The sequence below is a fragment of the Hemiscyllium ocellatum genome, chromosome 35, assembly GCF_020745735.1.
Source record: "Hemiscyllium ocellatum isolate sHemOce1 chromosome 35, sHemOce1.pat.X.cur, whole genome shotgun sequence".
In the NCBI taxonomy this organism is placed as follows: domain Eukaryota; kingdom Metazoa; phylum Chordata; class Chondrichthyes; order Orectolobiformes; family Hemiscylliidae; genus Hemiscyllium; species Hemiscyllium ocellatum.
Window position 1 is genome coordinate 4500297 of NC_083435.1, and position 71843 is coordinate 4572139.

The window sequence follows — 71843 nt, forward strand, 5'->3', positions numbered from 1 at the left end:
AAGACAACTGGCTGTTCACCCTTCCCTTTTAGAATGCTCTGCTGCCGATTCGTGACAATCCTGACCCGAGCACCAGGGAGGCAACATACCATCCAGGGGTCCCGTTTTCACAACTCCAGAACCGCCTATCTACTCCCCTCACAATAGAATCCCCTATAACTATGGCCCTGAGGGTCTATTTCCTGCCCTTCTGAACAGCAGTGCCCGCCACGGGGCCATGATCTAAGCAATTGCTGCCCTCCCTGGGTGAACCATCTCCCCCAACAGTATCCAAAATGTTTTGGACAGACATGACCACAAGGAAGTCCAGCACTGCCTTCCTACTCTTTCTCTGCCTTTTGGTCACCCATTCAGTCTCCCTGAGCAATTCTAACCTGCGGTGTGACCAATTCACTAAACATGCTATCCACAACTTCCTCAGCGTCGCGGATGCTCCACAGTGAGTCCATCTGCAGCTCCAGAGCCGTCATGCAGTCAAACAAGACGCTGGACACACCTCTTGCAAGTGTAAGAGTCAGAAACATCAGCCATGTCCCTGAGCTCCCACATCAAGCAAGTGGTACATGCCACGGGTCTGAAGTCCCTTGCCATTTTAAGCCTGAGCTTTATATCACCTAACTAAAACCAAACAATGCACGTAAACATATAAAAGAAAAGAAAGAGACATAACATTCCTGATGAAGGGCTTTTGCCAGAAACGTCGAATTTCCTGTTCCTTGGATGCTGCCTGACCTGCTGTGCTTTAACCAGCAACACATTTTCAGCTCTGATCTCCAGCATCTGCAGACCTCACTTTTTACTATGACAAAATCCTTACCTTACAGAGTCTTTTTCTTCTGGTTGGGGTGGGGGTGGGGGGGGTTGGCGGGACAGAGATACAATGGTATCTTGGGTTTAGCCACTGCCTAAATATATTTTAAGTCCTTACCTTCCTGGCACCCTCCTGGTCTCCATGTCACCTCCGCTCTGTCTCCCACTGCTCCTGGACAGGAAAAAACAAGGGAACAACATTTGCCATCCTCCAGTCTTTTAGTACTATTCCTGTAGAAAATGACGACATAAAGATCGAAGACAAAGGCTCAGCAATCTCTTCCCTGGCTTCCCAGAGAATCCTAGGATAAATCCCATCTGGCTCAGGGGATTTATCAATTTTCACATGTCAATCTCTTTCATTTAACTTCCAGTCTAAAATCTTATAAATTCTTCCTGGATTTATTACACATCAAAGCAAAAACAGCCTTAGCCTCAAATTACTGGTTTAGAGTTTCATCAAAAAAAAACTTAACTCCATACTCTAGATAATTTCATGTTAACAAATCTAACTACCTTGTCACTTCCTCAGGAGCAGTTTTTCACATGAATAGAATGGCCCAAAACTGTAAGTGAAACTGAAAAAGTCTCTCTGTCTCTCTAAGCAATGGGATTTTCCCGCCCAGACTTAAAATGTTCAGAAATTTCTAACAGAAACCTTGAGACACAAGTGTGGGTACCTTGCTCAGTTGTTAAATAAAAACCCATTAGTTCTGAAAACAGGCACAAATTAATTATTAATGCCTTATGACTGACTGAAAAAAAAGTCACAAGTTCAAAATCCAAATTTACCACTAATTTTATGAAAATAAAGCATCACATTCTACATTATATTGGGAGTGGCTGGAAGCTGCTCTTTTCTACTTTTAAGGACTGCAGGTTGTAGCTCTTGTAACCTGGTTCTGTACAGTTGTGAAGGTTAGCCCCCTCCGTCTCCTGGGTGAGAAGCAGAGGCAGTTTCAAGATAATTCACAGTTTTCAGATAATTCTTTTCATTAATGTCTGTTTCCAGACAGCGTTAGTGATAAAGCTTCAGAAGTTACTTTTGATGATTCGTTGTTGCACAAGCTCTCCTGTTTACTGTTCAACTGCACAGAAGTGTTTCAATCTTCACACCTTTCACACATTCAATGCACTTCCCTGGAATCCTTGAATTGTTTGATGACCCTTCGTGACTGCCTCTCCAGCTAACAAAGGCTGATAACCTGCTTTGAGCTGTACAGTAATTGAATCTGCAAGGATTGTCCTGTGGCTTTTGTGAGCCATCTTTAAGATCCATTATTTCCATTTTAAAAACAGATTACCTTTCTTTGCAAAATGTATAATAATATTAGAACTACATACTTGGTAACAAATGTATTCTGGGTAGGATCATAATCTCTGATAAGCATTTCCTCTAATGTTACGTGCTTCAGTCAATGCAACATGTAAAAAGTTAAGAGATCTCAGATGTTGGGGTATCCCTCCTTCTACTTTTATAACTATGATTTATCCAAATCTTCTGACTAGTTTTTATTTGAACAAAACAATTTTAAAAACCTGTCATTGAACTGTCTGTCTGCCTTAGCCGCATCCAAATTTCAAATGACTAGGTTTCCTATGTTCTGCTCCTGGTACATGTAGAGGAGTTTCCATTCTGTGCATTGAAAATATGACCTCTTGTCTCATATTCCCTTGAGCTATCGATTGTTATTGTTCAATAACTATAATTCAACTAGATTAAGGTCAACTCTTGTTGAACTACAACTTTATCCTGTCTCTAAGGGGAGGATATGTTCCTACCTCCTTAAAGCAAGTCAAACTGCTGATGTTTGGTTCTATTTACACCGTTTGGTTGATGAAGGCCCAAAACTCAATTTCCCATTCTGTCACACATTTGCCGTCCTCACTCCAAGTATGATCACAACTGGAGTGAAGTGTAACCTTAAAATAGAACATAAATTCACAGACAGTCATAGCATTCAAAGTAATGTTTCTTAATTGTCAGGAAAACTTCCAGGAGTTAACTAGGATGCACAGGTAAATGTTAATTGCTCCTGGAAGATATTGAGACATAAAGGCATTCTGATCTGGCTGAAACTTAGTGGTCTTCCAGTCCAAAGAACTCCCCATGGCCAAGTGTTACTTCCTGCATGTTCCAAGATCTAAGGCAACAATGCTAAGGGACACACTCAAGCTGGAGACAAAGACTTAGTGGAAAACCACTGGTTGAGGTCCTTTCACATAACTGGGCTGTATAAATGACATGAAATATGTCAAGTAAATATATACTGTAATTATAAATGTAATAAGGTACCTTAGAATGCTACATACAATATAGAAAGAGATTTAATTATCATGTACAGAATGCAATATCAAAACTATTATCAATGTACTGTTATTTAATTTTATTCATTGATGGGATGTGGCCATCACTGGTTGGACTAGCATTTATTGCTCATAACTAATTGCTCTGGAGATGTTGGTGATGCTGAGCCACCTTCTTGAATAGTGCTAGCCCTTGCTGACTATCCCACCATTTAATAAAGTGCATGTTTGTGAAACTGCAGCTATTACAGCAGGAAAGATCTTTCCACATCACAGAATGATGTATATTGGGTCTGTCAATTTTTTTTTAAATCATCCATTCACATGAATGGGCATTTCTGGCTGGGCCTGCAGGTTTTGTCCATCCCTAAATGCCCAGCGCACAGTTAAGAATCAACTGCATTGCTGGAGACCTCACGTGTAGAATTAGACCAGGTAAGGGTGGCAGTTTCCTTCCCTAAAGGACATAGAGTCATTGAGCTGTACAGCAGGGAAACAGATCCAACCCATCCATACCGATTAGATATCCCAACCTTATCTAGTCCCATTTGCCATCACCCGGCCCATATCCCTCTAAACCCTCCCTATTCATATACCCATCCCATGCCTTTTAAATGTTGCAATTGCTCCAGTCTTCACCACATCCTCTGGCAGCTCATTCCATACACGCACCACCTCTGGGTGAAGATGTTATCCTTTAGGACTCATTTATATATTACCCCTCTCAACTGAAACCTATGCCCTTGAGTTCTGGACTCCCCCATTCTAGGGAAAAGACTTTGCCTGGTTACGCTACTATGCCTCATCAGGATTTTATAAACAGCTATAAGATCACCCCTCAGCCTCCGACGCTCCAGGGAAAACAGCCCCAGTCTGTTCAGCCTCTCCCTATAGCTCAAACCCTCCAACCCTGGCAACATCCTTGTAAATCTTTTCTGAACCCTTTCAAGTTTCATAACATCCTTCCAATTGGAAGGAGACAAGAATTATTCCAAGTATTATAAAAGTGGCCTAACCATTGTCCTGTACAGCCACAACATGACCTCCCAAGTCCTGTACTCAATACTCACCAATAAAGGAAAGCATACCAAATGCCTTCTTCACTATCCTATCTACCTGCGACTCAAAGAGCTATGAACCTGCACTCCAAGGTCTCTTTGTTCAGCAACACTCCTTAGGACCTTACCATTAAGTGTTCAAGTCCTGCTAAGATTTGTTTTCCCAAAATGGAGCACTTCACATTTATTTAAATTAAACTCCATCTGCCACTTCTCAGTCAGGAGTCATCAGCATGACTGCCTGACATCAGCATGAGAAACAGTATGTGATCATAAGCAAGCAATTCTTAATTCCAGCTAACCAGTCTCCCATTGTCGAATGCCTTACTGAAGTCCATATAGATCCCATCCACCGCTCTTCCCTCGTCAATCCTGTTTGTTACTTCTTCAAAAACCTCAATCAAGTTTGTGAGACATGATTTCCCACGCACAAAGTCATGTTGACTATCCATAATCAGTCCTTGCCTTTCCAACCACATATGTATGTACATCATGTCCCTCAGGATTCCCTCCAATGACTTGCCCACCACCGAGGTCAGGCTCACTGGTCTATAGTTCCTTGGCTTGTCCTTACCACCCTTCATAAACAGTGGCACCACGTTAGCCGACCTCCAGTCTTCCAGCACCTCACCTGTGACTATCGATTATATAGGTATCTCAGCAAGGGGCCCAGCAATCACTTCCCTAGCTTCCCACAGAGTTCTCGGGTACACCTGATCAGGTGCTGGGGATATATCCACCTTTATGCGTTTGAAGACATCCAGCACTTCCTCCTCTGTAATATGGACATTTTGCAAGATGTCACCAGCTATTTCCCTTCAGTCTATATCTTCTGTGTCCTTTTCCACAGAAAATACTGATGCAAAAATACTTGTTTAGCACCCCCCCCCCCCCATTTTCTGCAACTCCACACATCAGGCCGCCTTACTGATCTTTGAGGGGCCCTATTCTCTCCCTAGTTATCCCTTTGTCCTTAATGTGTTTGTAAAAACCCTTTGGATTCTCCTTAACTCTATTTGCCAAAGTTATCTTACATCCCTGATTTCCTTCTTAAGTATACGCCTACTGGCTTTATACTCTAAGGATTCACTCGATCTATCCTGTCTGTACCTGACATATGCTTCCTTCTTTTTCTTAATCAAACCCTCAATTTCTTTAGTCATCCAGCGTTCCCTATACTTACCAGCCTTTCCTTTCACCCTAACAGGAATATACTGTCTCTGGATTCTCGTTATCCCATTTCTGAAGGCTTCCCATTTTCCAGCCGTCCCTTTACCTGCAAACATCTGCCCCCAATCAGCTTTTGAAAGTTCTTGCCTAATAGCATCAAAATTAGCCTTTCTCCAATTTATAACTTCAACTTTTAGATCTGGTCTATCCTTTTCCATTATTATTTTAAATCTAATAGAATTATGGTCACTGGCTCCAAAGTGCTCCCCCACTAACACCTCAGTCACCTGCACTGCCTTATTTCCCAAGAGTAGGTCAGGTTTTGCACCTTCTCTAGCAGGTACATCCACAAACTGAACCAGAAAATTTTCTTGTAGACACTTAAATTCCTCTCCGTCCATACCCTTAACCTATGGCAGTCCCAGTCTATGTTTAGAAAGTTAAACTCCCCTACTACAACCACCCTGTTATTCTTACAGATAGCTGAGATCTCCTGACAAATATGTTTCTCAATTTCCCTCTGACTATTAGGGGGTCTTTAATACATTCCCAATAAGGTAACCAACCCTTTCTTATTTCTCAGTTTCACCCAAATAACTTCCCTGGATGTATTTCCGGGAGTATCCTCCCTCAGCACAGCTGTAATGCTATCCCTTATCAAAAACACCACTCCCCCTCCTCTCTTGCCTCCCTTTCTATCCTTCCTGTATCCTGGAACATTAAGCTGCCAATCCTGTCCATCCCTGAGCCATGTTTCTGTAATTGCTATGATATCCCAGTCCCATGTTCCTAACCATGCCCTGAGTTCATCTGCCTTCCCTGTTAGGCCCTTTGCATTGAAATAAAGGCAGTTTAATTTATCAGTCAGACCTTGTTCTCTGCTTTGTCCCTGCCTGCCCTGACTGTTTGGCCCGATTATTTTCTCATCTCTTTCCTCACTATCTAAGGGTCCCAACCCCCACACACCACCCCCCCCCCCCCCGCCCTAACTAGTTTAAATCCTCCCAAGCAGCTCCAGCAAATCTCCCTGCCAGTATATTAGTCCCCTTCCAATTTAGGTGCAATTGTCCTTCTTGTACAGGTCACTCCTACCCCAGAACAGCTTCCAATGATCCAAAAATGTGCATCCTTCTCCCATACACCAGCACCTCAGCCATGCATTCATCTGTTCTATCCTCCTATTCCTACCCTCACTAGGACACAGGACCGGGAGTAATCCAGATATTACTACTCTCAAAGCCCTCCTTTTTAAACTTCTGCCTAACTCTCTGTATTCTCCATTCAGAATCTCAACCTTTTTCCTTCCTATGTCATTGGTTCCAATGTGTACTATGACCTCTTGCTAGCCCCTCTCCCCCTTGAGAACATTCTGCACCCTCTCTGAGACATCCTTGATCCTGGCACCAGCAACACACCATTCTGATTTTTCGCTGCTGGCCACAGAAAAATCTGTCTGTACCTCGGACTAGACAGTTCCCCAACACAATCCATCTCTTGGAACCCGACGTACCCTTAATTGCATTAGAGCCAATTTCAATACCAGAAACCTTGGCTGTTTATGCTATATTCCCTTGAGAATTCATACCCCCTACATTTGCCAAAACAGCATACTTGTTTGAAATGGGGATAGCCACAGAAGACTCCTGCACCACCTGCCGACCTCTCCTACCTTTCCAGGCGGTAAATCATCTATGTGCAACTTTTCTCCCTTCCTGTAATTGCCAACCATCACACCCCCTTGTTCTTGTAAATTCCTCATCCAACCATTCCACCCGTTGTGATAGGATTCTCAAAATTCGCAACCAATGGCATTTATTACAGATTTTTTTTTTATAAGATTAGTTACAGTGTGGAAACAGGCCCTTCAGTCCAACAAGTCTACACCGACGTGCAGAAGCACAACACACCCAGACCTGTTCCACTACATTTACCTCTTCACCTAACACTGCGGGCAATTTACCATGGCCAATTCACCTAACCTGCAGATTTTTGGATTGTGGGAGGAAACCCACGCAGACACAGGGAGAATGTGCAAACTGCACACAGAGAGTCGCCTGAGGCAGGAATTGAATCCAGGTCTCGGGCACTGTGAGGCAGCAGTGCTAACCACTGTGCCACAGTGCCGCCCATATAATCCTCAGTAACCTGTAAACTCTACCTAAACTCCCACAACCAACAAGAAGAGCATATCACTCTGCTAAGGGCCAGTTTTGCTTCTTCCAATCTACAGACCCAGAAAGTAGCACTGTCTTTTTCCTCTACAAAACACTGCTCCAAGCTAACTTAATACTTAAATCTCATAATTTTAAGTTTAATCAAGACACATTCCTCAATAAAACATATAATCAAGAAAGGGTTTTTCCAACAATTGACAATGGATTCATGGTCAGCATTTGACTCTTAAATCCAGATGTTTTTGTTGAGTTCAAATTTCACCATCTGCAAATTCAAATCTGGGTGCCCCCAGAACATTAGCTGAGTCTCAAATTAATAGTCCAGCCATAATACCATGCCATTGCCTACGTTAGCACTGAAAACTCTGCGCTACAAACAGAATGTGAACTGATTACCAGGAAATCCCATGTATTAGATCCAAATTTCAAAAGTCAGTATTTCAGTCTACACCATGGGTTTCAGCCCAAAGGCTACTGTTCAATTATCCCTGCACACACCCATCTTCAAATGTAATCTGAAATTATGGAAATATTCCTCCTCCTGGAAACAAGCAACTGAAAGCTGTTGACTAATGAAGTATTTGTCAATATTCAAACTCCAATCCCAAAATCATCTGTTTAAAATTATTACAGCAAGTAAATTAATCTATGCATAATTCTCTGTCACCACCATGAATGATCGCAATCGCAAAAAATGCTTATTTTGTCCAACCAGTTATCAAAAACCTTCAGACAAAAGACATAACTGGTTTTGTAGATTCGGTGCAGATATTAATGCTTTCAATACCCTTTTATTTGGCTGGAGTAAAATGCAAACATATAATATAAGCATCAGCTTTGGAAACTGGATAAAGCGCTATTAACATTTGTTCAAACCCACTGACTGTATGCAGAGTTGACTGCAAACAACTGTGATGTCCCAACGTAGAAACAGACGTTCTCACCTCGTCCTTTCACTCCTACCCTCTACCACTGCTATAATCATACACACTATCACACCTAGCTACTGCTGAAAAATGTGTTGCTGGAAAAGCGCAGCAGGTCAGGCAGCATCCAAGGATCAGGAGAATCGACGTTTCGTGCATAAGCCCTTCTTCAGGATTCCTGCTCCTTGGATGCTGCCTGACCTGCTGCGCTTTTCCAGCAACACATTTTTCAGCTCTGATCTCCAGCATCTGCAGACCTCACATTCTCCACACCGAGCTACTATCTGTCCTGGAGAAGGGTCACGGATTCGAAGTGTTAACTCTGCGTTTTCTCCAAGCTGTTGCCAGACCCTGCTGAGTTTCTCCAGCAATGTCTTTCTTGTTTCAGTCTTCAGCATCCTCAGTCCTTGGTTTCAACCTGCTGTTTAAAAAAAAGCCACATTGACTGATCTTAACTGGATGACGTACGTTGAAAAGTGAATTTCAAGCTATTCAAATCCCGAGTCGTTAGATATTTCAAGTAGTTCAACCCTACAAAAAACTCAAGTGCAAAGTTTAATCTTCGGATCTATTTAACTTGAAATCAAGTAGAAAATCTTAGGACACAAAAATCCTGTTTAAAAATCAGCAAAGAATGTTGAAGGGTGGCTGAAAGCAAATCATGCGGTCGAAACCTCTGATTGTCACGATGGTATCAATACGGCGAGAGGTGACTTTGGAAGCTACACCGGGAACGGGAAGAGGTGCAGAATTGGAGTGAGCTCCCGGGGAGAATGGGTGTTAACACTCGAAGGACAAGGGGCGTTTTTGTCTGAGGGGGCGGGACGATGAGTGGGCGGGCCAAAAGGACAGCGGCAACTGCGGCTGCGCGAGGAATGGCTCGACGGCGTCCGCTTTTCACCTACATAAAATGGCCGCTAGCGCCGCTCCCGCTCATTGTTGCGACGCTGGTGCCGCAGCAGCTGCTGTTGGTGTCGCTTATGGCGGAAGCTGTTGCCCCTGTGCAGGTGGATCACTCGTCACCGACAATGACCGCTACCCCGGTTGGCGCGCCCCTTTCCGCGACCACCGACATGGCGCCGCCTCCTCACCCCGCCGTGGCCACCAAGCGGAAAAGCGCTTACCGTCCGCAGAAAGCGGCCACCGTCGCCACGGTGGCTGAGCGCATCCTGGAGGCGGTGGCTGTCACCAAAGACCGCCAGGGTCCCGCGACTTTGGCTACAATGATGAGGAAGACCATCTCGGCCGCCAACTACGACGTGGAGGGGTGCGGCCCCCGGCCCAGCCAGTCCACCGTGAGGAAGCCGCCCAGTAAAAACCCGTCGGCGCATGCCGGGGCCCCCGGTTCCCTCCACATGGTTAAGGAGCGGGAGGTGGAGAAGAGTTCAGCCCGGAAAAAGTCCGGAGTCAGGAGGCGATCTCCGAAAAGGGCTACGGCGTCGGCCAAAATGTTGCGTCGTAGCCCCAAGGCGTCGAAAACTCTTAAAAGGCTGACGTCCAAGCCGAAGAAAAACACCGCTCGCCGGCCGGCCACAAGCAGGTCCACCGGACGGAAGCAGAGAAGGTTGAGCCAGTAGCCCAAGGACGGACGGAGAAAGGCTCTTCTCAGAACCTCTTAAAACATTTCCACAAAAGAAGCTAACGGACCTTAATTGCATCTAGTTATTTTAAAAAAAAGTTGTTGTTAGTGCGTTGCGACGGAATTTACTAAGCATTTACCTAGAAAACTTTTTTTGTCGTGTTGAAACTAAACGGCCATAAAATAAAACTGCTGTTCCTTAACTTTGTTGTGGGACTTGTGTACTTTCTTCTAATCCAGTGAATGAGTTCCTCCTCCCATCGGTGCGTCAGCTACGAGGTAACAGAAATGAGGATTAGTGATTAGACAAAGCTGGCAGTATACTTCCTTCCACAGCATCTTGATTATAATAAGACTAATGCCGAGATGAAAGTAATAAAGGTCTAGCTGTGGTTTTGATGAACACTTAGGTGTTTCCTTTGTTCCTGGTGGTGGAAATTGAATAAAGATTCGCGCACCTTGTGTCTTTCACTGTGTCGCACACATGGGGGCTGGGGAAAAATAAGCACTACCGCAGTTAATTAAAAAAATTAACAGAGCGTCAGATACAGCGTCACTTCACTGTGAGAGCTAGCTCTAAGGGAGCTGGATCAGAGTCAAGGACTCTCCATTGTGAGATATACGAGGTTACTGCTGCACAGGAGGTGCACAAAAGCACCTAATTTGAAATTAGAAAAAAAGGTAAAAACAAAGTGTGAAACTCAGGAAAACGTCTGGACAAAATGTTGAATGTTACCAGACCTACTTGAGTTTCCCTAATATTTACACAACGCCAGTTTATAGTCACGACAGGTTTATTTATTATTCTGGAGCACTGCTCCTTCGTCAGGTGAGGAGAAGCGCTCCGAAAGCTTGTACTTGCAAATAATCCTGTTGGACTATAACCTGGTATTGTGTGTGTGTGTGTGTGTGTGTGTGTGTGTGTGTGTGTGTGTGTGTGTGTGTGTGTGTGTGTGTGTGTGTGTGTTTTTAAAACTTAGTCCGCCCCAGTCCATCACCGGTATCTCCAAATCATGTCCAATATTTACCACATCGCTGAGCGTAGACTTCAGCGAAAGATGCGTCAAGCATTATGTTCCCTCAAAGTTAGCCGAAATTCACCGCAAGGACAACGGCGAGATTCGGCTGCCGAGACCTGCTCTCCCACTGAGTCCCGTCAAGAGCGCCATCAGAAGACGGATGAGAGGGAAGCCTCGGTGGCGCGATTTTGAATCGTTCAAGTCAAAGGTTCCGTCATGCGCCATTTCTGATTGGCCCAGACCAACGAGCGAGCGAAAATCGTCAGAACGGTGATTATTTGAAAGGGAGCAATTGACCAATAGAAAAACGTCTCTCGCAGATTCCTCATTAGCATAGGCCCCCTATATAAATGTGGCAGGCGGACAGTGTCAGTTATTCTGAGTTTGTTGTGATTGGAAGTCATGCCTGAGTCGGCGGCTGCAGCAAAGAGCGCTGCGTCCCGAAAGGCATCGAAACAGTCGCTTAACAAAGTCAGCAAGAAGCCGCCCAAGAAGCGAAAGAAGACTCGCAAACAGAGCTATTCGACCTATGTGTACCGGGTGCTGACCCAGGTCCATCCTTCTACAAGAATTTCATCTAAGGCCATGAATGTCATGAACTCGTTCGTCATCGACATCTTTGAGCGCATCGCCTCCGAGGCTTCGCACCTGATTCACTACAACAAGCGCCAGACCATATCGGCCAGAGAAATTCAGAGCGCCGTCCGCCTAATGTTACCGGGCGAGCTAGCCAAGCACGCCGTGTCTGAAGGCACAAAAGCGGTCACCAAATACACCAGTTCCGCTTAGGTCGGCTAAACGAATGGTATCTCACTTGCAACAATACGGACATAAAAGGCTCTTTTAAGAGCCGCACACTGCTACCAACGGAGGGCTAAGATCAAAATGTTCGATAAACTTGTATCGCTTAGTTGGCTGAGACACTTTGGAAAGCTACATGAATTTATAAGTCAAACCTTTAATCACATTGTAAAAAGTTCAGCGCAACACCGAGATAGCTCAGCTCTGTGCCGTTGCCGCCTCCTCCGAGCATTTTCTATATACACCCTAATTCATCTCCACTAAATCTAAGTTGTAATTTGCCTTAACAGTTTCTATTGTATTACAGATGTCAAGATTGAAACGAGTAGATGCTTAAAATGTCTGCTTTTAAAAATAAATTTTACCTTTGAATTTTTCTTTGCAGCAACTGTTGTTCTTTTGTAGAATGATAAAAATATGGAAAGACGCCACTAGCTTCCAAAGGAAGTATCCAATTAGACCTATAGACAGCCCTTTTCTTCAGTCAGTTTTTTTTTGTCTACTTTTCAAGTCAATAACCAATCATCATTTTGAAAGTTACGATCAAACTTAGTTTAGTTGTCCTTTCACCTAGTTTTGTTCTCGAACATTAAAAAAAATTCAGACCTCTTTGCCAATTTTCTTAAAAGTCATTTTTAAATTCACTGTTTCCAAAAGGTTACACCAGACATGTCATCTTAAAATTATCCCACGGATGATCACTTGTTCAGTTCAAATGTACACATTTTGAAATTGTCGTTTTGATAATTATAGAGTCATAGAGAGATACAGCACGGAAACAGACCTTTCCGTCCAACTCGTCCATGCCAACTAGATATCCCAACCCAATCTAGTCCCAGCTGCCAGCACCCAGCCCATATCCCTCCAAACCCGTCCTAAACATGTACCCATCCAAATGCCTCTTAAATATTGCAATTGTACCAGCCTCCACCACATCCACTGGCAGCTCATTCCATACATGTACCACCCTCTGGGTGAAAACATTGACTCATAGGTCTCTTTTATATCTTTCCACTCTCACCCTAAAACTATGCTCTCTAGTTCTGGACTCCTCACCCCAGGGAAAAGACTTTGTCTATTTATCCTATGCCTCTCATGATATTATAAACCTCAATAAGGTCACCCCTCAGCCTCCTATGCTCCAGGGAAAACAGCCCTAACATATTCAACCTCTCCCTACAGCTTAAAAACTCCAACCCTGGCAACATCCTCGTAAATCTTTTCTGAACCCTTTCAAGTTTCACAACATCTTTCCGATATGAAGGAGTCCAGAATTGCACGCAATATTCCAACAGTGGCCTAACCAATGTCCTGTACAGCCGCAACATGACCTCCCAACTCCTGTACTCAATACTCTGATCAATAATCTACTTGCAACTCAAGGAGCTATGAACCTGCACTCCAAGGTTTCTTTGTTCAGCAACACTCCCTAGGACCTTACCATTAAGTGTATAAGTCCTGCTAAGATTTGCTTTCCCAAAATGCAGCACCTCACATTTATCTAAATTAAACTCCATCTGCCGCTTCTCAGCCCATTGGCCTATCTGGTCAAGATCCTGTTGTAATCTGAGGTAACCTTCTTCGCTGCCCACTACACCTCCAATTTTGGTGTCATCAGCAAACCTACTAATTATACCTCTTATGTTCACATCCAAATCATTCATGTAAATGACAAAAAGTAGAGGGCCCAGCACCGAACCTTGTGGCACTCCACTGGTCACAGGCCTCCGGTCTGAAAAACAACCCTCCACCACCACCACCCTCTGCCTTCTACCTTTGAGCCAGTTCTGTACCCAAATGGCTGTTTCTTCAATGAGATCTAATCTTGCTAATCAGTCTCCCATGGGGAACCTGGTCAAATGCCTTATTGAAGTCTGGACAGTTATTTTACAATGAGCACCGTAATGTTTTTATATGTACAAAATTATGTCACATATGGAATACAGCCTCCAGCTATCATGTATGGAACCATATCTCATGGATTCTAACTCAGTTCAAAAATGCAGAACCTGCCCCAGCCCCAACCCTATACACTTTCCAAGTGGTTCATTTGATAGTCAAATGTTTGCTGGAAGCTTTACTACCAATCAGGAATGGACCCGGACCATAGAACAAGCTGTCACCATAGTACAGAACAGGACCACACACCGCAAAAAAACGGCACTGAAAGCAAAAATGGCCAAACTAACACACAACGAAAAGGACACCACAACACACACCTGGGTTAAAAACCTCTCCCACAGACAGCTCACAGACACGGAAAGAACAATACTTGCCAAGGGACTTAACTACAACCACAGGGAGGCCAAGACAGCAGACTTTCTAGCAGCACTAGAATGCACACTCAGGAACAATGGATTGACAGAAGAGACACAACGAACAGTGAGACAAAGTATCGTATCTATGATAACAAGGAAAAGACAAACACACAACCTCAATGCCAAGGAGAAAGAAGCACTAAAATCACTAAGAAACGATAAGACCATAATCATACTACCAGCAGACAAAGGCAGAATGACGGTGATACTGAACAAATCAGATTACATTCAAAAAGCTGAACAACTACTTGCAGACTCCAACACCTACCAAAAGAGGGAGTTTGACCCCACTCCACAGCTCACCAATAGGATAAACAACACTCTGAGGAATCTACAAAAAAAACGGACAGATAACCAGGACTGACCTACAAAGAATGAAACCGGAAAGCAACAACACCCCCAGATTCTATGGACTACCTAAAGTACACAAACCAGACATCCCACTCAGACCCATAGTATCACTACCAGGAACACCATCACACAAACTGGCTAAAGAGCTACAACAGAAACTGAAACACTTGATCAGCGGATCCAGACACTCTATACAGTCAACACAAGAATTCTTGGACATCATCAGAAATATACACGTAGACAAGGAAGAAGCCATGGTCTCATTTGATGTAACGGCACTATTCACCTCTATTGACAAAACCCGAGCCAGAGAAATAATATCCAACCTGCTGGACATACCCAACAGACAACAGGACGCTGAGCCTATTAACAAAGACGGCATACTTAAACTACTGGACCTGTGCCTCAACACACTTCACATTCAACAACCAGATATATGAACAAATCAACGGCACACCCATGGGCTCACCGATCTCCGGACTGATAGCAGAAGCAGTAATGCAAAGGTTAGAAAAAACAGTTTTAACGCAATTACAACCCAAACTCTGGGTCAGATACGTGGACGACACCTTTGTAATCATTAAAAACACAGAAATAGAGAACACACACCGGATCATCAACGCCACACTCACAGGAATCCGATTCACGAGAGAGGAAGAAAAGGACAACCAGCTCCCATTCCTAGAAGTGATGGTACAGAGAACACCGAACGGAGAATTCACCACAAAGGTATACAGAAGAGCCACACACACAGACCAAGTCCTGAACTATGAAAGCAACCACCACAACACACACAAACGAAGTTGCATCAGGACATTATTCAAAAGGGCCACAACACATTGCAGCACACCAGAACTACAAAAAGAGGAAGAAGAACACCTATACAAGATACTCAACAAAAACGGATACCCACACAATTTCATTAACAGATGCCTCAGGGAAAGACAACGAAATGAGGACATGCCGCAACCCAAAGGACTGGCCACACTCCCATACATCAGGAGCATTTCTGAACTGACAGCCAGACTGCTGCGACCACTAGGACTCATAACAGCACACAAACCAACAGCCACTCTCAGACAACAACTCACCAGGACAAGGGACCCGATACCCAGCATGAGCAAAACCAACGTAGTGTACAAAATCCCATGGAAGGACTGCACAAAACACTACATAGGACAAACAGGAAGACAGCTAACGATCCACATCCATGAACACCAACTAGCCACGAAACGACACGACCAGCTATCCCTAGTAGCCATACACTCAGATGACAAACAACACAAATTCGATTGGGACAACACCACTATTATAGGGCAGGCCATACAGAGAACAGCCAGGGAATTCCTAGAGGCATGGCACTCATCCACGAATTCTATCAACAGACACATCGACCTAGACCCAATATACCGGCCACTGCAGCAGACAGCAACTGACAACTGGAAGAGGCAGATTCAAACCAGTATAAATGCCGGAGGAATCAGCACAGAAGCGCTTCACAGGAGGCTCCCAAGTACTGAAGATGTCACCTAGAAAGGGGACGAAACGTTTGCAATAAAAACTCCCAGCTCAGCGAGCAGAACCACAACAAGGAGAACCCGAGCTACAGATCTTCTCACAAACTTTGAGCTTTACTATCAATTAAACCTGCATGAAATTTGTTAATCTCTGGAAACTCTGGTGCATGGTTTCACCGAGATATCGCAGGATATTAAATTTGATTGAGATATGTTTACTTACCTCAAACATCGAGCAAATAGAATGATGAGCGAATGCTGGATTCTGTAATTGTTATTTGAAAATGGACAAAACTCCTCTGCCCTTGCCAATGATCTTATTAAGGCATTGTCACTGAAATAATAAAGAAATCTGAAAACAAACTGAATTTTTTTGTAAAAAATAAACTTTTCAATTGGTCATTCTGCTTTCAAGAAGGCAACGATAAAGCTCTGGTGGTAATGTTTGTGTGGCAATAAGAAACAGACTAACCTTATTTGGTGCTCTTGACTCTTGGAAATAATGCCATTTAAGATAAGAAATATCAAAGAGATACAATCAAATATAATGAGGGTAAAAATAAGTATTTGTAGAACTATTTGGTTGCATTTGTTAGTAACTGGTTTGGTGTTGTAATAAACATTTTTTAAATAAAAAGTTAACCAGCATCTTAAGTTTTACTTAACCCAGTCCTATCTACTTATGTTTCAATCACACCTCCTTCCATCTTCTCGGCTTCTTGAGGCCCACAACTCCACCTTCTTCCCATTCTCTAGATAAATAAGTTTCTTCTGAATTCCCTAATGTATATCTTGATGGCTATCTCATACTAGTTGACCTCTATCACATGAGAGAAGACACGCTCTTTTTATCTGTCTTTCAGAATTAAGTCCACTCCTCAGCTGCCTTTTTTGAGAAGAAAGAAAATCAAATTTGTCACCAATTTGCTTATATGTATACATACAAAAGCATTTTGTTCCCATCTTTGCAAGTTCTGCAACCTCTCCAATGACTATTTTGCTTTATCGGTAATACGGCAACCAGAATTTTTCATCATCAAGTGCTTCAGGATAGTTCAATTTGATATAGTTGAAAAATAACTTGTCTACTTTTCAAGTCTGTACTTAACCTTTTTTTCAAAGAAAGCTGGGTGTTTAGTTTGCATTATTTAATGGTCTTGATAACGAATGGCCTTTACTTATTTGTGCATTAGTACTCACAGATGACTTTGTTTTCTCTGTCTTGCACTGAATTGATTTTGAATAGCTCTATGAAATCTCTTCTCAGAATTCTGTTCACTAAGAATCGTCTCATCTCCAAACTATACTAGTGACCAAAATCCTCTGGCCCAGAATCATCATTTAGGATAGAGCTTTAAGCTAAATAGTGAGGCTGTGGGTGGGTTCAGTGGAAAATTATGGGAAACGTTTAAGAGGGAGGGTTGAGGTTATTAAAGTATCCTGAACAAGAACTTGGACAAAGAATATGGAAAGGGTTAGGAATCTAACTTCAGACACAACAAATAAAGGCACAACTGTTAGAAGGGGTATAATGGGATACACATCCTATAAGAAGGACTGGTGAATGGGCAGAAAGGGTCTGGTTGCCTTGTTAGTAAGAAATGGAATTAAACCCATTACAAGAAGTGATACAAAGTTTGAAGTTGCAGAATCTGTGGAGTAGAGGTGAAGAACCAAAAAAGGAGAAATGATTCCGATGGGTGTTGCGTACAGGCCTCCTAGCAGCAGTCAGGATGTGAGAAAGAAATAAATCAGGAGATAAAAAAAGGATAGAAACATACTATTACAAAAAAAGTGGGGGACTTCAATATGCAGGTGGGCTGGAAACTCCACCGTTAATCTCAAGAAAAGGAATTTGTAGAATGTGAGATTTGCTTTTAGAGCAGCTTGTAAAAAAACCCACTGCAGAACAGGCAATTCTGGATTTAGTATTGTGTAATTACTTCATTAGGGAGCTGAAAGTAAAGAAACTCCAGGGGACAATGACTATAATATGATGGAATTCACCCTGCAATTTAAGAAAGAGAAGCTGGAATCTGATGTAATGGCATTTGGGAGGTCATGTTGCGGCTGTACAGGATATTGGTTAGGTCATTGTTGGACTATTGTGAGGAATTCTGGTCTCCTTCCTATCGGAAAGATGTTGTGAAACTTGAAAGGGTTCAGAAAAGATTTTCAAGGATGTTGCCAGGGTTGGAGTATTTGAGTTATAGGGAAAGGCTGAACAGGCTGGGGTTATTTTCTCTGGAGTGTCGGAGGCTGAGGAGTGACCTTATAGAGATTTACAAAATTATGAGGGGCATGGATAGGGTAGATAAGCAAAGTCTTTCCCCTGGGGTCAGGGAGTCCAGAACTAGGTGACATAGGTTTAGGGTGAGAGGGGAAATATATAAAAGAGACCTAAAGGGCAACTTTTTCACACAGGGGATGGTATGTGTATGGAATGACCTGCCAGAGGAAGTGGTGGAGGCTAGTACAACTGCAATATGTAAGAGGCATTTGGATGGGTATATGATTAGGAAGGGTTTGGAGGGATATGGGTCGGGTGCTGGCAGGTAGGACAAGATTGGGTTGGGAATCTGGTCAGCATGGACGTGTTGGACCGAAGGGTCTGTTCCCATGCTGTACATCTCTATGACATGAGAGAGGAGTTGGACATAGTTGATCAGATGGGAGCCTACCAAGGAAGACAGTGGAGCAGCAATGGCAGGAGTTTATGGGGCTAAATTGGGGAGTGACAGCAGTAGATCATCCCAAGGAAGAAGAAACATACAAAGGGGAGGACAAGGCAACCATGCCTGACAAGGGGCTTCAAGTGCAGTATGAAAGCAAAAGAAAAAGCATACAATGTGGCGACTTTTAGTGGGAAGCCAGCAGTTTGGGAAACATTTAAAAACCAACAGACAACTAAAAAAAAGTGGGATAAAATAAAATATGAGAATAAGCTAGGATGACTGCAACCTTTTTTTGAAGATGCGGAGGTGTCAGTGCTGAACTGAGGTGGGCAAAGTCAGAAGTCACATAACACTAGATGATAGTCCACCAGGTTTATTTGAAATCACAAACTTTTAGAGAGCCACCCGTTTGTCATTTGTACTAACGGAGAAGTACACAGTCACCGAGTTTATAGGCAGAGAGATCAAAAGATTATACAAGTGGTGTGAGTGGAGTGTCACAAAATAAGTCTTTACAGGTGACCAAGAGTATTAGATGCTGAGTAAAGTGTCAACAGTTGAATAGCCAAAGAAAGGAATTACTTATAATTCGCTGATTATTCAGCAGTTTGGCACTTTATTCACCGTCAAACACTCGTGGAAAATACTGAGAGGCCTGATTAGAGTGAACACGGAGATGTTCCAGACCTAAGAAACTAAGACCCATGAGCACAATTTCAGTGTGAGAGGACGACTCTTAAGAACTGAGACCAGGAGGAATTTCGTCAGCCAGAGGATGATTAATCTGTGTAATTTATCACCATAAAGGGTTGTGGAGGAAAAGTCATTGAGTGTATGTAACATAAGTAGGCACTCGGTTGATAAGGGAATCGAAGGATTATGGGGTTTGAATTTGCAACGTATTATTTTTATTTCTGATCGGGGGAGAAAGCCTTCTAATAAATCAAATAATTACAAATGCTGGAAATCTGAAAGAGAAACAGAAAATGTTGGATACTCTCAGCAGGTCTGGCAGTATCTGGAGAGGAGAACTGAGTTAATGTTTCGGGTCCGGTGACCCATCTTCAGAATTAGCCAAGTCCTAGATCTAGGTAAAAACAATGACTGCTCCTGATGAAGGGCTTTTGCCCGAAACGTCGATTTTCCTGCTCCTCGGATGCTGCCTGAACTGCTGTGCTCCTCCAGCACCACTAATCCCAAATCCTATTCCTGTCCCGCTGCAATAATCCCACAACCGTTGGCGCTGAATATGCAAATTGAGGATGAAAAGGAGACTGTTTCCCATTCGCTAAACATTTGGAAAGTTTTCAGCTTTCCTCGACCAATCCGAAACAATGGTGGCTAGATTAGCCAATGAGAAAGGTCCGCTTTTGCATTCCACCGAATGGTATAAAAAGGGAGTGGGCCACGCTGCTGTTCCATCGAAGGTTCTGATACAACGTTAGCGAGTTTTTAGTAAAGTGAAGAATGTCCGGTCGTGGTAAAACCGGAGGAAAAGGTCGGGCTAAGGCTAAGACCCGTTCGTCCCGAGCTGGCCTACAGTTCCCGGTGGGTCGAATCCACCGCCTGCTGCGTAAGGGGCATTATGCCGAGCGAGTTGGGGCTGGTGCCCCCGTTTATCTAGCTGCAGTTCTCGAGTACCTGACTGCAGAGATCCTCGAGTTGGCGGGCAACGCGGCCCGGGACAATAAGAAGAGCCGCATCATTCCCCGCCACCTGCAGCTCGCCATCCGCAACGACGAGGAGCTCAACAAGCTGCTGGGAGGGGTCACCATCGCCCAGGGCGGCGTTCTGCCCAACATCCAGGCCGTGCTGCTGCCCAAGAAAACCGGGCACCCCAGCAAGGTCTACGCCTGAAGGGTGAGATCTGAGGAACGAACGCAACAACGAAATAAAACCAAAGGCTCTTTTCAGAGCCGCTCAACTCCTCCTAAAGAGTTTAACCAGACTGTCGATTCGAAATGTAATATTGAATAAATTGATGCGGTGATTACTCTTCCATTTTCTCTCTGGGAAATAATTTTATCAATTTAGTGTTGATATGATTTCTAGGAATGGGTTGAAAATAACGGCAATAAATTAAACGTCTGACTGAATATTTAGCAAGCAATGTGAAGAACAGGAGCACAGTTTTTGAGACCAAAGATACCAACGGTGTATGTCACTTCGATGCAGTCTCCGCTCTGAATATTCCATATTTTTTTACTTTTGCTGTGTTATACAAATTAAGCTTAAATGAATGCTTCGAGGAAATGGGGTATGTTGTGTGATGGGGCTTAGAAGTTAAGATTGGAAGCGTTACTGAGCATCTTCTGTGAGTGGACTTTGGGGCATGTGTTCACTGTCCTACTTTTGCCCGACTGACACTTGGTTCAGGCTGATGTTAAGAGTCAGGGAACATTTGGAGGCGGCAGTGACCAAAGAGGCCGCGGAAAACAAAGCGGTAATGTGATTTTAGTTTTAATTCACCTATTCAATATCTTGCCCCTTGTGAAGCAATCATTTTCCCCTCCTCCCAGTACCCTTTTCTATTTAACCCTATATAAACGCATGAACTGTTAAATTCTGGGATAATTTTGATCTTAAAAAATGCATTGGTCTGCACTCTTGACTATTAAAATGTAAGCGAATTGTTCTGACAGTTGAAGTCTCATTTGCAATGTCCCAAATTCATTTACACGCAAGTTTATAATTCTATTCGGGCACTCGCTTTCGTAAGTTTTTGTCTTCGGTTACTTTCAAATCTCTAAATTGATAGGGAGAGGGGCAGAAACTAGGTGGTGCAGGAGCGAGGATTTGGACGCTTCCTGATGTCTAATGGTATAAACTATAAAACTATTGTAAATAATCTGGAGTTGAACTTTACAAGCTTTAGTCACATGAGTGGGTTCCACGTGCCATTCAGGTTCTGAGGAACTTTTTGACTGCATTGGTTTAAATTTGAACTGGTGAAGGCCCTTGGAGCAATGGAAACACCTTTTGTGGCGATTTGCCAATACCACTGAAAAGTTATTTGATAGTCAAGTGTTTGCTGGAAGCTTTACTATCAATTAAACCTGCATAAAATTTGTTAATCTTCGGAAACTCTGGTGTATGGTTTCACCGAGATATCGCAGGATGTTTAATTTGATTGAGATGTTTACTTACCTCAAACATCGAACAAATAGAATGACGAGCAAATGCTGGATTCTGTAATTGTTATCTGAAAATGGCCAAGTCTCCCCTGCCCTTGCCCTTAATGCATTGTCACTGAAATAATAAAAAAAACTTGTTTGTTTTCAGATTTGTTAAAAAATAAACTTTTCAATTGGTCATTCTACTTTCAAGAAGTCAACGATAAAGCTCTGGTGGTATGTTTGTGTGGCAATAAGAAACAGACTAACCTTATTTAGTGCCCTTGACTCTTGGAAAAAATGTCATTTAAGGCAAGAAATTTCTTAGTTGTTGTCCTAATTAATCTCTATTTTGTCTAACGTTGTTCTCCTTCATTTTACGAAGTGCACAATTAAATCAAAACTTCTCACTAGCCTTGCCAGACCTTAAGCCTTTCACAGTAATACATATCAATATTGTTTCGGCACTACAATCTTTCACCAAAAGAACTCGTGGCTCTTAAAAGAGCCGTTGGTTTCGTTTGTCTGATGCACGTAACTAACAGGAAATTCATGCACGCTCCCCACGAATACGGCGAGCCAGGTGGATATCTTTGGGCATTATGGTGACCCGCTTGGCGTGGATCGCACACAAGTTCGTGTCTTCGAACAGGCCCACCAGATAAGCCTCGCTCGCCTCCTGCAGCGCCATGACGGCCGAGCTCTGGAAACGCAGATCCGTCTTGAAATCTTGGGCGATTTCTCGCACCAAGCGTTGAAAGGGCAACTTGCGGATGAGCAACTCGGTGGATTTCTGATAGCGGCGGATCTCCCGCAGAGCAACAGTGCCGGGTCGGTAGCGGTGCGGCTTCTTCACACCACCGGTCGCCGGAGCGCTCTTACGAGCAGCTTTCGTCGCCAGCTGCTTTCGAGGAGCTTTTCCCCCGGTGGATTTTCGCGCCGTTTGCTTAGTCCTAGCCATTTCCTTCCAGCTCCGAACACTTGGCCCTAACTCCAATTGCGGGAACCACAGCCTGACGGCTCCTTTTATAGGAACGGGGGTGCCGTCGCTACCTTCTCATTGGCTGAGAACTCGATGAAGCTCTATACCCCATTGGTGAGTTTTTCAATCCTTCCCCTCCTCCCCTCCCCCCCCGGCCCCGGCACAAAACCGAAAAAGAGCGGGAAAAAAAGCGCTCACAAATTAAAATGACACGGTTTCTAACACAGGGGCCGGCTCAACAATCAGAGACTGTTTACTTTAAATCCAAACCATGACACGCTGGCAACCGAAACACGGCCTGACCGACCGCACCACTCAAACGGGCGGATATATCGCTGGAAATGTGGAGGACAAAGATATGCTTAACAATATACAACAAACTCGTGCAATCTACAAAGTTAAAAATCACACAACACCAGGTTCTAGTCCAACAGGTTTAATTGGAAGCACTAGCTTTCGGAGCGACGCTCCTTCATCAGGTGGTTGAAGAAGGGTCTGATGAACAATCACCTGATGAAGGAGCGACGCTCCGAAAGCTAGTGCTTCCAATTAAACCTGTTGGACTATAACCTGGTGTTGTGTGATTTTTAAACTTTATAACACCCCAGTCCAACACCGGCATCTCCAAATCATGTGAAATGTATTTCACTTGCGGCAACTTTAGCAATGACAGTGAGTCTTCGGTATCCACAACTTAGTTTACGTGAAATGGAAATCGATTACAAAAACCAAAATTTAAACATAAGCAAAAAATAAAACGCGGTAAAATTGAGACTAAATGAAGGACTAACACTCCACTCAAAATTGCAAATATACTCCTGGAAACGTGGAGCATAAAAATGCAGCTACTAGTATACAATAAAAGTGTAGGAGAAACTGAGGACTGCATATGTTGTAGATCAGAGCTGAAAAATATGTTTCCTGAAGAAGGGCTTATGCCCGAAACATCGATCATCCTGCTCCTCGAATAAACGTATGTTTATTTCACTTGTGACAACCAGGACGATGACAGCGAAACATCAGGAGCCACAATCTTCTTTAAATTAATGAAAGGTACATCGATTACAAATCCAATCAATTTAAACATATAATACAAAACGCAGGTAAAACTGCGACTAAACGAAACTGGACTGCACGCCGTGAATTGTCTGCTGAAAAAGTGAAATACAAAGTACAATAACAATATTTTTTAAAAATTGTTTATTTCTCTTGCGGTAGCCAGGACGGTGACAACCAGCCATTAGAAACAATCTATTTTAAATTAATAGTACAATTACAAAACTATTAAACGTAAAAACAATGTAAAAACTAAACGCTGATAAAATTGACTGTAAGCAGCGAGGCAGTGGACGATCAAAATTCAAACCGTCCGGGTAAAGTTTTTTTTTAAATTTCTTCCCTAAATGAGCAATAGTTCCTTTTGGATACTGTTGGGTGGCTCTGAAAAGAGCCTTTGGGCTAACAGTTTTACTCTTAAACATTGTCTAGCAAGACACTTCATTTGCAACTGGTGTACTTGGTGACCGCTTTGGTACCCTCGGAGACAGCGTGTTTGGCCAGCTCACCGGGGAGCAGCAGGCGGACTGTGGTCTGTATCTCTCGGGAGGAGATAGTCTGCCGCTTACTGTAGCGGATGAGGCGGGAAGCCTCGCAGGCGATTCGCTCGAAAATGTCGTTGACAAACGAATTGACGACACTCATAGCGGAAGACGAAATGCCGGTGTCAGGGTGGACCTGCTTCAGTACCTTGTAGATATAAATGCTGTAGCTCTCTTTCCGGCTCTTCCTGCGCTTTTTCTCGCCTTTGACGCGTTTCTTGGTTGCCGCTTTCTTGGGACCCTTCTTGGGCGCCATGCCCTTAGCCGCTGCTTCAGGCATCTTGTTAAATGAAGGTAGTTTATGGTGAACAAAGCCACGTTGAGTGCCCGCTTTAATAGCTCCGTGTATGTAAATGAGGGATCAGAAAGCGCGGGATTCCTATTGGTCAAGAACATCATATTTGAATGTATCAATTGTGTGCTCAGAACAATGGATGCCAATAGACCAATCAGAAACATCTCAGATTTCCCGCCATACTCCCAGTCTTTTAGACATGGTCTGAGGGAAATGGGTGGACCAGGGTGAGGGTGGGGGGAACGACAGCACATTGAATCCAACATAATTCATGGGTACCAAAAAAGGGAAGGAGAAAAGAAAGGCTCCACAAATCCAGAAACTATGGAGAGGGAATCAGAATTAAATGACTCTGTCCAATTAGGTTTTATAGTGCCATTGAGTTTTTTACGACACTAAAAGAGGCCCTTCTGCCCATCGTCTCTCCAAGTCATCCAGCACCCAATTATTCTGATCCCATTCTCCAGCATTTGGTCTGTTGCCCTCCGTTAAGACGTTTCAATTGCTCATTATCATAAAAGCTCTGAGTTTTCTCGCCTCTAGCGCCCTTTTAGGCAGTGAGTTCCATTACCAACCCTCTGGTCAAAATTGCTATCTCAAAATCACCTATCCTTGCTTATGTCCCTGCTTATTGATTCCATTACTGAAGGGAAAGGTTCACGCTATCTGTGCACCACTAAACTTTATACATCACAATCAGATTCCCCCCTCAGCCTTTGTTGTACTTCCGAAAATAACCCTACTTAAATAATCTGTTTCCTCAGGGCTAAAGTGTCAGCTTCTCTGCAGATGCTAATTGTTGACAGCATTTGCTGTTTCTAGTCCAGATACATAGCTTTGATGTGATGAGTAATAGCCCCGTTAAATCTAGTCACATGCTGCAATAAATTCAGTCTTGAGTGTGGTGATCTTTGCAGAATTCAAAGAGATATTAAAGCTGAACCAATCAGGAATCAGACATAACCAATACCTTTTCAAAATTTCTAGTGCATGTGTTTTCATCACGCTTTCAAGCAGCACCTCAATTCACTGCATAATAACATGCCTCCTCAGCATCTCTCTGATTTGGTTGTCAATCGTATAACCAAGAAAATGAATGCTTTATTTAAAGAAGATATTATTTTCTGGTTTATAAAGGGGGTCAGTTATGAATGGCACTTAAGAACCACAGTTATTTTTTTACATATTTTTCAAATCAACCTTTTCTGAAATGTTGTGACTCACCTTGGAGCAAGTAGGACTTCTAGCTTAGGTGTAACGAAGTTACCACTGCTCCACAAGCATCCTATTTTTACCTTCTTAATGAAATTGGACATGAGCGAGACACAAAACGCTATATTATATTTGTTCTCACTTACACAAGAGGTACAATATGCAGTGACATTGATTTTAATAGAATTAAATTTATAATTGGGTTAATTAATGATTTGCAAATGCAACTCAACTACTTTAGTCTTCCTGGTCAGGTCAGATTCATCCTCGAGGGCTTGTTTAACTGAAAGAAATTGTAACTCATCCAAGCCTAATGCCGGGCAAACAATCAGGCAGCATGGGCAATTGAGAGAACATCGAGAGGCACTGTCATGTGTCAACTGACCCAATGGTGCCACCACTGTGCAGTATGTAGATAGGGAATTGGATCCATGAGAAATTTCTGAGGTCATAATTCAAGAATAGAAAGAAACAATTTGGCCTGAAAGGTTCTTTATTCATTCATGGGATATGAATATTACTATCCAGGTCAGCACTTGTACCTTTATTGCCAAACCCAGATGGCCCTGACAACAGTCACAAGTCAACCACATGGCTATGAATTTGGAGTCACATGTTGTCCTGACTAGGTAATGATAGCAGATTGCTTTCACTCACTGTCTCAGTGAACCAGATGGGTTTTCACAACAAATCTGAATGTTTAAAAAGTTGAATCAAACATCACCATGTGTCATGGTGAATTATGAGCCCATATCCCCAGAGCATTATCTGGGTCACATGGTTAATAGTCAAATACCAATACCATACTGTCTTGCTTTAAATTGCACTCTGTACTTACTTGGGAACAATGGAGAGCAGTCCTCCACTGAGCTGGACATCATATACAAGCTGCAGGAAGATGCAACATTAACGTTTGCAGGGAGTTTGAGGAACTTTAGGAGGAATGAGAAGAGCAAATGGTCACAGCTACTAAGAATGGTGTTCTTAATGTCTGTTGGAGTTGGTTGGGTATTGAGAACATGATCTGAATTAATCAGCTTTGCAATTTTTAAATACAATAAAGCTGGTCAGGACTCTGGTTTCAAAATACACTGCATTGAATATTGCATACCCAAGTACCTCTCCCCATATTGTTACTAGCTGAGGTAAGCCAGGGTATTCCCAACACTAGCTGAATGTGAAACCAAGACATTTTCTGTCACCCAAAATCATTTACTTCCATCTCCTTCACATTGTTCACTCTTAGTCTATTCCAACGTTAGCTGAAGTCGTAAATTGAATGCCAATGTTATACATAATACTAAATGTATTGCAGCATGTAACAGTACAGATGTCTGCCTAATCTCAAAATACCAGTGTCCTCAAAAATATTTTTGTGTAATTCTTCTGAGAAAAATGTTAGATTCAAATAAATGATTCGACCTTATGAAAGAGGTACCTTTTTATTATTGCAAAAAAACCAAAAACTTTGAAGGAAATTTGTCAAATTAAAAGATGATTTCCAGGGATAATGAACAAATCCCACCATCATTCGTACCCCCTCAGCTGTGAAAGATATCAAACATATCCCTGCTGCAGGGACACTTGGGCGAAATAAAGAATGCAGGGGAGACAGGCAGTCTGGTCAAACAATCCCCTTGACTATCCAAAGCAATTTATAGCCACTTTAGGCCAAGCAATGAGGAGGTCCTCTAGTCTGCCCATCCACCCTTACATTACAGAGAAATCAGGAACACGGGCTGAAATGAAATCTCTTTTTATATGTCCTCAAGGTGACTATCTATCCTAAAACACAACATGCACAGCAAAATGTCAGGAAGGCAGCTTTTCGGCAGCAAAATTGGGAGACAATGGCCTGGTGGCATTTTTGCTGGACTATTAATCCAGAGACCCAGACTTGGATTCAAATCCCGCCACAGTAGATGGTGGAACTTGAACTAAATTTAGAAGTGTGGAATTAAGAGTCTCATGATGACCATGAATCCATTGCCAATTGTCTGAAAATCTCAATTTAAAAATCTGGAATTAAGGCCGCATGGTGTTTTCACTGGACTGTTAATCCAAAGATTTAGAGTAATGTCCTGGGGAACTGAGTTCAAATCCCTTCCCAGCAAATAGTGGAATTTGAGTTCTATAAAAATTTGGAATTCAGAGCCTTATCATAATCATGAATCTATTGTCAGGAAAAGCCCATTGGTTTAGTAATATCCTCTAGGGAAGGAAACCTCCATCCTTATTTGGTCTGGCCTACATGTGACTCCAGATTCACAGCATGAAGTTGACTTTTAACTGCGCTCTGAGCAATTAGTGATGGCCTATCCATATCCTGCAAGTGAATTAAGGAAAAAAGCAAAGGGCTACACTTTCTACTTGCTAGGTTTGAGGGACATCAACAATGCTGCAAAATTACAAACAAAATGCATGAGCAATGGCTGAGTATTACTCACTGTCAGTATATGCTCAGAAAATTCCTCCAAATTGGCAATGTAATTCTTACTCTAAATGCTCAGTAACTCTCTCCAGTGAAAATCAGAATCATTTTGACAAATAAAAACAAAGTTTGATCTCAGCTGTATGTTTACTAAACTCAACTGGCTTGTAGCTGTGTTTTGGGATTAGTAATAGGTGCTGGGAGCTGGAAAACTTCTGTTATCACGATTCAACTATTTTACTGGACAATGCCAGTGTGACGATAATGAATGAAAGCATGGAGCTCTGTCATCAGATGCTCATTTTTTTCTATTTTCATTGAACAGCCTGCCAATGTTTCTTATCCTAGCTTGTAAATTAAACACAGAAGAAGCAGGTAGACCATATATTTCCTGCAGGTACTTTCAACACTGAATCTACCTTCTTTTCAGATGATTGATTGTTATAATATGATTTATGTATAGGTCTTTGCATTTATATATTTTATCTAAAAATATATGTGAGTCAGTGGTTTAGCAAATATATAACCTGACTGAGGAGTGTGATAATTTCTCCCCCTAAGTTGACAGATGATGGGCATTCACAGTTTCTCCAGTGCCTAAATTATTGATGTCTTGGTTAATATAAGACCCTCGCTGGAATTATCTGGATATGTCTGCAGAATTTCCTCAAGTCAGTGTCCTAGTCCCAAGTATTTTCAGATGCTTCATCAATGTCCTTCCCTTCCTCATAAGGTCAGGAGTGGGGATGTTTGCTGATGACTGGACAATGTTCAGCACCATTCATGATTCCTCAGATACTGAGTAGATAGGCAGGAGGCTGGAACAATGCAGCAAGCCAGGCATCATCAGGAGGTGGATAAGTCACCGTTTTGGGTGTACCTGAAACATCAACTTCTCCAGCTCCTGATGCTGCCTGGCTTGCTGTGTTTTTCCAGCTTCATGCCTGTCAACTTTGGATTCCAACATCTGCACTTTTTCTTTTGTCTCCTCAGATACTTAAGCAGTCCATTTTCAAATGTAACAAGATCTGGGCAATATCCAGGCTTGGGCTGAGAAGTGGCAAGTCATATTCAATGCCTCACAAACGTCAAGTAAAAAACATCTCCAACAAAAGACCTTCTAAATATTTATCACTGTTAGGAGTCAATGGCATTGCCATCACTGAATCACCCACTAACAATGTCTTGGGGTTGACATTGACCAGAAACTGAACTGGACCAGTCATACAAATACTGTGGCTACAGCAACAGGTCAGAGGCTATGACTCTATTCTGCACAAATGAACTCAGGTTCTGACCATCCCCACTTGCCTAGATGAGTGCAGCTCCAACAAGACTGAAGAAGCTTGACAGTTTCCAGGTTAAATATTCTATGTCCTTCACCTTTAACAGCCACTCCCTACATCAATAATGGACAGTGGCAGCAGAATGTACTACCTATAAGATGCACTGCTGTAAGTTACTTAAACTCTTTGACAGAACCTTCAAAACCTGTGGCCGCTATCTCCCAGAAATATAAGGGCAGCAAATACTTGGGAATACCACTATCTGCAAATACCTCTCCAAATCACAAACATCCTGACTTTGAAATATATTTCGATTTTTTTCACTGTTACTGGATCAAACCATGGAATTTCCTTCCTAACAACACTCTGGGTATCCTTCACCTCATAGACTGCAATTGTCAAGAAGCTAACTCAAGAAGCCTTTGCAAACCCAATTAGAGATGTGCAATAAATACTGGCCTAACCAGCAACACTTGTGAATTAATAAATTGTACCAAAAGAAATTGCAAGGTAAAATATTGATGCAGGTTTTAGTTCTTAGAAGTTAGTGTGCTATGGAAACTGTCTACCTGCTTTCTACATAAGTAGAGATCCCTATCAACAATTACAAATGTTTAGATCTACATTAACAGTTTCCACACTTGGGTGAAAGTGCCCTGTTTCATTAGCAGTCCCCACATTATTCCTGACTACACTTTTAATCTGATGGCTTAGTATTTGGTCAAATGGTGAAATTATATGCAATGGGTTCTGTGGAGAGTCTCAATAATGAAACTGCTAATTCTGTTAACTTAAAAATACAACCCCTCTGAGTAGATCATTCTTTCCTATCAAATGTGCATTTATTGTATTTCCTATTCATTCAATATTTTTGGGATGGGAGAGCTGCTCTGGAGCCAAAAGTGAACTGTATATAGTCTTATCAGTTTTGCGGTTGCAAGACCAGAGGAAATACTGTATACATTGTGGCAAGTAGCTTATTCCTCCAAGACTTTTCATTATGAATCTTCAAAGTTCATGTTGGGATTGTTTGCCATTAGGCAGGATGGATTTAGCACAAGGAATTGCAAATAATGTGGTAGTTGTCAGTAAAAATTGATCAGAACCCATCCCAGACATTGATTCAATATCTACGTTGTGACTGAAATCTATACCTTACACAGAACTACTGAAATCTATACCTTATACAGAAATGAAGCTCAAACCATCAAGCTTCTTTTGACAGCATCTCCTTTCCATTTCTGTGACCTCCCAAAGGATAAAGCAGTAATAACATGGGAACATCAGTGATTCTCTATTCGCATCAGAGTTACACAGCATTCTGCTTTGATTTATAGAGATCACAGAATTCTTACAGTAAAGAAAGAGGCCATTTGGCCCTTCCTGTCCGCTCTGACTCTCCAAATGAGTCATTCAGTTTGAGCCATTCCACGACCTTCTCGACATCATGGGCCAAAGGGCCTGTTCTGTGCTGTACTTTTCTATGCTCTATATTCTCCTTGTAACTCTGAATGTTTTTCCTGTCAAATAACCATCTAACTCCCTTTTGAATGTGTTAATCAAACCTGCCTTCACCACACTGCATTCCAGACCATAAAAGCTCACTGTGTGAAAAGGCCTTTCTTTTTTTTCTCACTTTTACTTCATTAACTAATTGACTGTGTCTTCTCACTCGTGATCCTTTCACAAGTGGGAACAATTTCTCCCTCATCTATTCTGTACAGATCCCTTATGATTTTGAAAACCTCCAGCAAATCTCCTGACAGTATTAATTTCCCCAAGATAGACAGTCTTAATACATCAGATTCACTACAGTATGGAAACAATAAGTCCACACCGATCCTCCAAAGAGTAACCTACCCAGACCCATTCCCCTCTCCTATATTTACCCCGACTAATGTACCTAACACAATGGACAATTTAGCATGGCTAATACACCTGATCTGCACACGGGAGGGAAACTGGAGCACCTACAGGAAACCTGCACTGGTAAAGGGAGAATGTGCACACTCCATACAGACAGTCACCCAAGGCTGGAGTCAAACCCAGGTCCCTGGTGTCATGAGGCAGCAGTGCTAACCACTCAGCCACTGTGCAATCCCATTAAGTTATCTAATCTGTCCCTCATACCAAGGATACTTCATCTAAGCTGTTTCAAAACCCTTGAACCCTACTGAGGGAATGCCAGTATCACAAGGGCTGTTGGTTTTGAAGAAAAAAAATTTTCAAAGGAGAGGTAAATGATGAAATAGGACAGCGATGGGGAGGTGTCTACACTCTATGAACAATCAAAAAATAAGAAATCTATGAAATACTTGCATTTGTACAGCTGCTCTCATGTCATTATAGTGCTCCAATGAAATAAGTTGAAACCACTATAATTTTCATTGAGGAATAGGTAAGTCAATTGGTGCACTAGTGGGCGGCACGGTGGCACAGTGGTTAGCACTGCTGCCTCACAGCGCCTGTAGACGCCTGTGTGGAGTTTGCACGTTCTCCCCGTGTCTGCGTGGGTTTCCTCCGGGTGCTCCGGTTTCCTCCCACAGTCCAAAGATGTGCGGGTCAGGTGAATTGGCCATGCTAAATTGCCCGTAGTGTTAGGTAAGGGGTAAATGTAGGGGTATCGGCGGGTCGGTGTGGACTTGTTGGGCCGAAGGGCCTGTTTCCACACTGTAAGTCTAATCTAATCCCATGAGCTTCAATAAAATAATCTACTTTACTGATATCAGGGAACTAGGACAATGTCCCCACTTTTATTTTTAAATAAGACTATCTCCATTCACGTGACAAGCAAACTACAACTTAGTTTAGTAACTCACTGACAATAACACCACCAAAAAATGAAACCTTTCATTCTGTATACTTGACAATATAAAACTTCTGTGTAGATAATCTCATTCTCTTCTTCCAAAGGTCCATTTATTGCCCTTCCCATTCAATCAATATTTTCAGAGATTGGAGGGCTACTGTGGAGCAGAAACTGAACTTCACACAGTCTTATCAAAATTATGGTTGCAAGAGGAGAGAAATTGCATATTTTGTGACAAGTAGCTTACCACATTACTCCTTCAAGACTCTTTGTCAGGAATATTCAAAGTTCATGTCAGGAGTTGGAGATGCCGGTGTTGGACTGGGATGTACAAAGTTAAAAATCACACACTAGGTTATAGTCCAACAGATTTAATTGGAAGTACTAGCTTTTGGAACGCTGCTTTTGACAACCACGTGATGAAGGAGCTCCAAACGCCAGTGCTTCCAATTAAACATGTTGGACTATAACCTGGCGTTGTGTGATTTTTAATCATGTCGGGAGTGTTGCTATAGACTCAGCACAAGGAACTCTGTGGCACTCCCTCAATACTGTAGAGAGGTCCCAGTTTAGAATATTTATATGCTTAAATTTGAGGAACAGATCTTTAACACTGTGATTCAGAGATGCTGCCATTCAGCCCTTCCACCCTGCTCTGTAATTTAGTCTGATTATGATCCAATTGTGGCCTCAACTCCACCTTTCCTCCTGTACCCAGTAACCATTGGATTCCCTTGTGAATTATTCCCTTGTTAGTCACACACTGCGACTAATAATTTAAATGTGTGCAACGTGAGGAAAAATTCCTTTCAACAGCCAGCAGTAAAAAGGAGGGAAGTGAAACCCTCATGGTAAAATATATGATGGAGCCCAGAACAGGAATAAACATAAGATTCAGGGTGAATAAACGGCCAGGCTGGGAAAGGGATTAGAGAAAAGCAGGGGTTTATCTGAGATCCAAACAGAACTGATTTAAGTGTGAGGCTGTAATTGAGATTAGGGGTTAAAAAAAAAGAGGTGCAGCTTTTGTCACCAACATCCACATGGAAGATGGCTGACGTTTCAAGGAATGATGCCAATGACAAGAAACTTGTGGTCACGTAGCTGAAATTAGCTGGGCTGCCCTGAACACAGCTGAACACAGCCCTTCCTGATGAAGGGCTTGTGCTCGAAACGTCGAATTCCCTATTCCTGAGATGCTGCCTGGCCTGCTGTGCTTTAACCAGCAACACATTTTCAGCTGTGATCTCCAGCATCTGCAGACCTCATTTTTTACCTGAACACAGCTGGGGCAGACCAGATGGGAGCAGATCCCAACCAGGTCATGGTGGACGGTTGAAGATAGCAGACAAGGACAGAGAAAATAACCATGCAATGCTTTGAAATGTGTCAAGGACAGATTGTACGCCACAGTTTGAGTTATAGAAAATAGTGTTGATTAGTTTAGCCAAGGACAACTCAAATCTGGGCTTGGGGAGGAAGGGGATGGGTTGGCTGAATGTTCTAATAACAAATGGGCCTGGGCTTTTCGTACTGAAAAAATACGTGGAAGACTTGGAAAAATGTAAAGAAAAGTCTCAGTAGTCTCCTGGGGATTTTAAGGTGGGAGAGGATAGCTCCCTGCTTTTTCTAAAAATGTCCATTGGTGCAGACAACCAAAGGGTTTAGGCAAAAGCTAAATGAGGTCATAGTTTTCAGTTTCCCCCTAAAGTCTAACAATGTCAAGGTGTATGTTGCTGGCAATTTCTTCCTGGCGGTTTGCCCTAAATTAGGAGATTTGGGGAAACATTTTCAATTCCATTATGAGCTCAGGCTGTTTTGATGCTGTTTTTCCTCTATTTGGTTATTTAACTTGCGCGGGTGCACGGGTTTGAAAATTTTAATAACGCCAACGGGCGACGGTTTGTGACGGTCACGTATTCTCATTTGCATAATCGGATTGAAAATGTAGTACACAGCTACAGCCAATCAGAGGCCTGCGTTATTTTAACCAATGGCGTTAAAGTACGTCACCACGGTGTGTCCTTTTTCTCTAGTTCAGGATGATCCAAAGACCAAACTAAACTGCTCGTTTTAATTGATCAGTCCACACACAGGACACCACATCAAAAACATAAACTTTGTTTCTTACAAATTATTCTAATTGCATTTTAATCAATTGATAAGCGGAATTCCTAACTGTTAAAAAGGATTTTCTTAAATGTTTAAAAGTAATACCGAGAATAATTCAATGTCCATACCCCAGTCTAAGTCTTCTCACCGGCAAACGGTGCATTGTGGCTCTTGTACAGAGTTCATGTAAAAATGAAGTTAGCAGGAGTGACAGTGCTCGCAGTCCCAACTGAGTTGTGACATCTTCACGGCTTGAAAAAATACCCGTCTGTTTTATTTTCTGATCACGAATATATTCACATCGAAATGTAGATCTCAGGGTAAAGGTTGTGCGACGTTACAAAACCTAACGGATTCACTGAGTCGGTCTCGAAAAGATTTTCACTGCAAGGCTTAAAATTGATGTGTTAAACTTTTCTAAACACCGGCATGTTACCAAATGCGAATAATTCTTGTCTGACTACATGGAAGTGTGTGGGTTCACGGACACGTTCATCCAATTTAGCCGGAACATGAATAAGTTGTTCTTAACTCCCCGGGAATTCAGTGAACCTTGTAAAAGATCGTGACGATTTGCACCACGGTTGGTATTTTATGCAGCAGTGCATCTTTATTTCGTGAAAAAAATTAATTAAATTTAACGAAGCGAAAGTGAGGAGCGGTATTAAGATCAAATATTTAGCACTCAAAACAAAACAGATATTGGAAATCTGAAGCTAACATAGAAATTGTTGGAGAAATGGAGCAGGTCTGTCTGCATCTGTGGACGCAGAAGCAGAGCTAATGTTTCGAGTGCAGTCTGACCCTTGTTCATAAAAAAAAGCCTTCATTCTCAGCGACCTGGTCGCATCATAGTTGGTCTCTGTTTCCGCGTTCTGATTTACGCCGTTTCTAATCATACTCAGTAATCGAACTTGAATCTTACTCAATAGTCTTAACTAGATGTACTTCATCTATACAAGTTTCCAACAGCTATCCTTAACACTGATATTAAATAATTAAAACTTAGATTGTCAAATCAGGAATTTCCATCCTTTTAAGGCAAGGGTTGCACATATTCAGAGCTTTCCTCCCAATCCTTTGATGCTTCTATCCGGCCTGTTGCCCATGTGTACAAAAGCCAAATGCTGTGAATGATGGAAACATGAAGTAAAAACCTGGGAAAAAAGGGGAAAACTCAGCAACAAAGGAGAGATAACAAGGTGGTTCCTATTGAATGATCTTTTATCAGAATTGAAGACAAATGGAAAATTAAAACATTTTAAGAGTGCGAGGGAGACAGGAAGAACCAAAGAGAAGACCAGAGTTAACATGGAGGCCAGAGGAAATTAAATATCAAAACATTCCATGATGCAACAGTCAAACGCATTGAACATAACACATAGTAGCAGAAGCAGGCCTTTCAGCCCATCGAGTCTGTTCCGCCATTCAATGAGATCATGGCTGATCTGATAATCTTCAGTTCCATTTTCTGTCTTTTCCCATAACACTTGATTCCCTTAATGATTAAAAATCTGAGTATTTCAGCCTTAATGACCCACTCTTTGTAAGAAGAAATTCCTCTTCACCTCTGTCACAAATGTGCCACCCCTTACTCTGAAATTATGCCCTCTGCTCCTAGACTCTCCCACAAGGGGAAACAGTTTCTCCATGTCTAATCCGTCAAGCCCTCTTAAATTCTTGTATGCTTCATAAAATCACCTTTCATTCTTCTATATTCCCCAATGAACCTGCTCTGATCTGCATCAAATCCCAGTTTCCTTAGAAAAGCTGTCCAAAACTGTTCATAGTATTTCAGTTGTACAGTTAATACTTTGTTCGAGTCAAACACTCTTATTGGTGCAACAGTCTCAGATAGCAACATCTACAAGATTCACATGAGGAGACCAATCTTCTGGAGGGCAGCTTTCATTTTCGAAATTGTGAGATCGTGACATGAAGAAGGAAGATGATAGGGCCGATAAAGAACGTCGAGTCGTTAAAATATTCAGAGCTCTTCGCCGAAACATGCACACCGATCACAGCAAATGATATGTAATGGTACTAAATTTTAAAAGTAACATTTGCCCAAATCCTTTCACTTTAGCCGGCAATTTGAGTTAATTATTTTATTTTCGAAAATACAATACAAAAATGGCAATAAGGTGTTTGCGGGGGTGGGGATGGGCGGTGAAATTGTGAGGCTTGAAGAAAACGTGTACAAGACGAACAGAAAATAGAAACACATTTTTGGTGTCCCTCGATCTCAACTACCACTCCTTCCAGGATGTGGACCTGGGATTAATCGTAAAATGTACAGTCTCTTTGTTAATACATCGGAATAAAATCATTTCACAAGAGTAATCCGTTTTAATCTGGCTGTATTGCATCTCACTGCATTTTAGCAGTTTATGGGGTTGGTTAACAATGAATGATTATTTTGGTCATTCAGCACTTTGATACATGACATTGAACAAGGACGGGCAGCGAGAGCATCGCGGTGTTCTTTGACTCCGCCCCTTTTCCCACCTCACCCAGGTCCGCGCTCACGGTATAAAAGGATGTTGGATTGTGTGTTCACTTGTTCTTGCGAGCGTGTCTTATTGTTTAGTTGGTGATGTCTGGTAGAGGCAAAGGTGGCAAAGGCCTTGGTAAAGGTGGTGCCAAGCGGCACCGCAAGGTCCTACGAGATAATATTCAGGGTATTACAAAGCCAGCTATTCGTCGCCTAGCTCGCCGTGGGGGTGTTAAGCGCATCTCCGGCCTTATTTATGAGGAGACTCGCGGTGTCCTGAAGGTCTTTTTGGAAAATATTATAAGGGATTCCGTGACTTACACCGAACATGCTAAGCGTAAGACTGTTACCGCCATGGATGTGGTTTACGCTCTCAAACGCCAAGGACGGACTCTCTATGGATTTGGCGGTTGAAAGCTGTTAGTAAAACATCGGTGGAAAGGCTCTTTTAAGAGCCACAAGTTGTTCTCAAGAAAGCTGCGGCCCCTTCCGAAATGGCTATTATCAACATGGTAGCCACAATTTTAATTTGCTCTTGCCACCTGAAAAATTTGGTTATTCAACTCTGGTCGATTGATGTTCAGAACGTTAATATGTGGCAGTATTAAACATCAAGGAAGCTTTACAAATGAAAACGCAGCTCCGAGCATTCGCAACAATTGTCAGGAGCGGAGCAGATGGTCCATCTCTGTCTCCACAGGTACTCGTTAATATCAAGCAGCTGAAGGCACTGGATACTGCAAGAGGTAAAGGTTATTCAAATATTGCAACATGAGTGCTTAACCATATTTCTCCCGAAACCATTGAGGTGCAGCAAAAAGTTTGAGATTTATCCTTGCTAGAAGTCTCAGGTTACCAAAACTACATAAATCCTTACGACATGCATTTGTGAGGAGGTGAGGAACCAAGATTCATCCTCAGGTTAGTGTACGTCCTACTGCCAAAAATAATTGAGAGAAACGTGTACTTGTAAAGCACAATATGAGACTACAAGTGAAATGGTCAGACACAAGCAGCTTCTGTCGTATCCAAGAGAACAAGAGACAGTGCTGAACATTGTGTTATATATTTGGAGTCTGCTCCGATATTCAATAACAGAAATAGTGCTGGAGAAACTCCAGGTCTAAAAGCATCAGTTTCGAGTCCAGGACACTTCATAACCATTCATTTAGACTGAATTGGCTGCCTCTCCATAGCCATTGATTCCCTTGAATATTGATCTGTCTAACACAGACTTTAAGTAAGTTAAAGATACGGTCTCTCCTACTTTCTAGGGAACGGCTCCACAGGGTCAACTCTAGATGAGTGATTAAGCCCGAAACATCGACTGTCTTACTCATCAGAAGCTGCCTGACCTGCTATGCTTTTTTCCAGCTGTACACGGTCAGCCAAATGTGGCCACACCAACACTCCATACAACTGCAGGAAAGTGGTCCTAAGTTTGTATTCCATTTCCTTTGCAAAAAAAAGACACAACTTGGACAAATCAATCCATGCCAGCTCTGCAGTCAGCCCCACGTTTTCACTATACCCTTAGCCCAACAAGGCCGTGAGTGGTCATCACCGCTAATCGTGTAAAAAAAAAAGTTCTTCTTATATCGCTGTCCATATCATTAGCCAAAAAAAACTTCAATCCGTGGCCTTATAGTCCTTGCAACGTTCGCTAAAAGAAAAAGCTTTGTTTACCCGATCCAGATCTGCCATTGTCTTGTACAACTCTTTCAAATTACCTCTTCATTTCCCGTTCTCCCTGGAATGGAGCCCCGGCTTCTCCAGTCTAAACCTGCCGCTAAAATCATTCACCCGGGAATCATTTTGGGAAATATCCTCTGGACTCTTCTCACATCCTTTCTGAAGAGTGGTGACAAGAAATGGACAACACAACTCTGGCCAGGGCTTCACCAGATTTCTATAAAGGTTCAGCTTTCTCCTCGTTTTTGTGCTCAATGCGTCAATGTATGAAGCCTAGAGTCCCATTAAACCTATTTAGAATTATTTAAGTGATTAATGGGTGCCATTATGTATAAATTGCAATTCCTATTTCTTCTGCCGAAAAAGAATGTGCATTTTCTTGATTTGGAGATGTCGGTGTTGGACTGGGGTGTACAAAGTTAAAAATCTCACAACACCAGGTTATAGTCCAACAGGTTTAATTGGAAGCACAAGCTTTCGGAGCGACGCTCCTTCATCAGGTGGTTGTGGTCCACCTAATGAAAGAGCAGCGCTCAGAAAGCTAGTGCTTCCAATTAAACGTGTTGGACTATAACTTGCTGTTGTGTGATTTTATAAAACGTATCCTTGTTTGATTATCAGCCTCCCGGTTATCTGCTCGTTGTATCGGACCATGGATTGGCACCATCCTCATTGTCTTTCAGTTGTTAAATTGTGTTCTACAATGATTTAAGTCATTGATGTGTTTCTTGAGGAAGCTTGTGCGTTCAACCGAAAAATTGACACCCACGTGCCAAATGCCTACGATAAAATCATTCCGGCTGTAAAGAGCCTTTCAGGTTCCACGATCCACTGCGACCAGGTCACCCCGCGGATCAGCGAGACCGAGCCCTCCCCTGCGATCTCCGGCCTTCGGTCTGGGCACAGTTGCAAACGGGAGTGGCACCGAGCGGTCGCTCAGACGGGTTGATATCCCCTCCTGGAAGGAGCCTGCCCGAGCAGCGTTCGGCGCCGCTGGTGACGTGGATGATCATATCCCACCAGAGCGGCGGACGGCGAGCACAAACTGGGCAAGCGCGGGACTGTTGGGGGGGTGGGGGTGGGGCAGGTGGCGCAGCCCTACTGTCCGTAAGCAGGGCGTGCGTCTCCCAGGTCCGCACCTCGGCTTTAAAAAGCGCGGAGGTGGGGCCGCCGGCTCCACATAGCTGCCGCGGTTGTGACTGAAGGGTGTGTGGTAGTTGTTATACGTAAAGAGCTATAATTGGTTAGTTACATGGCAGATACCGAGTCGGACGGGTTGGATTTTTCCGCTTTAGTGGATTCCCCGCCGCCAGCTCCTCACTCTCCACCTCCTCCGCCACCGCCGCCTCCTCCAGACGAGGGCGAAGTACTTGATATTGCTGTTGCGGTGAAGAAGAAGCGCCGACCGTATCGTCACAAGAAGTTTGGCTGCACGGTAGCTGAACAGATCATGAAAGCAGTGGCGGCCAACACAGAGCACCGAGGTTTGTCGGTGGCTGCTATGAAGAAGCTGTTGTCGGCCAGTGGTAGTAACATTGGGCACAACAGTTCGCCGCTTAACCGGGCCATGCGGAACATGGTCAAACGAAGTCCCGTGGTTAAGACTTCGGGCAGTGTTGGTGCATCGAGGTCGGCCCGTATGAATGGAGGAGTTAGTAGCAAGCTAGAAACCTGTTCTCACAGAGACTCTAAGAAAATATTTCCTGCGAGCCGTAGGCGGAGGAGACGGGTAGTGGCCCGGCGGAGGGTGGCAACGGTGAAGCGACGGTCCAGGCCCCGAAAAGTTAGAAAGTGGACCGCACAGAGCAGGAAACGACTGAGTGCTTTGAAAAGGGGTACGCGAATGAAGGGGTCACTTGACATACACTCGCGCTCCCAACGTTATGGTGAAGAGTCCGGTACCCACCCACAGCTTGAACCTAATCCCCATTCCTTAGCCAATAGCGGAGAGTCGACTTGCGACAAAAACGGCTCTTCTCAGAGCCTTTGACTTCACAAAAAGGGGCCCTGAACAGGACATTATACAAATACTAAATGTATCAAGACACATCGTAAAATAAAGCGATTTAAAGATACTTTGATTTGTTTTGTGTGAAAATTAGCATTTCAGATTGTTATCAATGAAATGTTTTATTTATACTGTTTCAGATCTTCAAAATGCCCTCGTTAGATAATTTGAGTATTGAAACCAAGCCTTAGTTACACAACATCCCAAATATGGTCAAATTTCATAGACATGTGCGACGAGAGACAGGTTAAAATTGAGCTACCCTTTCATTTACACATTATTCCGTACGGCACGGTGATTTTGTTCCATTGCGATATTGCAGGCATTCTTCTAAACGTGAAGATGAAGGCAAGGCACGTGTAACTCAATGTAAAACTCCACCTTAGAGTTCCGTTTTCCCTTTGTCATATTTTAATTACATTTGCCAACTCAGCCTTCCAAATCCGACAGATTCTCTTTGCCTCATGAACGGAGGCCTGTAAAAATATTGAAAATTATGGCACCTAGCCAGATTTTTGATCAAGAATCACTGAATGTTGACTCAGTTTCTCTCAGCACAGATGCCTTCAGACCTGATGAGTTTCTTCTGCAATTTCTGTTTTTTTGTCCTTCGGTAGGAAATGGTGCACTTTGAGACAGTTAACGTTACTGCTTTCCCTGCAATAGGTCAGTCCACTGGTGTGTAGGCCCAAAGCATAGGGGTAGCATGGTGGCATAGTGGTTAGCACTGTTGCCTCACAGCGCTAGAGAGCCTGGTTCAATTCCTGCCTCAGGCAGCACTCTATGTAGAGTTTGCACTATTGTGCACTATTGATCTGAATCAATAGTGTCCTTTATTTCGCACTTGCAATTGGGTGTGATGTCCACAAGGCAGGGACAAAACACACTGAATTCAACAAATACTCGATATTTATATAATTTGGTTCCTACATTTTTTATTCTTATTTCATTGTTTCCCCCCGTTTACATCCTCCATTTCCCTAAGACCGGCACCCATTACTCCTGTTTATCTCTTGTCTTATCCGGCCTTGACTGTGACAAAATGCTTATTTCTGGCCTCACAAGGCTGTTTGACCTCATCCTGCTGTGGGTTATTGTTAGGCATTTCTTGCCTTACCATTATTTACTCCCTCCATCTGTGCTGCCCCTCACAGCATCTTATCACTAAGCCCTTTTAATTGGGGTTTGTTCCTGTGTTTCTGTAAAAGCGGGAAACAGATGTTTATACCTACTGTTTATACAGGCATATTTAGTTTAACTGCCTCTCTTCACAACATCTAACCTAGTCGCCTGTAATATCTACCATTGTTTTGCAGTCCCGTTTCTTTCTTGCATACATTTTTAGCTAATACAAAAAATTTCCTCCACATAGTTCCCATTCTTGTTGACTCAGCTCCTGGCTGAAACAATTACACACTGATGTGAGTTCATTTATTTTTTGTATAATCAATCATAATTGCAGAATTGCAGAAGTAACATTAATTTACCTATATCTCACAAATTTCCCCTTTTTCTTTAATTACAATTTGTTATCTTCTGCATTTTTCTTTTAAGCATCGCCCCCGAAATTTGCAAGCATCATTCCGAAGATTTCATCCATCTTGGTCTCACTCATCCCCTCATTATTTAGTTGATAAAGTTCTTCTGCCTGATTTCCTTTTATGGGCATTTGTTTCATCAAGGCTGTCTCAATCAGTCTTTGGGTGAGCTCTCGTATACAGGGTATGATACAACAGCCAATGGCTACCAATACCCCGACTACTACTATCAGGGAAGTAAGGATGGAAACTACCACCCCCTTCCACCTTCCAAACCAGGATTCAAGCCATCCCGTGAGAGATGCGTCCACTCCTGAATTCTCAGCCAGTTCCTCTGCTAAGGTAGTCAATCCCCTTAAGGCCCGAGTAATTGAACCATCAGGTGCAGTGTTATTAGGAATAAAGGTACAACAGCTTCCTCCTAACATCACACACACATACACACACACACACACACACACACACACACACCCTTTTTCTGCTAAAATCATATCAAGGGCCATTCAGTTTTCCCATGCCATCCTACTTGTCGCATCAAGCTGGTCTGATATTCCTTTAACCGCACCTCTTGTATAATTTATAAATCACTGTTGATTATAGAAAATGTAATTTATCCATTCTACATTTTTATTAATTGTTACCCACCAAAAGAGAGCCGACTCAAAGCCCGTTGCAATCTGGTTACAAGCCTTGAACTCATCAGGTACCCCCCCTAGGAGCCCCTACCGAATCGAGATAAATCCTGTCATCGAAAGAAGTGTCTAACAGTGATCTCTTATCCCTTCCCTTTTTCCCTACTATCTTTTCCTTCTCAAATGCCAGGGTAAATGGAATTGCCAATTGTACAATTGCACATATCCCTCTCCAATCCGGAGGTAGGGTGGGTCTCAATATTTTGCCTCCACAGTACCACCATAGATCCGCTCGGGGAACCTTTAGTGCTGAGTAGTTCCCTCCTTTTTCCGTTTCGGTAACATTTTTAATCTCTGTACACAATTTCAGCTCCCCCCAAATCTCTAGACCAACTTGTGCCTCGTCTACGCACACACGATGTGTGGTTTCCAACTGCAGTGGAAAATATGGGGGGAGCTTGTACATCTTTCTTCTCCAAGGGAGGGAACATCAGAGATAGGGAGGTACAATTCCCATCATTCCATGCAGTCTCATCCTGATACAGGGCTATCATACATTTCATGCCCTTCCTGTCTCGCTTCCACCCGAGCGGAAAGGGAACCACCTGGGTCACTGGCCTACCGGAGGCACATGCATAGCAATTGCTTTTGTTCAGACTTTTTACAGTATACTTTACCCATTCAACCCAGTTTCTATTTCGATAGTCTGTTTCAAGTCCTTTACCTCTATAATTTTTGCTACTTTAGGATCAGCGGGAGGGGTGAAAGGTTGTATCTCATTATCCAGTAATTCTGCCCGTTTTCCCTGTCCTACACTAATTCAAAAACAACAGCCAATGAAATCCTTCCCATGTGCTTTCACTTCTATCCCAAATGTTTCATTTAATTGTATCTCATAGGTGCCCCCCCCCTCCCCCCCAAAAAAAATTGCTTCGTGCCATGTGGTTTTCTTTATTGTCAGGTATATTGGGTTACACTTTTTATCGGGACAATCGCAAGCTGGTTGGAAGGGGGTCCGGTGTACTGTGACATGACTATTATACCAAGTACCATCCCCAAGGCCATCCCCATTGGGCTTAAGATGTATCTCAGAGCTGCGGTACTGTCTCTGATTATCTACATCCCCACAATTTACTAAGCTGCATGCATCAGCATCTATTACTTGTGGAGTACCAGACTCATGAACCATTAATAATACATATGAAAAGGATATTTGACAAAATCCCAATACTAAGAGGGCTAGCATCATAACTCTAAGCATTCCCAGTACTTTAAACATCATGCTGAAGCACAAAATGACTTAATATGCAATCCTACAGAAATAATCCTGCGCTCGCATTGCTACTGTATAATCAGTTACTCAAAGTCTCTTTAGTCTGAGTTTCAGCGGGTCTTGCGTTGATTCGGCTGTCCAGACTTCTTCCTCAACTGGAGATTCCACTGGCCCTTTGATCCGAGTGGAGTGAGTCCAGCCTTTCCCCGCCGTCCTTATTGCCGTCTCGGTCAAAAGAGCCTGGTACGGCCCTTCCCAGTCCGGCTGCAGTTTAGTCTCTGTCCATGATTTTACTAAGACCCAATCTGGATGGGATGAACGGTGAATTCAAGGGGTGGAGTCTGTGTCAATAAACCCTGTTCCCTGAGGAAAGACAAAGAGGAGGATAGGCCCAGTATATACTTCTTTAAGAACAAATCTTTAGTTTCGGGAATTGGCAATTCTCCGTTCGTTCCCAGATAAGGTAATCCAAATAAGATTTCATAGGGGGATAGTCCCAAATCTTTCCTTGGGGCTGTTCGTATTCGCAAGAGAGCTATAGGTAAACATTTGGTCCAAGGGAGTCTGGTTTCTATTATCAATTTAGAGAGCTGGCGTTTGAGTGTTTGGTTCATTCTCTCAACCCTTCCTGATGATGGCAGGTGCCATGGAGTATGGAATTCCCAGGAGATTCCCAACCCTTTCATTACCCCCGCAACACTTTAGAGGTAAAATGAGTTCCTTGGTCAGAATCTATACGGTATACGAGCCCATATCGGGGAATTATGTGCTCTAATATTGTTTCAGACACCCCACTTGCAGTGGCAGTAGCCATGGGGTATGTCTCAACCCAACCGGATAAATGATCTACTATGACTAACATATATTTTAGTCTCCTTACCCTGGGTAACTCAGTATAATCTACTTGTATACTCTGGAAGGGTCTCAATCCTGGGTCTCTTCCTACCGGGGCCTGTTTTCTCAAGACTTTTTTATTTACCTTTCTGCATATTATACATCCCTCACATATTTGTTTAGCAATTGTATATATTCCTTTATTTCCTCCATATTCCCCAAGAACTAAATTGCTTATACTCCCCAAATCTGCTTTGATGTAGGACAGCCATAATCTCTCACATCATGATTTTGTTCAACATTTCCCTTCCATTACGTAACATCCAATGCCCGTCTGCTGCTTTTGCAGCCCCTAAATCTTTCAATTCTTTTTCCTCTCTTTCAGTAAATGTAGGAGCTTCCCGAGGACCTGGGACAGTAGGTATAAGGGAATGGATCACCACTTCTTGTGAGTTCAGGGCGGCTTCCCTAGCCACTTCATCAGCTAGTCTATTCCCCCTGGCTTCTGGTTCGTTTCCTTTCTGATGACCATTTACATGCACTACCGCTATTTCTCAGGGGAGTAATAGGGACTCCAAGACCTGTTTAATCAATTCTTCATGTACTAATTTCTTCCCCCGGCTGTTGATCAGTCCCCTTTCCTGCCATATCTTTCCAAAAGTGTGCACAACACCAAAGGCATATTTGGAGTCAGTGTATACAGTTCCCTCTTTATTGTCTAATGCCCTAAGGACTCTTTCCAATGCATAGAGTTCGCAGGTCTGATCTGACCACCCATTTGGCAACTTTCCTGCCTCCACCACACCACCTTTTGTCCCATCTATGACTGCATACCCATTATGTCTTTTCCCTTCAGTCACCCGGGATGATCCGTCTATAAAAGGTCTAGCCCCTGCAATAAGTGGAACATCTCTCAAGTCCATGCGGACCTTAGTTTGGAATTCTATAATGTCAAGGCAGTCGTGCCCTGGATTCTGAGGAGATTCTCCTTCCCCTTTCCAAAGAAAGGCAGCTGGATTTAAACAATTGTCCGTGACCAACACTAGATCATCTTTTTCTATTAATATTGCCTCATATTTCAAAATCCGTGAGTCTGTCAACCATCACCCAGCTTTTTGGTTTCGGATCGTTCTCACTCGGTGTGGGGTGCTTACTATTAGGGCTCCCCCAAATGTAAGCTTTCTGCTTTCCTCCACCAACTGTGCAGTGGCAGCCACAGCCTGCACACACTCAGGCCACCCCCGGGATACTGGATCCAATAGCTTCGAAAGATATGCTACTGACTGTTTCATTCCTCCCCACCTCTGGGTTAATACTCCCAAAGCCGCCCCCTTATCTACAGTAGCAAAGAGTGGAAAGGTTTAACTAGGGAAGGTAAGACTAACACGGGGGCATGGATCAGATCTCTTTTGTAAACCCCTGGGGGAGCACAGTCCACCGGTATTGCTGTTTCCGTCCTGTCTTGGGGTCTTCCCATTCAAAGGCAAACAAATTCCTACTTTCCTCTGCCAAGGGACAAGCCCAAAAGGCATCCTTTAAATCTATCACGCTAAACTATTTGGGTCATGAGGGATCTTACTCAATAACGTATAGGGGTTTGGCACCACTGGGTGTCTGATCTGTACTTTTCGATTTAATGTTCTCAAATCCTGCATCAATCAATAAGTTCCATCAGATTTCCGTACAGGTAGGATTGGGGTATTATAAGGAGATATACATGGCTCCAACAAGCCATCTCTAATCAGTCCCTCAATTACTGGCTTCAGTCCTCGTTTACCTTCTGTGGAAATGGGATATTGTCGCTCACAGACAATGTCCCCTGTCCTTTTTAAATTTACTTCAAAGGGAGGGATCTGTAGTCCTCCACGATTCCCTTCCCTTCCCGAGCCCATACAATAGAGTCTATCTTTCTCTCCATATTCTCTGTCAACATTGCCATTTGTACAACTAATTCTTTTTCCTGAATTCCAATCTCCAGTCCAAAGAGGATAATTAAGTCTCTTCCTCGTAAGTTACTTCCTATATCAGGGATATACAACAATTCCAAAGTGACCCTGTCCTTAGGACCTTCTATCATCATAGGTACAAATACTGGGACAGTAAATCCCTCCCCTTTCACCCCAGAAACAGTAATTGACCGTGTCGACATGTCTACTTTCTTTGGTTTAAAATTCAGCGATGACTGTGCTGCCCCCATATCTACGAGGAAGACTATCTCTTCCCTACAGGGTCCCACCTTCAAGTTTATCAAGGATTCCTGGTGGGTCCCCGAGGGCAGGAACCCCTGACACCTCTATTCATTATCAAAATTCATAAACGGAATTGCTCTTTCTTCCCTTTGTAGATCAGGACACTCCCGCTGAAAATGCCCTATCTTTCCACAATAATATCCTGCCTGTGGAGACCTCCATCTCTGCCCCTGTTGCTCGAACCCTCTATCAAATGCTCCCCCTTGTCCTCTCCCTCTCCCTCTCCCTCTCTGCCCTACATGCTGTCACCCCCTGCTCCGGTTGCTCAATATTGGTTCCATTCTTTTCTTAACTACCTCATCAACCGTAGCTACCATCATTTTCACCTTCGGTTTCTGTCTCTCATCCTCTCTCTCTTTATAAACACTTTCTGTGCCTCTCTTAACAATTCGTCTAATGGTTTTTCATTCCACCCTTCTATCTTCTGTATCTTTCTCTGTATGTCTGGCCATGCCTTTATCACAAAATGTACTTCCAAAAGACCCTGTGCCATTGGGTCCTCAGGGCTCATTCCAGAGTATTTCCGCATTGAGTCTCTTAAGCTCTGCAAGAAAGCTGAGGGAGTCTCATCTTTCTCCTGACTAACTTCAAAGGCTTTAGTCAGATTCTGTGACTTCGGAACTGCCTCTCTTATTCCTTTCAGAATCAGGTCTTTCAATTCCCTCATTCCTTCTCTATGCTCCGGGTTTTGATTTTCCCACTGGGGGTCACTGAGGGGGAACTTCATCTCTCCCTGCCCAGCATCCCCATCTCCAATCAGGTGTTCCCTGTCCCATATTTTAATGGCTGCTCCCCGCATAAATCCCCTTTCCTCCCCAGTAAATAGTATATTCAAAATAGACATTAACTCAGTCCACGTATACAGACTGGGCCCCAAAAATTGATCAATTTGTTCAGACAACCCTACCGGATCCTCAACCAGGACCTTCATTTCCTTTTTAAATGTTCTGACTTCCCCACTGGTGAGGGGGCACTTACAAACCCAATCTCTTTGTCCCCTATTGGTACCTCCCGGAGGAGATAATGCATTACATTCTTCCATTTTTTTTGTTTTGCCCCCTTAGGCTTTGGTTTAGATCCTCCAGAGGCCTCCTCTACATCTACTTTAGCTTCCCTTTCTTTTGCCGAGGAGTGAAGGTCAGGAACAACAACATCCCCGTCCACCGCCCCTTCGTCTTCCTCTTGTGAGTCATCTGTTCCCTGTCCCTGACTGTCTGTCTCCCCTCCTCCCCCATCTTCACCTAATCTGATTCTATGGTACGGGGGGCAAACAGCCAAGAGGATCCCAGGGACTGGATGGGGCAGAGGGGGAATCCCTTGTCTTCACTACCATCATTCCCAAACTGCCCTGCCAACTGGACGCATAGTCCGCCTCCTCTTGACTAAAAGGTTGTTTTTCATGCACATACAACTCTAAATACTGACATACCCAATCCTCGTCCGAACCATACTTTGGCCAGAAGACAGCCGGATGAAGGATTGGTTCCTTAGTCCATACTAAACAACAATATTTAATCATTTTCTTTTTATCTTTTTCTCTTGTACAAGTATTGCGTGTCCATTCCTGCAACATCCTCCCCAACGGACTTTCAGGAGGTACACTGCAAGGGATCCCGCCTCCTCTTCCATTGCCTTGTTCTTCTTTTGTTTTCCCGGACGTTTGTTCCTTACCCATGGCACAATCCATATTGAGTTCCTTCGTTAGTCCCTTATTAATTACTAAAACTCAATCCCGGCCACCAAGGCAATACTTAAAAGTCAGTTTTCTTACCTTGGTCTGTGCACAGAGTTGCCTGGCCCCTTTTTGCCATATTTTCTATTGACTACCTGTCACTGTCTGATTCAGATGTCTCTCTTCTGGGATTCGTACCAGTCGTCCAAGGGAGCAGACCGCTCCTCAATGGGGAACGGGACGCGTCTTCCCAGTGTCCAGGGCCAGCCTCCCCACCCCCGTGATGGAAGAATATCCCGGACAGCCCCCAATTGTGAGAAACAAAGGTCACTCACTTCAATAATTTCAGTCGGAGACAAGATCTGAATCAGTTGTGTCCTTTATTTCGCACTTGCAAGTGGGTGTGATGTCCACAAGGCAGGGACAAAACACACTGAATTCAAAAAATACTCGATATTTATATAATTTGGTTCCTACATTTTTTTCTTATTTCATTGTTTCCCCCCGTTTACATCCTCCATTTCCCTAAGACCGGTACCCATTACTCCTGTTTATCTCTTGTCTTATCTGGCCTTGTCTGTGACAAAATGCTTATTTCTGGCCTCACAAGGCCATTTGACCTCATCCTGCTGTGGGTTATTGTTAGGCATTTCTTGCCTTACCATTATTTACTCCCTCCATCTGTGCTGCCCCTCACAGCATCTTATCACTAAGCCCTTTTAATTGGGGTTTGTTCCTGTGTTTCTGTAAAAGCGGGAAACAGATGTTTATACCTACTGTTTATACAGGCATATTTAGTCTAACTGCCTCTCTTCACAACATCTTATCTAGTCGCCTGTAAAATCTACCATTGGTTTACAGTCCCGTTTCTTTCTTGCATACATTTTTAGCTAATACAAAAAAACAATTATGCATTTCCTCCACATAGTTTCCATTCTTGTTGACTCAGCTCCTGGCTGAAACAATTACACACTGATGTGAGTTCATTTATTTTATAATCAATTATAATTGCAGAATTGCAGAAGTAACATGAATTTACCTATATCCCACACCCAAATACAAAAATGTGCAGGTTAGGTGAATTGGCCATGTTAGTGTGATGTTAGTGTGAGGTGAAGGGGTGAATGTAGGGGAATGGGTCTGGGTGGGTTGCTCTTCGTAGGGTCAGTGTGGACTTGTTGGGCCGAAGGGCCTGTTTCCACATTGTAATACCATTTGCCCCATGGAGTCAACACAGGGAGAATGTGCAAATTCCACAGTCATACGATGATGGAATCGAACCCTGATCGCTGTGAGACACGGAACTGTATTCTCAGTTGCAGCTAATTGTACATTTATACCCAAGTGACCAGCCACATTCACCCACCAACACTAAACCCGCCGCCCCGCAAGTCCATCCCCATCCCGCCTTTCAAAATGAAAAATGTTGGAATATTGCGTGCAGTTCTGGTCTCCTTCCTATCGGAAAGATGTTGCGAAACTTGAAAGGGTTCAGAAAAGATTTACAAGGATCTGAGCTACAGGGAGAGGCTGAACAGGCTGGGGCTGTTTTCCCTGGAGCGACATGAGGGACATGGATAAATAGACAAAATCTTTTCCCTGGGATGGGGGAGTCCATCCAGGTTTAGGGTGAAAGGGGAAAGATATAAAAGAGACCTAAGGGGCAACCTTTTCATGCAGAGGGTGGTACGTGTATGGAATGAGCTGCCAGAGGATGTGGTGGAGGCTGGTACAATTACAACATTTAAGAGACATTTGGATGGGTATATGAATAGGAAGGGTTTGGAGGGATATGGGCTGCGTGCTGGCAGGTGGGACTAGATTGGGTTGGGATATCTGGTGGGCATGGACAGGTTGGACCGAAGGGTCTGTTTCCAATTGTACATCTCTATGACTCTATGATTTGGGATTAAATTTTAAAATATCCTCATTCTGCTGTAATATAACTATAACCTTTTGTGTTAACCTCGTCTAAGATGCTTTGTTGTAACCTAACTACACGGTGGTGAAAACCTCAAGTCCTGCGCCAGAACAGGTTATTCCAACAATCAGGCACGACTGGAAACCAAATTGCTGCAAATGACTGGGATTGATTTGATGCACCAGTATTTGTATTGTATACTCGTTTTCCAGAGAAATAAACGTCCATTATTATTTGGGGATATTCAACTACAGTACGGGTATGGTTGTGAGTTCTGTTTACTGTAGTCACCGTGTGTGTTGTTTACTGTAGTCACAAAGAGTGGATCATATAGACTTCGCTGTACCCTGAGCAAATGGACAACAAAACATTGCTGGGTTAATTCATTAACAGTACTAGATGTTTTAAATTACAATTGTCGCCCATTGATGCAACGAGACAAAGCAAATATTATGCTGGAAAAAGGGAAAGGGCGAGAGACTGACCCAGTCATAATGATCATTCAGTGGAATTGTGTAGATAAAACAGGCCGAATGGCTCGTCCACAGTTGTAATAATTCTGTGATTTTCTGTGAATTGCAAGTTCAATCAGCAGGGGTGCACATCAGGTATGCACAGCAGGGGAAGAGAGGGAGAATTAAAGAATGGTTGCAAATATGAGGGGCAATTCCTGCCTTATAAACGCACTCGCATCCCTCTACCATCCCACTTCAAAAAAACAGCACTCCGTAAAAGCGACGCAAAAATGTGATGGACTTGGAAGAAAATAGTTTTTTTTTCTCTGATGAACGTCTCCATGTTTTAGCTGGAGAAAAGGAACATCAATCGAAGACTTAGTGTGCATCAGTGTACGCCACGGGGAGGATCTGGCGGGGGTTTGAGGGTGTGCAGGAACTTGCAAGAGGACGGGGCATGCTTGTTTCTGTCCCATTTTGCAGACACAGGTCCGCGCGCTGTTGGTGTTGGAGCACGTGATCGGGACTGGTGGAGGGGGGGGGCGGGGCGAGAACGCGGTTGGAGAGGGACACGTGCCGGAACATGGGCCACGCGCCTGCTCCAAGTCGGAGGACTCGCCTCTTTCACGTTCGCTTTGAACCTTGAAAAGGCTCGGGTGCCTGTGGCGGTCCCTTATTCTCGGTCCCTGCGGCGTGCGGGACGGAGGTTGGGGAAGAGAGGGGACGCGATGCTGAAACCGGCGCCCGGCATCGCAATGCCTTCAGGCGACCTGCTCCCAAAGTATCCCCGGGGCAGGAAGGGGCGGCGGCGGAGGAGCCCGCCCAAAGTGCGGCAGGTAGCGGCCGCTGGCGGGGGAGCCCCTACCATGTCCGGGCACATCCTGGAGGCGGTGGGGTCTTCCCGGGACCGCCGCGGCCTCTCGCTGGCCGGCGTCAAGAAGGCGCTGTCGGCCGCCGGTTACGACGTGCCGCGAATCAATTCGCGGGTGAACCAGGCGGTGCGGAGCCTGGTGTCCGCCGGCTCGCTGCTGCGGACGGCAGGCGCCGGGGCATCGGGTTCCTTTAAAATCAACCGGCAGCACCATCAGGAGGGTCAGAACCGCCCGGTGGCAGCAGCGGCCGCCGCTAGCCCCAAGCCTCGGGGTCGGCAGCGGAGGGCCGCCCCCACCCGCGGCAGGAAGAGGAGCCCGGTCCGGAAGAAGAAACCGCCGCGAGGCGGCCGGAAGAAGGGCAGAACCGCCGGCGGACGGAGGAAAGCGGCCAAAGGAACCGGGGTCCGGAGACCCGGTGGCCGCATTCGGGCGGCCCGGAAAGCGACCAAGGAGCCGTTGCCGGGAGCTGAGCCGCCGCCCGGGGGGCAGGGAGCTCAACCACAGACGGGAGGAGGAGAGAGCGGCTCCGAGGAAGCTGAGCCAGGGGCTGGGGAACGGGGGAAATAAGTTCAGAATGAAATGCCGAAAAAGGCTCTTTTCAGAGCCACTGACATATTCACAAAAAAAGAGTTTAAAAACCAAAACAACTGCGGAAGGTGGAAGTCAAATCTTGATGGAAAAGCTCAGCAATTCAGGCAGTGTCTGTGGAAACAAGGGTTACCGTTTCGGGTTCAATGACCCTTGGGAGATCAAATTAATACATTTATGTTATTTAAGTGAGGCGCTCTGTGGAGAGCGCAGACCAATTTCCATAGAAATCTTGGAAGTTTTTCTTCGGGTGGAGTAAAGTTTCACAGCCAGCGATTCTGCCCTGTCCTCACCATCCTTATATATTTGAATATATTTGACGTTTTCAAGGATGTGAGGCACACTCAGCCGATCCTGACGTCCGGAGGGGAGTAGATTTCGAGTGAGAGAACAAACACAGAAACACAGGGAGTGGGACAAATCGAATGGCACAACAGCCCTAACCAGAAAATCCCGTCAGGATGTTACGTGTTTGAATGAGATCATTTCGCATTCTGACATATGTCAATGAATGCATCTTTATTGGCTAGGTCAGTGAAAACACGATAAAATCGTACCGTGATGGGAGGCTGAGTAAATTTGGTTTATGTTCCCAGGAGATTACAAGAATGAGGCAATCCCCTTGAGACACGAAAAGCTGGATAGGGGAGACATTGAGAATAACCCGACAGCATGAGCAATGTGCTGAGATTCAGAATTGACTAGCCATCATTAGAATGTTTCAGGTATCCAGCAACTGCAGTCTTTTACCTTTATTCCCTTGTTTTTGTTTTGTCTTGGGCCTATCTAGTGACAGAGGATGCACCATCACAGATTATCCACAGGAGGTATGCTGTTTAGATAATAAGAAGGATTATTGCATGATAATAATAATAAAGTTAAAATCACACAAAAGCAGGTGATAGTCCAACAGCTACTTGATGAAGAAGCAGCGCACCGAAAGCTTGTACTTACAAATAAAGTGTGGTGCTGGAAAAGCGCAGCAGGTCAGGCAGCATCCGAGGAGCAGGAGAATCGATGTTTCGGGCATAAGCCCTTCTTCAGCACCCAGTGTTTGTGTAATTTTTAATTTTGCCCATCCCAGTACAACACCAGCTCCTCCACATCATGATAATAATATATACTTACATTCTGACAGACAAACTCAGCTAAACACAATAGACAATGCTGGATAAATTCAGAAGGTTAGCAGCATCAACCGAGACAGAGAAAAACAAGTTAATGTTTCGAGGCCTGTGACACTTCTTCAACCGAGACACAGACAAGATGAATCGCAGAATGGTTGACCGCTTTGTGGAACACCTCCATTCTGTGCAAAAACACTTAAGAGTTTGGCTCTACCCAGGACAAAGCAGTTCATTTCATTAGTACTAGATACACCTTCTCCAACCCCGACGCTCAGTAGCTGCAGTGTGTACCATCTACAAAATGCACTGCAGAAATTCACCAAAGATCCTCGGACCGCATCTTCCAAACCCATTAGGATCTCACTATAGGTGGATTGGCTGATGCGCCTAAATTAGAGACTATTGTTCAAAAGTAGCATTTTCAGACCTCTCTTGATCATCTAAAGCACAATATAAGGCAAGTGGCTTTTCGAAAAAAAAATTTTAATCTGCTTTTTCAATTAGTTGTGCCCCTTTTCAGATTATTCTCTATTTGCTACTCCATCCTGAAGGATAAGGGCAGAAGATGCATGGGAACACCCCGTGTCTACTTTTCAAAGTTCCTACCTAATACCGTTTAAATTAGCCTTACTTCAATTTAGAACTTTAACTTTTAGACCTTTTCCATCACTATATTAAGACTGATAGAAATTAAGAATAATCCATTGAGCGACAAAGGGAAGTGGACGGTGTGCCAAGCCACTGGGTGTGACATCCGATTCTCCACAGATTCGTGAAGCAGTGATCCAACCGATCAGCACAAAGGAGGTGAACTCTTCTGGTTCCTTATCTGTTTCAAGCAGAAGGCAGATTGATTTCCCAGAGCAGAAGTTGCTGGAACTGGGGTTCTAAGGAAGGGTCACTGGACCCGAAATGCTCTCTCCACACATGCTGCCAGATCTGCTGAGCTTTTCCAGCAATTTCTGTTTTTGGTTCTGATTTACAGTATCTGCAGTTGTTTCAGTTTTGATATCCAAAATCATCCCTAAGTCTAGCCGCGCCACTCCTCCAATCTTCTCAGCTGTACAACATGAAGCTGATGAACCACATCTCAGAAACAAGTCTCCAAGGTAATGTGAGGACTTCCCGGATCGATGTGTGGCAAAACCTCTTTTGGCTAGTGATCTGACCATTCCCTGTGTTGGTGCCTAGGTCATTGATGGTGACGGTGGTGCCCAACGCAAAATCGGCTGGTTTATTCAGATTTGTGGGATATAGGTAAAGTAGTGTTACTTCTGCAATCATAATTACTAATGTAAGGTAAATAACCTCACACCAGTGTATAATTGTTTCAACCAAGAGCTGAGTCAACAAGAATGAAAACTCTGTGAAGAAAATATATAATTGTTTTTGTATTTGCTAAAATGAGCATACAAGAATGAAACGTGCCTGCAAACAATGGTAGATGCTACAGACAAATAAATAAGGTGCTGTGAGGATGTAGGTTAAGCCAGATATGCTTGTACAAGCAGTAGTTACAAGCATCTGTTTCCCACTTCTGCAAAAACAAAAACCAAACCCCAATTAAAAGTCATAAGGATCAATATGGTTGGGGAAAAGGAGGAAATGTCACAAGTGGGGGAAATAGATAGCAGTGAAGGAGGATATACCTAACAATGGATCACAGCAGGATGTGGTGAAATGGCCAAGTAAAACTTGTACTTTGTTATGCACAAGGCCGGATAAGGCAAGAGATAAACAATAGTAATGGTCACCGGGTTGGGAGTAGTGAATCCTATGTAAGATATGTACTTGCTAAACTCTGTGTGCCCCATTCCAGGCACCACGCTTGCAAGCGTATAATAAACATACTGATTGCTTCAGATCTTGTCTCGGACTGAAATTATTGAAGTGAGTGAGCTTCGTTTCTCACAGATTCATCAGAGAAAGAAAGACTCGCGTTGATATAATGCTTTTCACATTCACCAGGCGTCCCAGTCAATAAAGTACATTTGAAGTGTAGGCCCTAAGGGAACGTAGGAACTGCAGCAGTCAATTTGGTCACATCACGAAGCTCACTTACACACACACACACACACACACACTAGTACCGTAATCACAGAATCCCTGCAATGGCGAAAGAGGCCATTTCGCTGACCGAATCCACACCGTCCCTCCGTAGACCATCGCACTCTGTAAACCTGCATATCCCAAGGCTAATTCACCCTAACTTGCACATCTTTGGACTATGGGAGGAGACTAGAAGAAACCCACACAGACTCGGGGACAATATTCAAAATTCACACAAACAGACAGTCGCCGGAAGGTGGGATCGAACCTGGGTCTCTCACTTTGTGAGCCACCGTGCCATCCAATGATTATATTTGTGTGTGTGTGTGTGTGTGTGTGTGTGTGTGTGTGTAGTCTTGATCTAGGGATATAACAGTGGCCAAGACACTGGGGACAACGTCCCTGTTCATTTTAAAACGATACAATTGGAGATTGTACCTGACTAGCCAGCTGGGTCCTCCATCTGGACCTCCGCCTGGAGTCTGCTGAATCAACCCTCCTTTGCTAATTACCCCCTTCCCCCAGTGACGGGGGGAGGTAACGCCCGGTGGTTTTCAAAAGCTGTACACCTATTGCAAGAAACCTCTGGCATTCCCTTCAAAGCGGAGACTTTGTGGCTGTATAATTAGAATTAGCTTTGCTGAGCCACGAATGCAGTGAAAAGTTTACAACTTCACTGTGACAACTAAGGTACCAAGGGGACAAAAGTTCTTAAGTACAGATTCATTTAAGAGGCATCTGGATGGGTATATGAATAGGAAGGGTTTGGAGGGATATAGGCCGGGTGCTGGCTGGTGGGACTAGATTGGGTTGGGATATCTGGTCGGGGTGGACAGGTTGGACCGAAGGGTCTGTTTCCATGCTGTACATCTCTATGACTCTTGGGGTCTCTATGACTCAGCACCCGGCCCATATCCCTCCAAACCCTTCCTATTCATTAACCCATCCAGATGCCTCTTAAATGTTGCAATTGTACCAGCGTCCACCACATCCTCTGGCAGCTCATTCCATACACGTACCACCCTCTGGGTGAAAAAGTTGCCCCTGAGGTCTCTTTTATACCTTTCCCCTCTCACCCTAAACCTATGACCCTCTGGTTCTGGACTCCCCCACCCCAGGGAAAATACTTTGTCTGTTTACCCTATCCTTCGGGTCCCTTTGCCCGAAACGTCGTCTCTCCTGCCCCTCGGATGCTGTCCTGACCTGCTGTGCTTTTCTAGCACCACTCTCTAATCTTGACCCTTGGGGTGGGGAGGGGAAAGCTCAGAAAAATAAAGAAATAACAAGTGCGGCGCAACAGATTATAGAAATAAATTAGAGGAAAAAAATGCAGAAGTAAAAAAAAGTTCAGAGTACCAGTCGTTCCCAACTCAGCCTCGGGGTTCCCGGGGCCGGGAGACGGCTCTGGGATCAGCCCCGGGCCGACTCCACGCCGGTCCCCGGCCTCCCTCACTTGGCTTTCGGACAGTGAGGGCGCTTCAGGGCGCTTCTGCCCAATGTCCTGCGCAGGGATTTCTTGATCTCCAGGAGGTGGCCTCGCAGCCGGATCCTCCACCCCGGTTTGCCCGCCTCCTCCTCCGCCACTTCCTCCACCTCCTCCGGGCCGGGGGCTGCAGTCTGTCCCGCGGGGCCGCTCTCACCGTCTGTGGGGGCTGCCGGCTCGGCCGCCCCTGGCTCGCCCGGCCCCGCCTCACCCCCTCCGGCTCCCTCCGTCGCTGCCGCCCGCTCGCCCGGGGGGCTCTCGCCGTCGGCCCTCGGCGCCGCGCGGAAGTCGTCGGGGTACTCGATCTTGGCGAAGCCCACCGAGGAAATGTGCTCCCAGGCGCCTTCCGCGCTGCCCTTGCCGGTCTCGCTGCCGAAGTTGCTCTCGGCCCGGCGGCCGGCGCTGTCCCTCAGGTTGGTCAGGAGCAGTCGCTCCACCTCCTCCAGGTACATCTGCTGGTACTCCCACCAGTAGTAGGGCCTCCCGCAGCAGCGAGAGACGTGGCAGCAGCTGATGCCAACTGCGATGGAGACCAGGGTCAGTAGCAGGGCCAACCCGATGACCTGGGGTGGGGGAGATAAAGAGCAGGCAGGAGGTCAGTCAGACAATGTGCAAAAGGGAAGTTCCTGAGTCATAGAGATGTACAGCATGGAAACAGACCCTTCGGCCCAACCCGTCCATGCTGACCAGATATTCCAACCCAATCCAGTCCCACCTGCCAGCACCCAGCCCATATCCCTCCAAACCCTCCCTATCCATATACCCATCCAAATGCCTCTTAAATGTTGTCATTGTACCAGCCTCCATCACTTCCTCTGCCAGCTCATTCCATCTACACACCACCCTCTGGGTGAAAATATTGCCCCTTCGGTCCCTTTTATATCTTTCCCCTCTCACCCTAAACCTATAACCCTCTAATTTTGGACTCCCCCACCCCAGGGAAAATACTTTGTCTGTTTACCCTATCCTTCCGCCCCCTTTGCCCGAAACGTCGTCTCCCCTGCCCCTCGGATGCTGCCTGACCTGCTGTGCTTTTCTAGCACCACTCTCTAATCTTGACTCTAATCCCCAGCATCTGCAGCACCCACCTCTGCCCAGTATGCAAGGGAACTTCACTGTAGTGTATCACGGTGAGACCAGCTCCCTTGCTGGAAGCATTGAAACAACAACGGGACTGGAGGGCGAGACTGGACAAAGAGATGGTCTTTTCTCGTGTTCACGTTTTCCGTCCCCTGACTGCTACAATATTCCACAGAAGCGCAACACAGGCTCGAGGGATTACACCTCACGTCCCACAAAGGCACTTCGCAGGCTCAACACTCAGAAACTGATCACTGTCATGTTGGTTCCCCATTTTTCTTGCCTTCTCATCACCGTCCCCCGTCTTATGGTACCCTGTTTATTTTTGCTTTCAGTAAACAGGACCCATTCTTCCCCCTCTCACGTTTTTGACTCGTTTTTTTTTTAACTTACTCCGCCATCAACAACTTTCTGGCAAATGTTAAAAAAAAAGAGAAAATATTTTCCAACCCTTTTCATTTCAGAGGGACAGCCATAAAGGACTCGATATGTTAACTCTTGTTTATCTCTGCACTGCCAGACCTGCAGAGTTTCACCAGCACTTCCGTGCGTTTGTTTCAGACATTATTGGAATTAATATACAATGTTATATATTATGCCTCTAGCAGCAATAGTTGCTGAATAGTTGATACATTCTGAGGTTAATTAATTTCTGGGCCATTAAGACGGATATGACAGAAATAAGACTTCCTATTCGTGCTTTAGGTCAGAAAACGTAGGGACAGAGTTAGGGGAGGTAATGGCTCAGTGATATTACCACTGGACTGTTCATCCAGAGACCCAGGTAATGTTCTGGGGAATCCCACTAGGCAGGTGGTGAAATTGGAGGCACGAGAGAGACTGGGATTGGGTAGGGGTTGGGGGGGGTGGTGGGGTGGTGGTGGTGGGTGGGAGAAGGTAAGGCTGCAAAAGGGATAGCAGAGCTTTATTGGGGTGGGAATGGCCTTGCATCCAAGGGACCCGGCGCCCTCCCAGCCCTGTCACCCAACTCACCCGAGACTCGAAGTGCAGGACACGGACGAGCTCGGAATCTTCCCCGGGCTTCGAGCTGGAGCTGGGGCCGTGCAGCCGGAGGAAGTACTGCACGCAGGTGTAGCAGTCCCCGTCCAGCAGCACCACGATGATCCACACCCAGGCGTGGTAGAAGACCCGCAGCGAGGTGACCAGCCTCCAGGAGCCCGGCGCACGGCCACCAGGAGGCGGCTGCGCTGAGCTCCCAGCTCCCTTGGCCGCCGGCCCCCTGCAGCCCAACAGGCACTCGCGGTGCAGGAAGACGCCGAGCAGGGTGAGCACCAGGGCGGGCACCAGCAGGAAAGAGACGCCGTAGACCTCATTGTAGCCGGCCAGCCAGGGGCACTGGAAGCCGAGCTCGGCCATCTCCTGCAAGCCCCAGAAGACTGTGGCCAGCACCAGGGAGCCTAGCACCTTGAAGGCCGGTTTGCCCAGCAGCTTGTCCTGCTCAGAGATCTGCAGCAGCTGGAAGGTCATCTCCCTCTGCAGCCCTGTCAACGCGGGTCTCTGTGTGAGGAAATGCTGCTTGTTTTAACGGCCCAAGTGATTGACGGCATCTCCGTTTGCTTTGCAACGCGTCCTTTCTCCTGCTCTTTGCAATCCCTGAACCCTGCTCCTTCCACTTAACTCAGATTCTGGCCAAACCCACAACTTAGGAGGCTGGTACAGTTACCATGTTTAAAATGCGTCTGGAGGGGGACGTGAATAGGAAGGGTTTAGAGGGGAATGGGACAAGTGCTGGCAAATGGGACTAGATTAATTTCGGATCCTTGGAAGTGGAGATGCAGGTGGACAGAATAGGGAAGAAGGTCTTTGGTATGCTCACCTTTATTGGTGAGCGCATTGAGCGTAGGAGCTGGGAGGTCATGATGCGGCTGTACAGGGCATTGGTCCAGCCACTTTTGGAACCCTATGTGCATTCTGGTCTTCCTGCTACAGGAAGGATGGTGTGGCCAGGATTGGAGAATTTGAGCTACAGGGAGAGGCTAAATAGGCTGGGGCTGTCGAAGGCGGAGGGGTGACCTTATAGAGGTTTACAAAGTCATGAGGGTCACGAATAAGAGGAATAAACAAGATCCTTTCTCTGGGGTGGGAGAATCCAGAACTAGAGGGCACTGGTTTAGGGTAAGACAGGGAAAATACAAAAAGGATCTAAGGGGCAACGTTTTCACACAGAGGTTGGTGCATGTATGGAATGAGCTGCCAGAGAAAGTGGTGGAGGCTGGTACAATTACAGCATTTAAAAGGCATCTGGATGGGTATATGAATATGAAGGGTTTTGAGGGATATGGGCCAAGTGCTGGCAAATGGGACTAGATTCATTTGGGATACCTGGTCAGCATGGATGGGTTAGACGGAAGCTCCTGTTTGTGTTCTGTGCAGCTCCATTACTTTATAAACTCGCCTTGGTCACAGGAACATGAATTCTTGAGGCAGAGCACTGATCCTTGCATGGTGTCCCAGATTTAGCACAGTGCACAAAGAGACCATTCAGCCCACCCTGCCTGTAACGGCTCTCTAAACAGATGCTTCGTGTCATCCTCCTGCCCCTCCCCGTATCCTTGACCATTAATTCCTTTTAAATAATCACCTAATGGCCTCTTGAATGAGCCGCAGCATTGAATCTGGGCCAGGACCTGGGAAAGGTAGAAGGTGTGTGGCACTTGGAATACCAAACTGTGGAGTGGTTACAATGCGGAAAGAGGCAATTCAGCCCATCCCCTGGCTCTCTGCAAGAACAACCCATCCAGTCCAAACTGCATATCACCAACCCTCCAGCTCTCTCGCCATAGCCATCCCTACACATCTATAATATAGATAAAGGATCTGGAGGTGACCACTCTTTCCCTCCAGCCTATTCTATCAGTCAATAAGATCTGCTGCGTCCTTTTCAGGAAGTGAGTTCCAAAGACTCCAGACTCCGAGGATTTTTAAAAAAATCTTGTGGCCTGTCTTAAACTCTTGATTTTTAAACAGTGACTCGGATTCTAAATTTTCCCACAAGAGGGAAGCATCCTTTTTCCATTCACCAGATTAAGATCCCTCACCTGCATCAAACAATTTGCCTCTTGCTCTTCCAAACTCCAAACGGTTTGATTTTCTTTTCCTTCAGATCACTATACCAATCTACTTTGGAGGAAGCCTCAGTTAAACCTGCCTTCACCTCACTCTCAGTTCATTCCAGATGCTCATGGTTCACTGGGTAAAAAGCCTTTTTCTCCTGCTACAATTCCTTTTATTTCTTTAAATAGGTGTCTTCCAGTTTCTGATCCTTCCAGCAAAGGGAACGAGTTTCTCTATTTTCTTAGAACTCCTTACGATTCCAGACACACTTAACGGAGCCCGCTTAATCTTCTCTTTCCCAAACAACACCTTCATCAATCAATCCTCATAACTACAATATTTAAAAGGCATTTGGACAGGTACATGAATGGAAAACATTTAAGAGGGTTATGGCCCAAATGCAGAGAGTGGGACTGGTTTAGTTTGGGAAGCTTGGTTGATGTGGGTGAGTTGGATTGAAGCGTGTGTCTCTGCTGACTATAACTAAACAAAGACCTGGTGACACTGGATCTGAAACAAACAAAAAAAACCAGAAATTGTTGGAGAAACTCAGTGTCTGACAGCATCTGTGAAGAAATAAGAGTTAACATTTCAAACCTAGTTCTGAAAAAAAGGCCATGACCTACAACATTGGTTTACTGTCCAAAGACATTGCTCCATCTGTTGGGTACAGTATCCACAGTATTTTCTTGTCCTTTTTCAGGTTTCTCATACCTGCAGCGTTTTTCTTTAATATCCCTGAAAAGGGGATTTAGCCTGGTTGTATTTTTAAAAAGAATGCATCATTATATTAGAGGTAACTGTGAACGTAAGGTGATCGGCCTGTTTCCAGCTGGTTCCCCTCCAGTTTTCATGGATATTTTTCACAGAATCCCTACAGTAGTGAAACAGGCCATTTGGTGCATCGAGTCCACAGCAACCTTTCAAAGAACAACCCACTCAGACCAATCCCTTTTGTCTATTCCTGTAACCTTGCATTTCCCATGGCTAATCCAATTAACCTGGATATTGTGGCACAATTTAGCATGGCCAATCCACTTTTACCTACACATCTTTGAACTGTGGGAGTACCCGGAGGAAACACACGCAAACACGGAGAGAATGTGCAAACTTCACACAGTCACCAGAGGCTGGAATCGAACCTGTCTCCCTGGTGCAACAGTGCTAACCACCAAACCACTGTTTTCAGACAGTGACAAACAGATGTCTGATAACAAAGGAAGTAAAAGGTTACAGAGAGTGAGGAATGTGAAGTTATTGGATTAGTGATGACCTTATTGAATGGCAGAGCAGGTTCCAGAGGTTAATAGCCTACTCCAGGTTTGTGTGTTTGCGTAGATTTCTAACTATTGCCCTCACTCTCTTCACAGGTTTTTCTTTTTCTTTTCATCTGAGTGACAGTATCACTGCATTAGCATTCCAAAACCCCGGTCTAATGTTCTAGGGGTTTCCATTGACACCCCACCAGGGCAAGTGGTAACATTTAAACTCAATAAAAGCTGGAATGAGAAAGCTAGTCTAATGGTGACAATGTAATCACAGTTGATGATTGTCATGATCTGTTGGGTTCACTAGTACCCTTTCATGAAGGGAATTCTGCCATTGTCACAGCCTACATGGGACTCCAGACTAATAGCAGTACGGTTTATCTTAGCCATCCTCTGGGCAGGAAATGTTGGTCCAGCCAGTGACCACAGTTCATGAACATAAATATTTTAAAAAGTACTTTGGTTTCACAAGTTCCACACTTTTAAACTTTATTTTCCTCTAAATTTCACATTTCACCAGCCTTCAGCTGCAAAGCTTTCAGAGAAACGGGAAAAGGGATCATCTGAACTGCTGCCTTGTACAAACACAGGCAAGTGAAAGAAAAAGTGGAAGAGAATGTAACTGAAGATAATGCCTTCAAGGTTCAGGGAAGAACCCCCTATCTGTGTTTCGCCTTTTCAGTTCACAGCTTCATTCACCACAACACATGAACAGACTAGCAGTGGAAGGTCATGTTGACACGATATACATCAAAACTTTTCCCCGGGTCACAGGCCAGTTACAGAAACGCCTCTCATCGCGCAACTAAAAATGGATTTCAGTTCCCAACAACAAAGCATCAGCACTCAAGTTGTAATTGTGCAGGAAGCCTCACGTGATAAATGTCAACCTTACAGGGTTGCTGCAGGATGATCAAATTAGAAGCTTGGCAAACTGCGTACTCACAGCAAACCTGATACAAAGTCACTTGCTCTGATTTTCTTTGAGCGTTTAGGGAAGTGCAAATGTTGTAATGCTGGAGTAACAATTGCCCCAATAGGCAGTGTGTAACTCAGTAAACCATAGTTCATAGTTGTAGGATTTCCATTCTGTCACCACATTCCCTGACAAACCCTGGATTGAAACCTCTCTCTCTGACAGGTGGATGGTGTCGAAACAACCAACATAAACTGGTTCATCTCAGGCTAGCATTTCTCAGGGTTGCACATTCCCTTCCCCGAAGGGCATTAGGGAAGCAGAAGTGTTTTGACAAAAATCAACAGTTCACACACTGCTGTTAGGCCAGCTTTTGATTTCACATTTTGTTAAAATTTAAATTTCAGCAGCTGCCCTGGTGGGATTTGAATCCCTATCCTCAGAACAACGGTCTGGGTTTCTGGATTAATAATCTAGTGATGTTACCACTACACCACTCGTAAAGTGAGAAGCAGCCAGCTGGTTGTCGCAGGAGATTTTTTTTGGTCCTAATATCATCGATTTCTGTTTTACCTGTGCTCTTTCGTGTTACCATTTGTGGGCGGCACAGTGGTTAGCACTGCTACCTCACAGCGCCAGAGACCTGGGTTCAATTCCCACCTCAGGCAACTGTCTGTGTGGATTTTGCACATTCGCCCCGTGTCTGCGTGGGTTTCCTCCGGTTGCTCCAGTTTCCTCCCACAGTCCAACAATGTGCAGGTTAGGTGAATTGGCCATGGGAAATTGTCCGTAGTGTTAGGTGTAGGGGAATGGTTCTCTGTGGGTTGTTCTTCGGCGGGTCGGTGTGGACCTGTTGGGCCGAAGGGCCTGTTTCCACACTGGAAGTAATCCAATTAAATTTTTTAAAATCCTGCACAAGACAGACATTTTTGATACTCGTTCTTTGCAGGTTAGATGTTTCTACTACACTGCCCCCACACAGGCCAATCAAGCAACTGTCACATAGTTTAGAACCAATCAGCTCCATCCTGTTCATCCTTTTCATCTGCATTCCAGGTGAAGGTAACAGAGTGCCTGAGTAAACAGGATTTTCAAAACAGCAAACATACCTTAACACAATCTCCTTGGTTTAAAAGAGCACTTCCCTTTTTGACAACACAGTCCAAAATAATAAAAGGAAATAAAGAGATAAAAGATCTTTCACAAAGATGAAAGCTCTTGTTGAATCAAAGTCCTGCATGAATAAAGAACAGCATTCTGTGGAAGGCTGCAGCTTCATTGTGCCACACTTATGCAGGGATTGATTCAAATACTTGTAGTTGCACCAGCTGTATGTTAGTTGAATCAACTCTTCAAAAAGTGAAATTTACCTTTCCTTGTGGAGCATCATTTACCTCTCAATTCATGCATAATTTGGGCCAAATCAGATTGATATTCAAATAAATGCCATAAAGAGTGAAATCTAGTTGGTTATTTCTGGCTTGGTGAGAGAATCTCCATTCAGTATGGTTCTTAAATTTGCACGACTCTCATGAGAATGATCAGCTTAGTGCAGTTGAAGGTTTAAACATGCAACACAGACAGCCTGAAACATTATGTTCTGAACTTCTTTTTAATTCTGTCGTGATGTTACATCACAATACTTCAAAAGACATTGGTTGCCCAGCTGTACAGTACAAAATCAAAAGGCTTTTCAACTTTCTTTGCAACAAAAATACCAGATTAATACATCCTTAAAAAAAACTGTACCTCCAGTCAGACAAATTGAGTTAGTTCACTCATCTCCAATGCACTGCTTAAGGAGCAAACAACAACCAGGAAAAGTTATCAAGGTGCATTTTCCAACGCACCAAATATTAGTCACATAATAAGATCACTTCCAAAGTTGAGCCTCCATCATTTGCAATCTATTAATACAAGATCCTGTAATTCTGCCAATTTAATCGGGTTTGTCTAGCTCAACCACCCAGTGTTTGGAACTCCTGTCCTGTGTTTCAGCTATCAAACAAGCCTCTGAATGGGCACATGGCTCTCAGCTAGCTGTTAAAATTGTAAAACAGGTAAGGTATTGAGCTATATGGGTAATATCCCAACTTCGTTGCTCAGCACAATTCTGGAAAAATGTGACAAATCAAATCATTCTTCAAGTCTGATGCAAGTTCAAAAGGGACTAAGAATACAGATTTTCAAACAGATTGCAAAACCAAAAAACAGTTCCAAACAATTTTAAGAGATGAAATCAAAAGGAAAGAAATTGACATTGGTCACACCGGAACTCCGGGAAAGCTAGTTGAAATTCACACGCAGGAAATGATGCACTTTCCTGATTCAATCAGGGATTGAAAGAACAGCACTGGATACCACTGCTATCCTGACTCAGCTACATCACTGTGCAATAGGACAGGGGTAGAAGAGAGAGAAAAGCACAACTATGTCCTTTCTGTGGCAATGTAACATGGTTGAGACGAGGCCTAATCTACCTGATACCTCATAAGAGAAAAAAAGAGAAAGGAATAAACACAACCAATTTACTGACAATGATGTATAAATAGAAATTTGATTCAATTTCACTTTCTGGTTTGGTACTTGGCAGCTGAGTTTCAGTATAAGTTCCCGAACTGGTGCGTTCCATCCTGTTCGTTCCCGATAGCGTCCACACTGCAGTTTAATCTCACTGCTTCTGCTGCATGGCTTCTTTCCTTGCCGCATCCTGCAGCAGCTGGGTGTCCACCTCATCAGCTGGGAGTTGTACATAACGCACTACTGAGCCCCGGATAAAGCAGTTCTTCACAGAGAGCTGGGAAGAGGAATATTTGGCATTAATGCTGGTAAGTGTAGGGCAGATGATCAGTTGGATTACTTAAATAGGGACACGGTTCCAGACGCTTTCTGCATACCACTCATCCAGACAATTTGCAAGGAAAAAAAGTGTAAAGTCTAAATCAGGAGTCTCCCCTCATACAGTACTTAAATAGTTCTCTCGCTGAGGTGACAATTCTTATAAATTGCCTTGTCCGTCTTACATGGTTCCAGACCCATATCAATATGGTTGACTCTTAACCACCCTCTCGGCAAACAGAGATGGGAAATAAATGCAGGCCCAGCCAATGTAGCCCACATTCCACGAGTATATATAAAAAGAAATAAAACACTTTAATTTGAAAAAAAATCCCCATTTTTGAACTCTATTTTCTTTTGTATGTCAATTAGGTTAATGGGCTGAAAAGTGGCAAATGGAGTTTAATTGTTTAATAAGAGTGAGGTACTGAATTTTGGCATTACAAACAAAAACTTATAGATATAGAATCAGCCCAACAAGTCCACACCGACCCTCCAAACAGTAACCCATCCAGACCCATTCCCCTATATTTATCACTGACTAATACACCTAACCTACACATCCCTGAACACTATGGGCAATTCAGCATGGCCAATTCACCTTATACAATAAAAAGTTGGTCTTCTGTACTGTTGCAGAACAGAGAGACCTAGGGACTCAAATACACAATTTTTTGAAGTTTTCATCACGCATAGCTAAGGCACTTCGCACTTTGCCCTTCATTGCTCAGATCTTTGAGTAAAGGAGTTGGGATGTTATATTAAAGTTGTACGGGATGTTGGTGAAGCCTCTTCTGTATTACTGTGTCCAGTTCTGTTCTCCCTGTTATAGGAAAGACATCATGAAGCTGGAGAGGATTCAGTCTCTTCTTAACAGCACCTTGCCGGGAAGGGAGGGATTGAGTTATAAAGACAGGCTGGGATTTTTTCCACTGGGGCATTGGAGATTGAGAAGGGAATTTGTGAAGGTTTATAAAATCATGAGGGGTAGAGAGAAAGTGAATGGCTGGTGTCATTTCCCTAGGGTGCAGGATTTCAAGACAAGGGGATTTTTTTTTAAACAAGAGAGAAAAAAATTTAAGACAGACATGAGGGGCAATTTGTTTTTTTAAACACAGGATTATTTGTGTGTGGAATGAACTTCCACAGGAAGTGGTGGTTATGGGTACAATCACAACATTTAGAAACCATTTAGGTAAGTACGTGAATAAGAAATGTGTGGAGAGATATGGACCAGGCTCAGATAGGTGGGACTAGTTTCCATTGGGATTATGGACAGCACGGACGGGTGGGACTAAAGGATCTGTGTCTGTGCTGTCTGTGTAACAATGCAAGATAAAAAGCTTTGACTATATCTTTTTTTCCAGCAACACTCGAGGTCAAAACTACTGAACAATGATCATTTAAAAGGAAACAAGTGCCATTTCAATAACAACGCTCTCTCCCCCTAAATCTCTGCAACTTTCAGGAGCCTTTATAATGTTAAGGACGCTTTTACAGATCCACCTCTTCCTTTCACCCAACTCACTTGATTGCCATCTCTGCACCTGACTTTCTTTTACCATAGACGGTGCCAGAAATCAGGAGAAAGACCCCCAGGTCCCAGCCACCACTTACACCCTTCTGTTGTCAGCTCGACTCTGACCACTCGAGTGAAACTTTAATGGAATGCAGTTCCCGCAGGAGGCTCAACAAATGTGCACAGCACTCACCATGTGTGGATATTTCTCTGGGTCAGTGACACTTATGTCTGTCAGCTTGATGTTTAGGTACTGAAAGAATAAAGAGATAGTGAAAACATCCTGCAATAAAAGACTTCCAGATCATTCGGGGAGACAGAAATACTTCTGGCACAGAAATTGGCCGTTCAGCCCAATGCTTAAAGCATGCTTGACTTTCAGTTGGGTTCAGTAAATAAATAACACTTTCACAGTACCCATGGAAATAACAAACAGGAGAAGTACACCATATGATATACCAAGCATGCTCTCCTATACAATCCGACTGTGGCTGATTGTCAATTTCAACTCCACTTTCCCACACACTCCCCAGATCCCGCAATCCTCCATCATAACAAATTCCGGCTTATCAAATTTTAATACATTTAACATTGGATTATTTTCTGGGGTGGACAATCATGATGATTTACAACCCTTGAGTGAAGACATTCCTCATCTCAGTGGCACACAATCAGATCCACATCGCCTGAATTCAAAGATCCCCAGCCCAGAGGAAGCAACCATTGTGTCCTCCCTGTCAAACCCCTTCAGAATTTTGTAGATTTCTATCTCATTCTAGAACCCAGATTTTTCAAACCCACTTTAGACATGCTGACAGGACAGGGCAAGGCATATCAGTTATCCAAGGGGATCAGTAACAAACATCTGCAACGTGGACAATGCTTCCCTCCCAGGCAAACATGAGGACATGTTTGACGAGATGGTCAGTAGCATATACGGGATTAAACATTACTTTTCAAAAAAAATAGGCATTTGGGAAATACAGGTTAAATCCAGGTTGGAATCAAGCATCAAACTCAAGGGAATTAACAGTCACACACTCAACACTTGCCCTGGTGTGTAGCTTGGAGGTTGTTTTACACAGTGTTGAAGTTTAATGAAGCTGTATCTCAGTGTTAACTCACTGCCAAGAAATGCAACTCTCACCTGATCAACTGAGTGCAGTGTTCCACAGATACTAAAAATAAATGAGAGGAAGAAAACATATTATGTTTGCTTTAGAGTTTATTTATCACCATTCTTTCCAAATATACAACACAGCCTCCCACCCTCAGTCTTAAAAATATTCACAACACAAACCACAACACAAACAAGTAATTCACCTCGATTAGTCCAACAGAGTGCCCTGCCCCACAGAAGCCTCCTTCCTGTCACAATACATTCCACATCAAATCACACACTGGGCAGTAAGGAAGCCATTTCGCTCAAATTCCATACTGGATGAACAAATTACCATCTTACATTGACACCCTATCGTCATAGTCCGATTAATTAAACCAAAGTGCTGGTGATAAAGGCAACTAAAACTTACCAGAGAAACATGCACAGTCAGGCAGTTACAACCAAATACCATCTGCACCAAAATTAGATTACTTACAGTGTGGAAACAGGCCCTTCGGCCCAACAAGTCCACACTGACCCGCCGAAGCGCAACCCACCCATACCCCTACATTTACTCCTTACCTAACACTATGGGCAATTTAGAATGGCCAATTCACCTGACCCGCACATCTTTGGACTGTGGGAGGAAACCGGAGCACCCGGAGGAAACCCACGCAGACACGGGGAGAACGTGCAAACTCCACACAGTCAGTCGCCTGAGTCGGGAATTGAACCCGGGTCTCCAGGCGCTGTGAGGCAGCAGTGCTAACCACTGTGCCACCGTGAAATTTGAGAATGTTGGGAACACTCAGGCAGCAGTGGAGACAAAAACAATTCATGGTGCAGACCAGAGACAACTTTTCAGAAAGAAAGAGCATCAACTTTCCTTATTTAAATGTGTCATGCAAGCACAAACAAAACCAGTTCCAAAGAAGAGTCACAATGGACTCAGAAAACACAAAAATAGCTATCGGCTTTGAGCCTGCTCCACCATTCAAAATTATCACAGCTGATCAGCCAACTCAGTACCCTGTTCCATCTTTCTCCCATTCCATTTGATACTTTTAGTCCAATGAACTGCATCTACATCTTTATTGAAAGTCTTCAATGCTTTTAACCTCAGTTTCACGTGACAGAGAACTTCACAGGCTCACCATCAAGTAAAGACATTCCTCAATTCTGTCCTGAAAGGCCTAACCCTGATCTTTAGAGTCAGTCTGTACTTTCTCAATAGCCGGATCATCCTTCCACAGATCAGGCGGCCAAAACAGCACACATGACTCCAGGTGTGTTTTTAACAATGCCCTGCACAGTTACAGCAAGTCATCCCTGCATCTGTATTATGAAGGCCAAGTGGATTCAAGGTGACACCAACACTCTGTGACCCTTTGCAAATTTCCTACAGATCGGACTCAAACATTTCTTATAATAGTTGTACACTTACAAATTTAAATTCTAAATGTACAACAATTACTAATAATGTTCTAAGGCTTTTTGATCTGTACATCCTTACTTACAATGATCAGACTGCACTGCCAATAAACTAAGCTTTTCACTGTACTTCTGATTTATGTATTGTCGCATGTACAATGAAAACATTTTGCCTTTGTCAGCGCCTGCTGCACCTGCAGGCTTACTTTCAGCAACTAGTGTACAAGGCTGCCCAGGGCTTGTTGCACAATTTTCCTTTCCCAATCTAATCACTATTCAAATAATCATCTGCACGTCTGTTTTTGCGATGGAGTGGACAACCTCACATTTATCCATATTATACAGCATCTGCTAATATTTTGCACTTATCCAAGACAAATTGAAGCTTCACCTCATCTAAATCACCAATATATATCATGAAAAGCTGGGGTCCAAGCACTGATCCCTGTGGTAGCCCACCAGTCACTGCCTGACATTCAAAAACAAAAACCCAATTATTCCTGCACTGATCGCCTTCTGCCAACTGCTTCTGTCTGTTTCATAGATTACTCCAATCCCACACTTTAATTTTGCATCTATTATGCAGGACCTTACTGACAGTGTTCTAAAATATTAACTGTTTGTCTCTCCACAGCTGCTGCCAGACTTGAGTTTCTCCAGCACTTCGTTTTTAAATCTCAGGTATCCAGCATCCACAGGAGTTTGCTTTCATTGTACTGCCAACACCAACTTTTATTGCCTGGTACTTTCTGTCCTGAGGTGGTAAACTAGCTTTTTGAACCACTACAGTTCAAATGCTATAGATAGACGCACAATGCTGCTTTGCTTTTTTTGGTGTGGGGGGGGCTGTTAATTTTAAGATTTTGACCCAGCAATAATGAAAGAATAGCAAAATATTCCCAAGTCAGGACGGTAAGTGGCTTGAAAGGGAACTTGCAGGTTGTGTCGTTCTTACATTGCTGCCTTTGTCATTCGAGATGGTGAAGGTCATGAGTTGGATGGTGCTGTCTAAAGGATCTTTGGTGAATTGCTCCAGTGGATCTCTTAGATGGCACCCACTCATGAGTACAGGTGGAGGAGGGAGTGCATGTAGTGTCAATTAAGTTGACTGCATTATCCTGGATAGCACCAAGTTTCTAGCATCAGATGGATCAGCACTTCTTCATGAAGACAATTTTGAGGAA

The 71843-nt window shown here is 44.0% G+C and overlaps 7 protein-coding genes across 7 annotated transcripts in view; 4 read left to right on the forward strand and 3 right to left on the reverse strand.

Moving 5' to 3' along the window:
* Positions 1-11445: 11445 nt before the first annotated feature.
* LOC132832924 (histone H2B type 1-F/J/L-like) lies at positions 11446-11832 on the forward strand. Its single transcript, XM_060851166.1, has one exon. The coding sequence runs from the start codon at positions 11446-11448 to the stop codon at positions 11830-11832; it is 387 nt and encodes a 128-aa protein (XP_060707149.1).
* Positions 11833-20172: 8340 nt separating this feature from the next.
* On the forward strand, positions 20173-20562 carry LOC132832925 (histone H2A-like). The gene has a single exon (XM_060851167.1). It carries the CDS (start codon positions 20173-20175, stop codon positions 20560-20562), a length of 390 nt encoding a protein of 129 aa, XP_060707150.1.
* Positions 20563-22368: 1806 nt separating this feature from the next.
* On the reverse strand, positions 22369-22779 carry LOC132832874 (histone H3-like). The gene has a single exon (XM_060851076.1). It carries the CDS (start codon positions 22777-22779, stop codon positions 22369-22371), a length of 411 nt encoding a protein of 136 aa, XP_060707059.1.
* A 1518-nt stretch (positions 22780-24297) lies between these two features.
* Positions 24298-24663, reverse strand: LOC132832879 (histone H2B 5-like). The gene has a single exon (XM_060851080.1). It carries the CDS (start codon positions 24652-24654, stop codon positions 24298-24300), a length of 357 nt encoding a protein of 118 aa, XP_060707063.1. The 5' UTR covers positions 24655-24663.
* Positions 24664-37139: 12476 nt separating this feature from the next.
* On the forward strand, positions 37140-37451 carry LOC132832878 (histone H4-like). Its single transcript, XM_060851079.1, has one exon. It carries the CDS (start codon positions 37140-37142, stop codon positions 37449-37451), a length of 312 nt encoding a protein of 103 aa, XP_060707062.1.
* Positions 37452-51978: 14527 nt separating this feature from the next.
* Positions 51979-52750, forward strand: LOC132832926 (histone H1-like). Its single transcript, XM_060851168.1, has one exon. It carries the CDS (start codon positions 52040-52042, stop codon positions 52748-52750), a length of 711 nt encoding a protein of 236 aa, XP_060707151.1. The 5' UTR covers positions 51979-52039.
* Positions 52751-65362: 12612 nt separating this feature from the next.
* The window catches only part of smx5, a 10010-nt gene continuing 3529 nt past the window's right edge, over positions 65363-71843 (reverse strand). Inside the window, exons 3-5 of the mRNA XM_060850576.1 lie at positions 69274-69304; positions 68320-68379; positions 65363-66566 (exon numbers count right to left, since the gene is read on the reverse strand). Of these exons, the coding sequence (XP_060706559.1) occupies positions 66441-66566; positions 68320-68379; positions 69274-69304 (217 nt within the window). The 3' untranslated portion in view covers positions 65363-66440. The remainder of the gene's footprint in view (positions 66567-68319; positions 68380-69273; positions 69305-71843) is intronic.

Bases quoted from the DNA above. Each gene is read 5' to 3' on its own strand.
- LOC132832924 (XM_060851166.1), top strand. From the start codon at position 11,446: ATGCCTGAGTCGGCGGCTGCAGCAAAGAGCGCTGCGTCCCGAAAGGCA.
- LOC132832925 (XM_060851167.1), top strand. From the start codon at position 20,173: ATGTCCGGTCGTGGTAAAACCGGAGGAAAAGGTCGGGCTAAGGCTAAG.
- LOC132832874 (XM_060851076.1), bottom strand. From the start codon at position 22,779: ATGGCTAGGACTAAGCAAACGGCGCGAAAATCCACCGGGGGAAAAGCT.
- LOC132832879 (XM_060851080.1), bottom strand. From the start codon at position 24,654: ATGGCGCCCAAGAAGGGTCCCAAGAAAGCGGCAACCAAGAAACGCGTC.
- LOC132832878 (XM_060851079.1), top strand. From the start codon at position 37,140: ATGTCTGGTAGAGGCAAAGGTGGCAAAGGCCTTGGTAAAGGTGGTGCC.
- LOC132832926 (XM_060851168.1), top strand. From the start codon at position 52,040: ATGCTGAAACCGGCGCCCGGCATCGCAATGCCTTCAGGCGACCTGCTC.